At 38.2% G+C, this 72,089-nt stretch overlaps 3 protein-coding genes and 2 non-coding genes across 11 annotated transcripts; 3 read left to right on the top strand and 2 right to left on the bottom strand.

The window, feature by feature from the left end:
* Nucleotides 1-3,091: 3,091 nt before the first annotated feature.
* On the bottom strand, nt 3,092-7,843 carry LOC122421426 (splicing factor 45-like). Its single transcript, XM_043437452.1, has 2 exons — nt 6,260-7,843; nt 3,092-6,086 (listed from the first exon to the last, which is right to left on the bottom strand). The coding sequence occupies exons 1-2, from the start codon at nt 6,988-6,990 to the stop codon at nt 5,615-5,617; spliced, it is 1,203 nt and encodes a 400-aa protein (XP_043293387.1). The 5' UTR covers nt 6,991-7,843; the 3' UTR covers nt 3,092-5,614.
* Nucleotides 7,844-12,552: 4,709 nt separating this feature from the next.
* On the bottom strand, nt 12,553-39,103 carry ZNF569 (zinc finger protein 569). Of its 6 annotated transcripts, none has more exons than XM_043437278.1 (6): nt 37,815-39,103; nt 35,891-35,912; nt 32,821-32,878; nt 23,262-23,346; nt 22,851-22,946; nt 12,553-15,781 (listed from the first exon to the last, which is right to left on the bottom strand). In XM_043437278.1, exons 3-6 carry the CDS (start codon nt 32,833-32,835, stop codon nt 13,962-13,964), a joined length of 2,016 nt encoding a protein of 671 aa, XP_043293213.1. In that variant the 5' UTR covers nt 32,836-32,878; nt 35,891-35,912; nt 37,815-39,103; the 3' UTR covers nt 12,553-13,961. The 6 variants fall into 6 exon arrangements, with proteins under 6 accessions (XP_043293213.1, XP_043293210.1, XP_043293209.1 ...); XM_043437275.1 differs by having other exon boundaries at nt 23,262-23,388; nt 37,815-39,102; XM_043437274.1 differs by lacking the exon at nt 37,815-39,103 and having other exon boundaries at nt 23,262-23,388; nt 35,741-35,912.
* Nucleotides 32,335-32,406, top strand: TRNAK-CUU. The gene has a single exon. It is a non-coding gene; the product is annotated as a tRNA-Lys (tRNA).
* A 3,635-nt stretch (nt 39,104-42,738) lies between the features above and the next one.
* Nucleotides 42,739-42,845, top strand: LOC122421887. The gene has a single exon (XR_006263688.1). It is a non-coding gene; the product is annotated as a U6 spliceosomal RNA (small nuclear RNA).
* Nucleotides 42,846-46,339: 3,494 nt separating this feature from the next.
* LOC122421412 (zinc finger protein 570) lies at nt 46,340-67,948 on the top strand. 2 transcript variants are annotated; one of them, XM_043437392.1, is made up of 5 exons: nt 46,340-46,633; nt 47,595-47,669; nt 53,219-53,345; nt 53,664-53,759; nt 65,537-67,948. In XM_043437392.1, exons 2-5 carry the CDS (start codon nt 47,637-47,639, stop codon nt 66,889-66,891), a joined length of 1,611 nt encoding a protein of 536 aa, XP_043293327.1. In that variant the 5' UTR covers nt 46,340-46,633; nt 47,595-47,636; the 3' UTR covers nt 66,892-67,948. The 2 variants fall into 2 exon arrangements, with proteins under 2 accessions (XP_043293327.1, XP_043293328.1); XM_043437393.1 differs by having other exon boundaries at nt 46,627-46,717.
* Nucleotides 67,949-72,089: the final 4,141 nt, after the last annotated feature.

Genomic DNA, 72,089 nt, shown 5'->3' with positions numbered 1-72,089 from the left:
GTGTTGTTGTTGTTCAGTTGCTAAGTTGTGTCCAACTCTTTGCAACCCCATGGACTGCAGCACACCGAGCTTCCCTGTCCTTCACTGTGTCCCAGAGTTTGCTCATACTCATGTCCATCGAGTTGGTGATGGCATCCAACCATCTTGTCCTCTGTTGCCCCCCTTCTCCTCCTGCTCTCAATCTTTCCCAGCATCAGGAGAAAAGTATAAACATTTTTAAGGATCTTATAAAGAAGTGTACTGTGAAACATTGTTGCCCACCATCCGGTTCTACGAGGATTAAGTTACTGGCAATTGACTGGAAGAAATTCAGGACAAAAAACAGGGGATAAGATACACCAGCCCTGTAGTCTTTGTTGGGGGGGTCTTCTCTAGTCCCCACACAGGCCACCAAAATGTTGACCTAAAACAGACTGCCAGATGTTTCCCCAGATGGGTGTATTCAGGATCATTTTCACTTCTTTGATTAAATTTATTCTTTGACTAAGCTTGTTCTACAGACAGAAGGCAGGCAGAGGACATAGGTGGAGGTCTATCCTGGGAAGGCTTTATAGGGTCTTGCTTGGTTACTTTTCTCTGTTATAGTCCAGTGGGATCAGCAAACATAAACCCTGCTGGGCACAAGAGCCAGGTGATCAGGGGGTGTACCCTGTAGCCATCAAGAATCAGGGCACCAAATGTGTGCACAAGTCCCATTCTGGGAGATTTGGGCTACCTGAAGGGAGACTAAGGGAGAGCATAAAGTTAGTGCCTGCCTCCCAGGGCTCTGGAGAGGATTACAGTCAGCCCTAAACATATATTATATGTGTTTAATTAGAAGCTGGGGGAATTCCCTGGGGGTCCAGTGGTTAGGACTTGGTGCTTTCATTGTGGTGGGACTGGGTTTGGATTTGATCCCTGGCCAGGGAGTTGGGGCTTCCCTGGTGGCTCAACGGTAAAGAATCTGCCTGTGATGCAGGAGCTACAGGAGACACAGGCTCAATCCCTGGGTCAGGAAGATCCCCTGGAGAAGGGCATGGCAACCCACTCCGGTATTCTTGCCTAGAGAATCCCATGGACAGAAGAGCCTTGTGGGCTATAGTCCATGGGGTTACAAAGAGTCGGACATGACTGAAGCGACTTAGCATGCATGCAAGGAGCTAAGATCCCACAGGGTGTGTGGTTCAGCAAAACAAAAAACAACTGGGCCCTCAGGCTGCAGCTGTGAAGATAAGCTAACAGGCCTCTTTCACAGAAAGACTGGGCATCTCAGTCTGCTACCTCTCCACTGTGCCCTGGGGTGGGTGTGTGTGTGTGTTAGTCGCTCAGTCGTGCCCGACTCTTTGCGACCCCATGGACTGTAGCCCACCAGGCTCCTCTGTCCATGAGATTTTCCAGGCAAGGATACTGGAGTGGGTTGCCATTTCCTTCTCCAGGGGATCTTCCAAACCCAGGGATCAAACTCTGGTCTCCTCCACTGCAGGCAGATTCTTTACCGATTGAGCTACAAGGGTGGGGGGGCGGGTAGCTGGTTACAAAAAAAACCTCTCTGTTTATTACAGCCCTCTGGGACCTAGGAACATAAGCCCTGCTGGTCACTTGGAGAGTATTTTGGTAAGCACTGGGGACGTGTTAAATTAGGTACCTGCTCCTCAGGCTTAAGCTTTGCAGATTGGCTCCTTTCATAGAAAGTTGGATACTCATTATGTTGTAGGAGGGAAATATCACCATCTTGGGACCTGCAGGAGTCCAAGACTGCCAAGTGAGGGTCCTTGGCTTCATGCAGGAAAGAATTCAAGAGTGAGCCCAGAGTAAAGGGAAAACCAGTTAATTTAGAGAGATACACCTCCCATAGACAGAATGCAGACCATCTTAAGTGATAGTGGCCCTGGGGCATGGGGTAGTAGGTTTCCCATCCAAGTACTAACCAGGTCTGACCATGCTTAGCTTCCAAGATCAGACAAGATTGGGTGTGTTCAGGGTGATATGGCTGTTGACAGGCTGTAGGTTTTTATAGGTTAAGGAATTTCATAGGCTAATGAGTGAGAGGAACATTGTTATTTTGATGTAAGGTGAGGATTTCCCAGGAATTGGACCACTTTCCACTTTTTTGGTCTTCTAGTTTGCCCAAGAGGGAGTAATTTTTAGTATTGTAGTGAAGGTATAATGAGGGAAAGGTCAATGACCAGACTGTTCTCAAAGTCACCTTGATTTCAGTCACTTCCAGCCAGTCTTTATTGCATCCAAACAGCTGTGCCCCTTCCTCATTATCTGGAATTTGTGTCTTGCCCTTTCACTGCTGTCTCAATTAGGCTCCCTCTGTGCTGGGCCCTGGGAGGTAGCAAGGTGGGTCTGCTGGAGCCCTTTAAGAATTGTTTCTCAGTTCAGGTCTCATGAATGCAAATCACATTCATTGACTTTCAAAGCTGAGGGTTTGAGGGCCTCATCTTAGATGCAGGTCTTAAAAGTTTAGGATGCCGGATGTGAAGTTCAAATCCTTTGCTCCTCAGGGAGAAGCTCGGAGTTGTGAAGTTTCCTACCAGTTGTAGGTCTTTGTGCCAAGGGTGGGGTTTATGGTGAAATTGTCTCTCAGCCTCTCCTACCTGTTTTGATGTGGGTTTTTTCCTTGTTTGCCAAATATATGGGAGTTCCTCCCTTGGTTTGGGGTTTCTTTTAGAGGAAATTGTTCTGTGTGTAGCTGTAGATGCATTGTGTCTGCAGGAGGAAGTGATGAGTTCAGGATTCCTCTATGTTGCCATCTTAAACTAGATCCTCAGCCCGTCCTTTTTCTTGAGGGATTGCGCATGTCCAAGTTCAGATAGCTCGATTGACCTATCTGTCCTGTGAAATCTTAGAAGTAAAACAGACTTTATTCATTCTTCCCCATTTTCTCTGTTCCCTTTAGTTCCAGCTGGCAGTTTTTCTGTTGTTATAATCCCATTCCTGGCCCCAACTGAGATGGCTGATTAAATCCACTGGTAAACTCTTAATAAAGTGTCCAGCTACACTCCTGGTGTTGCCTCCAGAACTCATTTTCTCTTTTTTTGCAATGTTGATAGACTGAGAATTTTTTAAATGTTCAGGATCTGGTTCTTTTCTGCTCAACAATTCCTTTATCTCCATGCCCTCTTACATTTTATAATAAACCTTAAGAAGAAACTAGGTTACACCTTCAACACTTTGTTTAAAAATCTCCTTACCTAATACAAGGTTATCACTGATTTCCACAAAGCATGAGAGTAGTCCTGCCAAGTTCTTTGTCACTTTCTGTTAATTTCCTTTGTTTCAGTTTCCAACAACATGTTCATAGAACTCACCAGAATCACCTTAATGATTGTATTTCTACCACATATGCACGCACCCATTTCTACCAACGTCCCATCAATGCAAACTAGGCTTTTTCATACATGAACCTCATAACTCTTCCAGCCTCTACCTATCACCCAGTTCCAAAGCTACTTACACCATTTTTTTTCTTAATGGCATTTTACAGCAGCACTTCTACTTTATGGTTCCAGAATCTGTCCACATCAGTCACTTTCCAGCTTACATCTATTATTATTTCCCTTTATCCACTGAATAAAACCTAACCTTTTCTGTACAAAATGCTTCATCATCTGGCCTCTGATTACATAAAGTTATCTTTGGACTCCATGTAATTTTCTTGCAGTCTGCATAAACTCCACTCATTCTGCCACTTCTATGCCACTTCCCTTTACCTCAAATTAAAATATCTGTTACTGTCTTCCCAGTTAAAATGGGGTTTATTTAATCTATCTATTCAGAGAAGGCTTCATGCCCTCCTCAGAGCTAGGTCAGGTACTTTTGTTTGCTCTCCCAAAGCCTTCTATTGTCTTAAAAACATATATCTAACTTTTTCTATTTAAAATAATTTTTTGAAATGACATATGCTGTTTGTAGTATTAAAAATACACAAATGTAATTTTTATTATTATTTAATGTAACTTTTACATAACTTCCTTTTATCCTTATCTTGAATCCCTTCAAACTCACCATGTCTTTAAGTGTCTCCTTCTAACAAAATAAAACGCAAATGTTACTGTTTTTTGTTTCTTTTAATTTACATAAGCAGTATGGCACAACAGACTTATTAAAACTTTTTTCACTCAGCAAAAACCATATCTAGTTCTTTTGTTTGTACTGCTCCATAATATTCAACTGATTTTATTTGGCCATTCCCTGAGTGAAGGATACTAGATTGCCTCTAATCCCACCAACAAACTTCACTCCTCCAACACCATAACAAACAAGACTATGATTAAAATTCTTATACGTATCTCCTATGGAAATGTGAAATTTTCTCTGGGATGTATACCGCAGAGAATGAGATTACTGTATCATAGGGTTCACTTGTACTTAATTTGACCAAAAACTCTCCACTATGTATATTCCTATTAGTAGTGTATAAGAGTTCCTCTTTCTCCACACTACTACCAACACTTGGCATTATCTAGCTTTCTAATTTTCACAATCAGCTATGTATAAATTGGTATCTTATTTAAATTTGATTTATCTGACTATTGAAGTTTGAATATCATTGACTTTCACATAAAATATTTGATTTTTCCTTTCTGCAAAATGACTTCATATCTTTTTCTTGGGTATCTACTTTTTTCCTTTTGATTTGTATAGTTTAGTAGCATATTCTAGTTGATAGTGTAGATCAGCAGTCCCCAACCTTTCTGGCACCAGGGACCTGTTTCATGGAAGATAATTTTTCCATGGAGTTGGGTGGGGAGGGATGGTTTTGGGATGATTCAAGAGCATAAGATTTATTGTGCACCTTATTACTGTTATTATTACATTGTGATATATAATGAAATAGTTAAACATCTCAGCATAATGTAGAATTCGTGGGAGCCCTGAGCTTGTTTTCCTGCAACTAGGCAGTCCCATCTGGGGGTGTTCAGAGTCATTGACACCTGAAGTGTGATGCTTATGTCCAGTCTACTCTGTAATCTTGTTTTGGTTGCTGTCACTACAGAAAACTTGCTTCACAAAGAGGATGTTGGAAATGGAAGCAGGCTTTTCTTTGCTTTTGTGGCAATCTCAGAATATTTTCCCTTGACTTTAATCCAGAACATAAGGAGATTTGAAGTTGTCAGAAACATACTTTTAAGGCCACCATCATTTGCGATTGCAGGCAGCTGATCCTCTTCTAGCATGGACAGTGTTGATTGACCTGGCTTACTTGTAAGTGGGTCATGGATCCATCCCTTCACAGTTCGGGAATCTTTTTTTGGCTGGGAAGTAATGCTCAAACTCTTTCAAAAGCTGAGATAGGTGATCATGCACTTCCTGAGAAGGAAGACGCTCTTCTCAGTCTCTCTAAATCTCTGCTAATGTTTGAAATGTCAAAAATTCCACTATTCACTAGTTGCCTCCATCATTCCAGTTTTTTTTTTTTTTTTTTGGTTTGTTTTTTTAAAAGGATTTTTATACTATATTAAAAAACCACAAAATAAAAAAGGGATCAGTCAACATATCTTAGAAGTCCTCACAGAGTCTCTGCACCCACAGCCAGGAAAGGCCCCCCTGATGCCTTGTTCTCCTCTGCTCACTCTGCAGCTTGCCGAAGGATCGCTGGAGATGACTCAGGCTCTAGTTTTTAAAATCAAACTTGTTCTGCCAAATCCAGGACCCTGAATTTATCCAAATTGTAGAAACATGCTTTGACCACCCGTCCACCAAAATACCTCCCGTTCAGATCAACAACAGCTTTAATTGCTGACTCAACCCTCTCGAATTCTAAAAATATTCGTACTGCTTCATCATCAGGGGCACCAGGAATTTCAAATATCACACATTTTCCAACTTTGCCATATTTTTCACACTCTTCCTTGGTTTCTACTTCCAAGTCTTCATCCACCTCTCCTGCACCAACCATGTTCCTGAGTAGGACCACTTTGGTAGGACACTTAAGTATTTCAGTTAATGGATTCGAATCCGACTTCTTGGCTGCGTCTTTCTCGGTGGCGTCGCCCACGATGATCTTGCCGCCCCGCTTGCTGGTCTTCTCCACCGACAGCGCTGTGCTCAGGCCCTGCTCATGCTTCCCGAGACCCTGGCCTTCCCGGAAGCCGTACTTCTTTTTTTTTTTTTTTTTTTAAACATTTATTTTTATTCATTTGGCTGCATAGAGTCTTAGTTGTGGCATGTGGGATCCAGTTCCCTGACCAGGGATCGAACCCAGCCCCCCTGCATCAGGAGCGCAGAGTCTCAGCCACTGGACCACCAGGGAATTCCCCGGAAGCCGTACTTCTGCATGATTTTATGTGCTACCGTGCCCCCCATGTTGGCGAGGAAGGAGTTGCTAGGGCCGGTCGGGGATCGGGGTCTGTCTTGTTCCTCATACACTGGGGGAGGGATAGCAGCTTTGGAAGACTGTGAGCGAGGTCGTGAATCCTCTTCATAAGGGAAGTCTCGGGGTAACTCTTTGTCCTTCTCCACAAGAGACGTGGGAGGTGCAATGGCAGCTCCGCCCATACTTCTTTTCCTCCTCTCTCGCTCATAATCTTCATCTTCATCAGAATCTGGATCGGGTCGCCTGGAAAACCCACTAGCTTCATGTCTGTCTTTACGCCTCTTTTCTCTCTCTTCTATTTCCTTCTGTCTTTCCAGCTCCCGCTGCCTCTGTCGCTCCTCTCTTTGGCGCTTCACTACTTTCTCATAATCGTTAGGAAACATGGGATCATATTCATCATCTAAGGGGATCAAAACTTCTGCAGAAAACCCGCTGGGAACAGGGTCCTTGAGGCCTGCGGCCACGTGCGGCAGAGTGTCCACGATCTGCCGCTCATCTGAAGAGCCGCCTCGCTTTAGGTCGATTACTGGAGCAAGGACTGTACTTTGTTTTGTCCTGTGGCTCTTGGCCTGAGTGAGAGCTGCCTTCTTCACCTGGAGCTGAGACTGCAGGAGTTTGAAGTTTTTGGACCAGCCTTCTGTTTTTGAGTCGCTGGTCTCCACTCCCAGGTCATCGTACAGGGACATCTTCTCAGTTCAGTGCCAGCGCGCCCGGCGGACACTCCCGGGCCGCGGCGGCGCACCGACGCCAACGCACCGCCGACACCGCGGGCTGGGCACTCGGTGTCAGCCCCCGACGGCAACACCGCTCCGGCGCCAACCCCTCCCTTCCAGTTTTTTAATGCAACCACTTTATCTGCCAACTTGAATGCAGTTGTCATTCTCCTCTGAAGTGACAGATTGAGTTTGTTGAATATGTTACACAAGAAGTTTTGCCACCTATTCTGTGTCAATGAAATGTGCTGCCAGTGATGACTGTTTTTCTAAAAGAAATCTCTGGAGCAGCTCCTGTAACTCAAGAATTCTGGTCAGTGATCCATCTTTAGAAAGTCATCTCACTTCTGTGTATAAAACATATGTGTTTTGCATCCATCTCCTCAGAGAGCTGTGAGAACAGATGTGAGTTAAGGGCATGTACTTTAATGTGGTTAATTTTGATCACATCCTGTAAAATGTTTTTAGGTTCAGGTGACATTTTTTGGCTATCCAGCATTTCTTTATGGATGACACAGTGCGTAGATTAACTTTCAGAAGTGACCTTTTTGGCCTAACTAGTGAAACCAGAAAGTTGTTCAGTCACGGCAGCAGTTCTGTCCATATGTATACCAACACAAAATAGCCAGTTCAGTTTTCCTGATATGTAATCATTCAAAGACTTGAATAGTTCTGTGGCTGGGTGTTGATTGGCAACAAAAGTGCACATAACATATCCTCATGCACTTCCTGGAACCTGGAATGTTAGGTCCATGAATCAAGGTAAATTGGAAGTGGTCAAACAGGAGATGGCAAGAGTCAACATTGACATTTTAGAAGAATCAGTGAACTAAAATGGACCAGAATAGGTGAATTTAATTCAGATAACCATTGCATCTGCTACTGTGGGCAAGACTCTCTTAGAAGAAATGGAGTAGCCCTCATAGTCAACAGAGGAGTCCTAAATGCAGTACTTGGGTGCAGTCTCAAAAACGACAGAATGCTCTCTGTTCATTTCCAAGACAAAGCATTCAGTATCACAGTAATCCAAGTCTGCGCCCCAACCACTAATGCCGAGGAAGCTGAAGTTGAATGGTTCTATGAAGACCTACAAGACCTTCTAGAACTAACACCAAAAAAATGATGTCCTTTTCATCACAGGGGACTGGAATGCAGAAGTAGGAAGTCAAGAGATGCCTGGAGTAACAGGAAAGTTTGGCCTTGGAGTACAAAATGAAGCAGGGCAAAGGCTAACAAAGAATTTTGTCAAGAGAATGCACTGGTTATAGCAAACATCCTTTTCCAAAAACACAAGAGACAACTCTATGCAGGGATATCACCAGATGGTTAATACCGAAATCAGATTGATTATATTCATGTGAAATACTGGGCTGGATGAAGCACAAGCTGGAATCAAGATCGCCAAGAGAAATATCAATAACCTCAGATATGCAGGTATGCTATCCTTATGGCAGAAAGCGAAGAGGAACTAAAGAGCTTCTTGATGAAGGTGAAAGAGGAGAGTGAAAAAGCTGGCTTAAAACTCAACATTCAAAAAATGAAAATCATGGCATCTGGTCCCATCACTTCATGGCAAATAGATGGGGAAACAGTGAGACTTTATTTTCTTGGGCTCCAAAATCACTGCAGATGGTGACCGCAGCCATGAAATTAAAAGACACTTGCTCCTTGGAAGAAAAGCTATGACCAACCTAGACAGCATATTAAAAGGCAGAGACATTACTTTGCCAACAAAGGTCCATATAGTCAAAGCTATGGTTTTTCTGGTGGTCATGTATGGATGTGAGAGTTGGACCATACAGAAGGCTGAGGGCCGAAGAATTGATGCTTTGAACTGTTGTGTTGGAGAAGACTCTTGAGAGTCCCTTGGACTGCAAGGAAATCAAACCAGTCAATCCTGAATATTCATTGGAAGGACTGATGCTGAAGCTCCAATACTTTGGCCACCTGATGCAAAGAGCCAACTCTTTAGAAAAAAACCCTGATGCTGGTAAAGACTGAAGGCAGGAGGAGAAGGGGACAACGGACGAGATGGTTGAATGGCATCACGGACTCAGTGGACATGAGTTTGAGCAAGCTCTAGGAGATCGTGAAGTACAGGAAGCGTGGCATGCTGCAGTCCATGGGGTCACAAAGAGTCAGACACGACTGAGCAACTGAATAACATGACACTTCCTCCTGACAAATATATCTCACAAAGGCAAGTATTTTTGCCTGTTGTCAACATTGGTAGACTAGTCAACCTGAATTGTGTACCACAGTGACTCATTAATCCTAAGAGCTGCACCTCAGTATCCTCTGCTATTTCATCAATCTGTCTAGTTATGGTGTTAGCTGAAAGAAGAACATGTGCCACCTTTTGAACTGCAGTATTTAAGTTACCTGACAAATTTAAAACAGCAATCATAGAAATGCTTCAGTGAACAAATTGTGAACACACTTGAAAGAGATGGAAAAAAAGTAGGAAATCTTAGCAAAGAAAGGGAGAGTATAAAGAACAAAATGAAATATTTTAACTGAAAAATACAGTAGCAGAAATAAAAGACTTGGTGGATATGCTCAAGAACACAGTGGAGAGGACAGAGAAAACCATCAGTGAACTTAAAGATGGAACAAGAGAAATTACCCAATATGAGCAAAAGAGAGGGAAAATATGCTGAGTCCTAGAAGGAAAGGAGAGAGTGTGAGTCTGAAGAGGAATGCAAAGAAATAATGGCAGAAAACTCCTCAAATTTGGCAATAAATGTAAGCCTCCATATTCAAAAAACTGAGCAAATCCCAAACAGGATAAACCCAAAGAAATGTATAAGACACATGATAATCCAACTTCAGAAAACTAAAAACAAAACAAAAATTGAAAGCAGTGTGAGAAATGATCTATACCTACAGAGAAACAGAGACTTAAATATTTTTTTTTATCAGAACACAGGACGTTCAGAAGGAAGTAGCATATTTTTCAAGTGCTGAAGAAACTGCCAACCCAGAACTCTGTACTGGCAAAAAATATTCATGAATGAAATGAAGGAAGACATGCTCAGATGACGGAAAACTGAGAATTTGTCAGGAGGTCTAAGAAGTTCTTTAATATCAGGAGTGAGGAAAGGACAGAAAGTATACATAAGCGTACATTTAAGGTTGAGTTCCCAATTATGTTAGATGGTTCAATAAAAAATGGCTACACTATTTTATGTAGTTCTTAAGGCATATAGAGTCATGATAACACACAATGAAAGGGGGGAAATAAGGTTTTGAACTGGTTCAGTGTTAATGAAACTAGACTGTGATAAGTCATGTATGTATAAATTAATACCTAGAAATTCTAAACTACTAAAAAGTTAACAAAAAGAAATGTACTTAAGAACTCTGTAGACCAAAGTAGAGCGAATATTGTACCTGCAACAAGTGGAATTGATCTAAAAAGAATTATGTTGAGTGAAAAAAGCCAACCTTAAAAGGTTTCATAGTAATTAGGTAGATAAATATAAATATTAAAGGTAATACAGTGATTTCACTTATAGAACACTCCTGGTATAGTGAAATTATGGAGAATAGTGTTTGGCAGGGATTAGGAGTGGGGTGCAAGGGGAGGAAAGAAGGTATGACTACAAAGGGATAGAATAAGTGATATTTGTGGTGTTTCAAGTTCTATATTTTCATTGTAGTGGTCATTACAAAAATTTACACTAGATAAAATTGTATGTAACAAGAGACACACAAATGCACACAAAATCAGTGAAATCTGATAAGGTCTATGAATCAAATTAGTGTCAAATTTGATATATAACCATATATATATATATGGCTATAGGTCATATATATATATATATATATGGCTATAGGTCATGTAAAATGTTAACATTAGGGGAATGCAGATATAGGGTACACACTAAAAGTCCTCTAGGGCAGTGGTCCCCAACCTTTTTGATACCAGAGACTAGTTTCACGGAAGACGATTTTTCCATGGGCCAGAGGGTGGGTGGTGGGGAAAGAAGATGGTTTGGGGATGATTCAAACACATTACATTTATCATGCACTTTATTTCTATTATTATTATTGTATCCTCTCCACCTTAGATCATCAGGTATTAGATCCCAAAGGTTGGGGACCCCTGCTTTAGGGTATAATTTCTTCAACTTATGTAAATCTGTAATAATTTCTAAATAAAAGTATTTTCGGAAGTTCCAGGAGAAAAAGACAAAATATATGAACTATTCAGAGACATTATTTTGGGCTCCAAAGTCACTGCAGATGGTGACTGGAGTCATGAAATTAAAAGCCATGAAATTTCTTCTTCTTGGGAAAAAGCTATGACCAACCGAGATGGCATATTAAAAAGCAAAGACATTTACTCTGCCAACAAAGGCCCGTCTAGCCAAAGCTGTGGTTTTTCCAGTAGTCATGTATGGATGCGAGTTGGACTATAAAGAAAGCTGCGTACTGAAGAATTGATGCTTTTGAATTGTGGTGTTGGAGAAGAATCTTGAGAGTCCCTTGGACTGCAAGATCAAACCAGTCAATCCTAAAGGAAATCAGTCCTAAATATTCATTTGAAGGACTGATGCTAAAGCTACCAATACTTTGTCCACCCGATGTGAAGAACTGACTCACTGGAAAAGACCCTGACACTGGGAAAGATTGAAGGCAGGAGAAGGGGATGACAGAGGATGAGATGGTTGGATGGCATCACCAACTTGATGGACATGAGTTTGAGCAAGGTCCGGGAGTTGGTGATGGACAGGGAAGCCTGGTGTGCTGCAGTCCATGGGGTCATAGAGTCGGACATGACTGAGTGAACTGAACTGATTCAGAGGAAAGAAGTTTCAGTACTATAAATATTTGAGTTCATTTGTGGCAGAAGCCAGCACAATATTGTAAAGCAATTATCCTCCAATAAAAAATTAGAAAAAAATTGAAAGGCATTAATATAAAACAGGTGTGGTATAGGAAGAAGTGAACTTTCACATTCACTGAGCTCTTACCTGACACATAACCAGCATCTGAATTCCCATTTAAAAATTCAGAAGCCAAAGAAAGATTTGTTGAAATACTTTGAAACTTCTTCTGTCCCAATATGAGTTAACTATCCTTATCTTGATATGTTATGACATTAACATTTTACATTATGCATGAGTGGTCTTTCCCCCTTAGTTTGAAACCAACCCAAATGCAGGTGATCTTTTTTCCCCAAATGTATCCCAACTACTGAATATTTGTTTCTTCACTGGTTTCAAATAGGAACTCATGTTTAAGATAAAAAATGAAAAATTTTAAAGCTCTCTTCAAACAGATGCTATATACTTCTGATTTGTATATGCTAATTAACAGGTGGTAAGCAAAATATCTTAATTCAGGTTTGGCTTATGTATTATTATTAAAGATAACTTTCTATAAATGTTATAGCTGATAAAAATAAGAATCCATATAGGTCCAGGTTTTCTCTAGCCACTTGATTCTTATTTTAGAGAAACAGGAAAATACAGACAAGAAATAATTATTAAAAAAACTACAACATAATTTTGACAACCGGATTCATTATTACTGTCATATTTGCTTTGTCTTTTATTAAAGAAATATTGCAGATAAATCTAACAACTGCCTTCACTTCCTAAAAGGCAGTCAATGTCATATATGTATCCATGATCAACACACAGTACTGTTCTTTGCATTATTATAGAAATGTTCACGGTACATTTTGCTTTTTCTGTCAATATTATGTAGTCTATCCATGTAATTATATGTCAAATTTGTATTTTTAAATATTATGTTCTATCATAGAAAACCATATTGTATCACTCTATCCCTCTCTTAATGGAAATGTATGTATTCTATTTAGAGGAATACAAACCATGACCATTTAACATAAAGATATATGTATCTCTGTGACATATGTGGGTGCCTCTGAAGCCAATGCACCAAAAGAGAACTGAATGTTCCATATTTATGTATGTTTAAAGAAATCCTGTTACTCTAAAGTAGTAAATATAGTCTATTTTATTTTCATCATATAGAATTTTGCTTTTTATGTTCTAGTCTTCAGTTTGTTTGGATTTTATTTTTGTATATGATAAAAAGTAGAGAGCTAACATTTTTTGTTAATATGAATCTTCCATTTATTGAATAGGTCATTTTCTCTCCAGTGATTTGAATAGCACTATAATACACAAAATTTCCATATCTCCTTCCTCCAATCTTCAACTTGTTTCACTGATATACTCATTAAGAACATCGTTTAAAAACAATGATACCAGCTTTAAATAAATGTGATATCTAATGGTGTATCTTCTCTCTCGTTTTTTGTTTTTTTTTTTACATATTTCACCTATTTGTGGCCCTTTATATTCCTATATAAAATTTCAATCAGTTTGTAAAATTCTTAAAAACGTAACTGGTAAAAAAAAATTTTTTTTGAGTGGAAGTACTTTAGAGATTTGTGAGAAATTATATATATATAACTATGTCTTTTTAGACAATGTTATTTTTCTCAAAATTTCAGGTGTTCTTTTGTAACCTTCAAAATGTTTAACTACATATATATGTGTTGTAATTCACTATTATGTTTATTCATAAATATTTTATATCAACATATCTTCTAATTAACTATTCTAGTATAAAAAGGTTATTTTAAAAGTATTTCTTTTTTCTGCAATGGCTAGGAGCTCAACTATCATGTTGATAAGCTGATAGCAAATATCTTGTTTCAGATTTTAGTGAGAATGCTGAATAAATATCATTAGGTAAGATGTCTGCTGAAGGTTTTTGATGATCAGCTTTCTCATACATTTTGTCCCCTTGGTAAGAATTCTGTATCACAAATGTGTGGCTTCTTAAAAAGGCTTTCCCACATTCACAGTTTTCTGCTCTAGATCCCATTATATAATGTGCAAGGAAATGCGAATTCCTTCTGAAGTCTTTTTCCATATTCACAAGATTTATAGTTTCTATTTCTAATAAGTATGAATTCTCTGGTGTCTAACAAGGTGTGACTTTTGGCTGAAGGCCTTACCACACTCATTACAATGATAAGGCTTCTCACCTGTATGTTTTCTCATGTGAAGTGTAAGAGATGAGATTTGGGAAAAGGCTTTTCCACATTTACTACAGTCAAAGGGTTTCTCACCTGTATGACCTCGTATATGTATTGTAAGGGAGGAACTTTGGGAGAAGGCTTTTCCACATTTGTTACATTCATAAGGTTTCTCACCTGTATGACCTCTCATGTGTACAATAAGGGAAGTTCTTTGAGAGAAAGCTTTTCCACATTCATTACATACATAGGGTTTCTCACCTGTATGACTTCTCATATGTAAATTAAGTAGTGAGCACTGAGAGAAGGCTTTCCCACATTTATCACATTCATAAGGCTTTTCCCCTGTGTGACTTCTCAGATGAAGAGTAAGGGAAGCAATTTGAGAGAAGGCTTTACCACATTCATTACAGTCATAAGGTTTCTCTCCAGTGTGAACTTTTTGATGTGTAATAAAGTTTTGCTTTTGGCTGAAGGCTTTCCCACATTCATTACATTCATAGGGTTTCTCTCCAGAATGAATTTTTTCATGAGCAATGAGATTTGATTTCTGGCTAAAGGCTTTGCCACATTCCTTACATATATAGGGTTTTTCTCCAGTGTGAATTCTCTGGTGTCTAACAAGATTTGACATCTGAATGAAAGCTTTCCCACATTCATTACATTCATAAGGTTTCTCTCTAGTATGAATCTTTTGGTGTGTAATGAAGTTCTTCTTGTGGCTGAAGGCTTTTCTACATTCCTTACATTCATAAGGTTTCTCACCAGTATGACTTCTCATATGTACAGTAAGGGCTGAGCTTTGAGAGAAAGATTTTCCACATTCATTACATTCATAGGGTTTCTCACCTGTATGAATTCTCACATGTATAATAAGCATGGAAAACTGAGAGAAGGCTTTTCCACATTTATCACATTTATAAGGTTTCTCTCCTGTATGACTTCTCATATGAAGAGCAAGAGATGCTATTCGTGGGAAGGCTTTACCACATTCATTACATGCATAAGGTTTCTCCCCAGTATGAACTTTCTGATGTGCAATGAGGCTTTGCTTCTGGCTGAATGCTTTTCCACACTCATGACATTCATAAGGCTTCTCTCCAGTATGAATTTTTTCATGATCAATTAGATTTGATTTCTGGCTGAAGGATTTCCCACACTCCTTACATGCATAGGGTTTCTCTCCAGTATGGATTCGTTGATGTCTAATGAGATTTGACATTTTAATGAAAGCTTTCCCACATTCATTACATTCATAAGACTGCTCCCTACTGTGAATTTTATGATGTTTAATCAGTTTTTCCTTGTGACTGAAGGCTTTTCTACATTTTTTACATTCATAGGGCTTCTCTCCGGTATGAATTCTCAAGTGTCTGATGAGGTCCAAAGTTTGATCAAAACCTTTTCCACAATGATTACACTTAAAGGGGGTTACTACAAGATGGGATAAGCTATTGCCAAATGATTTCATAGGCTCCTTATATTCACAGTCTTCTCTTCCTATAAAGATTCTCTCATAATAGTTGAAATTATTATGTTCTAAACACTTTCCAAATAAGTCATATTCATAGACACTGTGACTGGAAGGAAAAAAGTCTGAGTTCAGAGGGAATGCATTTGCAAATTTCTTATGACATTCACTGACTTTTTCTTCAGTCAGTGTTTTTGTGAATTTATCTTCAAGTTGTGTCAAAAGCCTGTCCTGAATTTTCAGCTGCTCATCCATCCCCCATATTTCTCCTAAAAGAAATTGCAAATAAATGTCACTTGTAAAATTTCCCAAAATTATACCTAATTAAAAACAAAAAAATACATGTATGGGATTCTTAGCTTATAGCCTCATTTCCTATTAAGCAAATTCTAGGTTTATATATAGCTCCTATTTCCTAAGCTTCAGTAAATCCCAAGAAAGGAAATATGAGTAGAGGCAGGTATTTATGAAATAGAAATAGCTTTGATTGCTTAAAGGGATCTGAAATAAAAAATATAAAACTGTTGGATAAATTAAGATGTAGAAAAAAAAAAAGACCAATTTCCACAAATAAATTTATGAAAAGAAATCCCCCCAAACAAAACAAATAGACAAGGCCCATAGATGTTTACATGGGAATTTAAACAACTATCTAAAGGACAGCTGTTAAGCATGTGCTATACAAAATATTATGAAAGAAAAATATTTCATAATGTTTGTGTATGAGACAAATATAATAGCAATACCAGATAAAGGTAACAACCCAAAAAGCAAACTATACATCAATTTCATTTTTGAATATCAGTGCGAAACTCTGTATTCAAAATGACCTAGAAGGAAAAGAAAGTGACTCGGAAGCATATTAAATATAAGGCATACATATGTTGCTGTTTTCCATGAATAGAAGTATGTTTCAATATTAGAGAAATCTATAAATAAATAATAGTAATAGTAAATAGGTCAAAAGTGAAAAGTCAAGTAATCATTTTCAAAGATATGAAAAACATGTTAAAAATTCAACACCCATTTTTCCATAAAAATAACTTTATAAAATGGAAACATATTTAACTAGAGAAAAATCACAATACAACTTAAACCTTGGTACCATTCCTAACGGGAAAAATCCCAAAGCAGTCACATTAAAGTCAGGAAAAAGAAAAAGATGAGTACTATCACAAATATTATTATAGTTCAGGGTAGAGCATTAAATAAGAGAAAGAAATGAGGTATAAAAAACTTGGAAAAGGTGACTTTCCTAGCAGTTCAGTGGTTGAGACTGCTCTTCCAGTGAAGGGGGCATGGGTTTGATCCCTGGTTGGGGAACTAGGGACCCATGTGCTTCACAGCATGGATCACCCTCCTGCACACACACAAACAACTTAGAAAGGAAAAATTCACATTATTTGTCAATATTAAAACTCTTTCTTTGCAAAATCAAGAGTTACCTGAAAAATTATAGAAAGTTCACTAAATTCACTATAGCAAATTAATACTCAGTTTTAGTAACTTTCCTATATACAAAAAGCTATTTAGAAAAGATAACAAAGGACTACATTTATAATAAAAATACAAAAAATTTGGGAATATATTTAATTAGAAAGTTCAAAAAATTGTAAAACTTTAAATGCACACACATGAACACATGAAACAGTGTTATGGGTTGAATTGTGTGTCCCACCTTTAAAATATGTTTAAGTCCGGGGGAAGGGGCAGCAGGCACCATGTTGGGCCGTGAAGGTGGCAAGAAGAAGCCCCTGAAGCAGCCCAAGAAGCAAGCCAGGGAGATGGACGAGGAAGATAAGGCATTCAACAGAAGCAGAAGGAAGAGCATGGAGAAGGAAATGGCAACCCACTCCAGTATTCTTGCCTGGAAAAGTCCATGGACAGAGGAGTCTGGCGGGCTGAAGTCCATGGGATTACATGACTGAGCATGTGTGCACGAGGGTGGAGGGAAATGGGTTGGTAGCAATAAAGTGGTAGAACTAAAAAAAAAAAAAAAAAAAAGAAGGTAGAGCAGAAGAAACTCGAGGTGCTAAAAGCAAAGGCCTGGGGGAAAGGCCCCCTGGCCACTGGTGGAATTAAAAAATCTGGCAAAAAAGTAAGCTGTTCTTTGTGCCTGAGGCAATGATGACCCCTAGTTCCATTCCTGTTTAAACACCTGGATTCCCTGCCATGATATCTGTTGCCGCCTATAGCTAGAATGAAGTGTTATCTTGGAACCTATTGTACATTTAAGAATAAACTTTTGTAAAAAAAAAATAAAATAAAATAAAATATGTTTAAGTCCTATGCCCACTACCTCAGAACATGAAATTATTTGAAAATAAGGTCACTGCAGATGTAATTAGTTAAGGTGAGGTCACACTGGAGTAGGGTAAGCCCCTAATCTGATTGGTTTTCTTAAAAGAAGATTGCCACATGAAGAGACAGAAACACAGGGAAACACTATGTGACGTTAAAGACAAAGATTGGAGTTATGCTGTCACAAGCCAAGGAACATCTGGGGATAAAAGAAGCTGAAAGATGCAAGGAATCTTCTGTAGGTTTCAGTAGGAACATGAGCCCTACTTACACCCTGATTTTGTATTTCTAGCCTCTACTTTGTTACAGCAGCCCTAGGAAACTAGGACAAAAGGCATATCACATTCTTGGAAAAGAACATTCAACAGCAGAGATGATAGTTATTCACAAGTTAACCTATCAACTTAAAGTGGTTTCAATAAAAATGCTTGAAAATACAAATAAGTAATAGCTCAAAGGAAAATGATACTACAGGTTGCCAGCATAGAGGAAGGCATGGGTAAGAGAAGAAAAATTAGTTTTCAATATGTATCCTTTTGTATTTTAAAAAATCTGTATTGTAAGCATGTACTACATATTTTTAAAAAATTCACCTGAACACTACAGTAATTAATAAAATGAGAGTAAACAACAGGAAGGTTAAAATAGGATGAAAGAATCAGAATATAAAAGCAGAAAAGCCTACCTAGCATGACTGAAAAGGGAGTAAGTACTGAGCAAAAGGGGGCTTTCCCAGGTGGCTGAGTGGTAAAGAATCTGCCTGCCAGTGCAAGAGACACAGATTAGATCCCTGGGTCATGAAGATCCCCTGGAGAAGGAAATGGCAACCCACTCCAGCATTCTTGCCTGGGAAATCCCATGGACAGAGGAGCCTAGCAGGCTATAGTACATGGGGTTGCAACAGAGTCAGACATGACTTAGCAATTAAACAATTGAACAAAAGGGAAAACAAATAATGAGAAATTAAATATGGCCTAATTGATACATGAATTTGTCTCTGATCCTACCCAAAACCACATGAAAATGAGGCAAAGAATAAAAAAGGTATAAACTAACAAAGACAAAGACTACTCTTCCATCCTAGAGAATATGTGAGGTTACTCTCATGAGAAAGATAAGCAGAAGAGCTCTACATCAAGGATGTTACGGGATGTTTAACTTTAAGGAATCCAATATGTTGCATTTTTCTTCCTTTGTGTGCCATTTCTCAAGGATTCTCTGTTCCTTATCAGTTCCTATTCCGGAAACGAGTAGAGCTGCACGCAGCTCTCAGGACTGAGATCATGAGAAACGGTATCTGCTTGGATTCCTTTCAGTAACTCCCTTCAGTGACTCTTTTCACACAGGTCCCTGTGTCTTTCTTTCTTTTTCTTTCTTTCTCTCTCTCCCCCTCCCTCTGGCTCTCTCTTTCACTTTCTTATCGACTCCGGACTAGCAGGTTCCGGTCCATTAAAGGACCCCAACACACCAGGCAGAGGAATTCAGAGATAAGGAACTGACTCAAACAGAATAAATGAAAATCTACATACCAAAGGGTAAGATTTCCAGTCCTCAGTGGCTGCTTAGCTCAAAAATAGGGAGGAAAAAATAATCTCCATTTTCCTCTCTGCCAGACTGAGAATAAAGGAAATGAAAGATTCACGTGAAAGCAGGTAGTTAAGAGACTTGGTAGAAAACAGTATACTGAGCTCAAGCTTTTGAGTCACCTCAGTTTAGGGAAACAGAAAAGCTCAACTAAACAAAAGGGGTTGAGGGAGAAGGCAAGATCAGGTCTTTTAAGTGACGAAGTCCAGGAGCAAGATCAAAATACCAAATGTGGAAAAAAAAAAAAAAAACCCAAATGTGACAGAAAAGACTCCGTTTTAAGATGGCAGAATGAAAAACTATCTGATCATTTTTCCTGTACACAAACAAGAATTGAAACGTCGATGCCTCAGTGATACTAGGTGGTGGCTATAACCCTAATTATAATGAGTTAATGTTGACAAATACAGTGAAGGGTGGGACAGGGGAAAAAGGATTCTAAGAGAAGACAACTGTTCATGCCAACTGAGGGCAGCACAAACAGCTGACACTGTCAAAATGGACATCCCATCTTGAAGGGAAGAATTAATTAACCCATGTTTACAACATGAAAATTTGGGAGTGCAGACTGATTACAGGAGACTTGACATCCCTAACTATGTCAAGGAAATCAGGACTGAGCAAGGAAACACTGTGAAATACTATCTTTTTAGCAAGAAGTCTTGGAGTGAGAGTATAAGATTCAGAGTTATGAGACTTGTAGCCACAGTTCCTTTTTGGATGAGAAGAAATAAAGCCTAAACATACTTATATTCACACAACCATGCAGAATAAAAGGCTTTAGTATGAAGCACAGATATATTCCTATACATCAAGAGTTGGCAAACTTTTTCTTAAATAAGGTTAGATTGCAAATATTTTAGGCTTCATGGGTCATGTGGGCTTCCCTGGTAGCTCAGATGGTAGAGTCTGCCTTCAGTGTGGGAGACTGGGGTTTGATCCCTGGGTCAGGAAGATCCCCTAGAGAAGGAAATGGTAACCCACTTCAGTATTCTTGCCTGGAAAATCCCACAGATGTAGGAGGAGCCTGGCAGGCTACAGTCCATGGGGTTGCAAAGAGTCAGACATGACTAAGTGACTTCACTTTCTTTCTTTCTTTCTTTCACTTTCATGGGTCATATAGTCTTTGACATGACTATTCAACCTTGCTTCTGTAATAGGAAAGTATTAACAGTCAAGATATAAATGACTTGGTATGAATTTATTCCAATAAAACTTTACTTACAAAAACAAGTGGCTGGTCAACAGGTTTGTGCTCTAAATCTGAGAACTTTCTACCTCAGAAAAGAAAGTTTGCAGTTTTGTTTGCAGTTTAGTTTGCAGATTTGTGCTCTAGATCTGAGAACTGTCTTTCCTTCCCTAACAGTATACTTCTTTAAAAATCAGGTCAAGAAAGAACTATTCTCACTCAAAAATAAGAAGATATTGAAATCAGATCTCTTAAAAAATGTAAGAGGAAAGAAAAAAAGAAACATGCTATAAAGAAAGCAGACAAAAATTCAAGCTAAAGCAATTATGACATACAGAATGAAAATCTTGACTGAGTATTGCCATCAATGAAAAAACTTAGTGAAAATACCAGGTATAAATCAAGAGCTAGAAATATAGAAAGATATTTATAGAAATATAAATGCATGAGGAAGAAACAATGAGAAAACAAAAAGGGCTAAAAAAAGATTAACCAGCAGAACCAAGAAAGAAAGAAAGAGAAAAATAAAACCACCCAAAACAAAAAACACCATGCAAGTCGGGGGAATAAAAGAGACAGACTACATAAGGATTTTTAACATTGAAATTACAATGGGGTAACCTCATTTGCAAAACTAGACAGTGGATAAAACTGAAATTTTGAAGCATTACTGGGCTTACAGGAAGTAGCCTAAATCTCCAAGAACACTGCAGTATTCTCCAACAACCTGAGCACTATACACACACACAAAATGAACAAAACAAACCAAGTATTAGCCAAAACCACAACTGAGAGATAGCAGAACTGAAAGCAGCCTGAAGATGGATCTGACTTGAGTATCTATGCAAAGCCTTATTACGTAAAGTATAAGGCTCTTGGGCTATCAATAAAGAAGTACAACTGAGGTTCCTACCAAAAGCTAGGACCTTCAAAGAACTGATCCTCACTTGGAGACGCCTCTTGGTGCCCACCAGAAGCACATGTAAATCATCTTCAGAAGAAAGCAACCTAATTTAGGACAAGAAGATTATCATAAATTAAGATTTTAAAAAACTCAAATTGGAATCAGCTACCATCAAGCACATGAAGAATCAAAACACACTGAGTCCTCAAAACAGGACATTTAAACCTGAGGACTTAAAATACTGGAACTGTAAGGGACAGAATACAAAAGAGCTATGTACAGTATTTTTAAAGAAGCAAAAATTAAAACACAAATCTGAAGAAGCCACAGAAATTATTAGGAAGAATCAGAAAGATGTGAGAAATTTTTGCAAAAACAAAAGAAATTTCTAAAAATACAAAATACTTATACTAAAAGTTTTTTTCAAAGGTGGATGAGTTAAGCTTCTCTGGTGGCTCAGTGGTAAAGAATCCACCTGCCAGTGTAGGAGACATGGATTCAATCCCTGGTCCAGGAAGATCCCATATGCTGCAGAGCAAATAAAGCTGTGTGGCACAATACTAATAAGCCCAAGCTCTAGAGCACCAGAGCCACAACTACTGAGCCCGCGTGCCTCAACTACTTAAGCCTGTGCACTTAGAACCTGTTCTCTGCAACAAGAGAAGCCACTGCAATAAGAAACCTGTGCACCACAACTAGAAAGTAGCCCCTGCTCGCTGCAAATAGAGAAAGCCCATGCATAGCAACAAAGAACCAGCAAAGCCAAAAATAAATAATTTTTTTAAAAAGGTGGATGAGTTAAAAATAAACACAATTGAAGAGAGAATTAGTAAACTGGAAGATATATTTAAAGTAATTACTGAGAAGGCAACAGAGAGCTACAAAGGAAGAAAATAGGAGATTTAAACATATGGAGGAAAAAATAAAAAGGTCTAGGATCTATCTGAGTTTCAGTAGTAGAGTGTTAAGACAATGAATGAGAGCTAATATTTGATGATGCTGAGAATGCTGCAGAATTAATGGAAGACATAAATAAGAAGATAACACAATGAGTAATTTTATACAGATTGTGAAGAATGTGAAGGAAAGCTTCTAAACCTTATGAAAGCAGTGTACCACTGACTTCAAAGCTTGACAGAGTTAGGATATTTAAGTTCAAAGCAAAAATGTGAATTTAAAAAAAAAAGTTTCAAAAATGACATCTTACATATATAAAAAATTCACACCAATCGTCAGTACGGAATTCTATGGCCTTAAAAAAAAATACCTTTGTGGAATATTTCAGAGGGATCAAGAACTTACATGTTAGCTATTAAGGGGCCTTGGCCCTTCCTCACCTGTATGGTTCCCTCTCACTAACCTGGACAGTGTTTCTTTAACACTTCTTCCTCCATGACCCATGGTTCTTCTTCTTGCTCCAACTTGAAAATCACATCAGGTTTGGTGAATGGACATCCTGTCAAAGGGAAGGGATGTAAGATTTGGGCATAAATAGTAGGAAAAAAGAATCATTCAAGAAGTGAGGCTAGCTGAAGGTTTTCTGAAGGATAAGAAAAGCACTGTTTCTATGGATGCTGCCCCCTGAAACATAACGATAGATGACATGCCATTTTGCTTTGAAAGCTGCAGCATGCATGTGCATGTGAGCAAAGGCATCTAAAGACCAAACTCAGTCTAACATTTGAAGATTCCACACATTTCAGAAACACTGTGGCAGGGAAAAAAGGAACTTTACTCCCAGAATTTGAGTTTTATAGGAAAATACCCTTACCCACTGTGATTAAATTGTTATAGTTTTCTAGCATCACATTCCGGTACAGGTTCCTTTGAGCTGGATCCAATTGCTGCCACTCTTCCTGAGTGAAATCAATAGCCACATCTTTGAATGTCACCGTGTCCTGTAACAACATACTCCCACTCAATCTGAAGTCATCCACCTTATATGTTGTGGACAAAATATATTGAAACTTGTTCAGGTAATACACAAAGGTAAGAGATTATAAAATAAATTTTATCTGTTTTTGTTACTGTCTGAAAGAAAAAAATCATTTTAGCAATATCCTGTCAGTTTATGTTCATTCATTGATTCAGCAAGCACATATCTTTAATAACTACTTTGGGTTAAAGAGATCTTGGGTACTGATTTATACTGACTGTAAAAACTGGGGGAATATAAAACTTCACTCAAAGTTAACTGGTTTGGGAACTCACTAGATCCCTGTGATTCACTAACACATGAAAATAGGTTTTGGATAGAAGCAGAAAAGGGGAGAGAATGGTATACAAACTTTGAAGCATAGTAAAGACATCCAACTGGAGATATTCATTGATTTAGCAGTTGCACATATTGTTCATTAGGTCAGAAGAAATCTAAATTGAAAACGCATATTTATTGTTCACAAGCCTACGTGTCTGCAGCCATGAAAATTGCAGAGTTCACATATACTGAAAAAAGAGTGCCACAAACAGAATCCTACAAATACCAAAAGATATAGAAAAAAAGATTTGTTAATGAAGTTTTTTAAAATGGATTTAAATTTTAGAATTTAAAAATTCTAAATCTGAATTACAACCAGAACTATGAGAAAATAGTACCAAGAAAGATTTAAAGTGTCAGAAATGAGGAATTTCTGAGGTGACAAATTTCTTCAAAGCAGTGTGATTTAGACATAGAAATCAAATGCACTTTTCCTAGTTAAAAACCAAAATACCCCAAAAATATAAACGTAAGAAAAACAGCACTGGAACAAAGGGAGCTGTCCATATTTCCTACACTTTCAGGAATTTCTGTGGCAGAGGGGGTAAGATAAAAGGAAATCACCAGGAGCAAACTCACAAAAAATGTTTCTGATTATTAATTTCTAGGTCCTAAAAGGACTCTATGAACATGAACATTCACTAAGCTTCAGAGTATGCTGTGAGAATAATGGAAACTCCTGTTTTGGAGCCCTTCCTACTGAAGAGCAAGGACTTGTAAATAATCAGGCTTAAGAAACCAAAGGCAATCATGGCTAAATAAGACATCCCTCATTCAGTCCCTGCTGCAAAAACAATACTTTGGCATCCATCCATGGATGAAAGTGCCCTTGTGGGAACGGTGGGATCCAGCACCATATGCAAGGGACACAGAAGGAGTCTTGCCTACCCAAATGTTGAAAAATAAGCATAAAGACCTCAGTTCTTGCTGTAGATCCCTGAGAGGCATGTGAACTGACTCTAGCCTCTTTTGGCCTGTTCAGGAGCCCCCAGAAAATGACTGTCTGAGACAAGCACTCAACAAAAGACAGACTTTGTGAAAGTGCAGGTCTCCAGCAGAGAATTTCTAGTGCACCAATGAAGCAAAAAATACAAGTCTGGACTCATCAGAAAGGGTAAGAGGAACAGTTTGACTTTTATCTACATCACTCCTCCATTAAGGCAACATAGCTTAGGGCCAAGAGAAATCCTGGCCCATGATTTCATTCACGAAGGAAAGTAAAAATGTGTGAGTACCCTGCTTTCTCAGCTGTATGGGATGGTGCCAAAGAGGGTCATTTTTCTCTCATCATATCCAGCATACTGAATTTTGAGCTTTTGAAAAGTCTGAGAGAGCAGCAGATAACATTCTCAGAGGACATTACAGAGAAGCAGATGTACTAACTGTGTTAAGGACACCATCAAGAAGAAAAAGAGGAGTCTAATAAATAAAATGAAAGTGGGGGCATGTGATATCTGAAAGATACCACAGATACAATGACCATGAGAGACTATTATGAACAGTTATATGGTAGCAAAGTGGATAACCTAGAACAAATGGATAAATTCCTAGAAACATACAACCTACCAAGATTGAACCATGAAATAGATCAGAACAGATATGAGTACGGAGCTGAATTAGTAATTAAAATCTTTCAATAAAGAAAATCCTCCTCTCCCTCCAAAAAAGAAAAGCCAAAAACTAGATGGCTTCCCTGATGAGTTTTACCAATCATTTATAGATGAATAGATGCCAATCTTTCTCAATCTTTCACACAAAAAAATAAGTTGCACTGAAGGGAACACGCTCAAGCTCATTTTACAAGACCAACATTACCCTGATACCAAAGGGAGACAGGACACTGCAAAGAAAAGAAAACTATAGGCCAGTGTCTCTAATGAATGTAGATGCAGAAATTTTCAACAAAATATAGGCAAAGTAAATTCAACAGCACGTTAAAACACCATGATCGAGAAGGATTTAATCCTGGGATGCAAGGATAGTTCAACACATGCAAATCTATACATGTGATACATTAATAGAAAGACAGAAATTATGTGATCATTTCAACAGAGGCAGAAAAAGCATTTGACAAAATACAATATCCTTTTGTGATACAAACTCTCAACAAATTGAGTATAGAAGGCATGTAGCTCAACATAAATCAGGCAATATATGATAAGCCAATAACTAACATCATACCCAATGGTAAAAGGTTGAAAACTTTTCCTTTAAGACCAGAACAAGACCAAGGTACTCTCATCAATCCTATTCAATGTAGTATGAGTAATCCTAACCAGAGCACTCAGGACAAGGAAAAAAAAATACATCCAAATAGGAAAGAAAGAAGAAAAGTCTTTTTAAGATGATATGATCTTATATACAGAAAATCCTAAAATCACCAATAAAAAACTGTTAGAACAAACCAAAAAATTCAGTAAAGTTGCAGGATACAAAATCAACAGACAGAAATCAGCTCTGTTTGTATACGCTAACAAGAAAATATCTGAATAAGAAATAAAACCATCCCATTCACAATAGTGAGCAGGAGACATAAGAGATGCGAGTTCAATCCCTGGGTCAGGAAGATCCCCTGGGAGGAGGAAATGCCAACCCACTCCAGTATTCTTGCCTGGAGAATCCCATGGACAGAGGAGCCTGATAGGCTACAGTCCATGGGGTCAGAAAAGAGTCAAACATGATGCATACATTCACCAAAGTATCAGAAACAGCAAAAATACTTAGCAATAAATTTAACCAAGGAGATGAAGGAAACTGAAGAGAATACAAATAAGTGAGATGATATTCCACGTTCGTGGATCAAAAGAATTAATATTGTTGGAGCTCCCCTGGTGGCTCCGTCGTCAAGAATCCGCCTGCCAATACAGGAGACATGGGTTCCGTCCCTGATCCAGGAAGACCCCACAGGCCATGCCTCATAGTAACTAAACCCATGTGCCACAACTATTAAGCCTGTGCTCTAGAGCCCAGGGGCTGCAACTATTGAGCCCATGTGCCACAACTAATGAAGCCTGCACACTCTAGAGCCTGTGCTCTGCAACAAGAGAAACCACTGCAATGAGAAGCCCACACACTGCAACTAGACAGTAGCCCCCACTTTCTCCACTGCATGGAGAAAGTCCATGCAGCAATGAAGACCCAGCACAGCCAAAAATTAGTTTCAGAAATTATTAAAAAAAAAAATAAAAGACTAAATACTGACCACCTTACCTGCCTCCTGAGAAACCTGTATGCAGGTCAAAAAGCAACAGTTAGAATCAGACATGTAACAATGAACTGTTTAAAAATTGGGGAAGGAGTACATCAAGGCTGTATATTGTCACCCTGCGTATTTAACTTATATGAAGAGTACATCATGTGAAATGCTGGGGTGGATGAAGCTCAAGCTAGAATCGAGATTGCCGGGAGAAATATCAATAACCTCAGATATGCAAATGACACCACCTTTACGGTAGAAAGTAAACAGGCACTAAAGAGCCTCTTGATGAAAAGTGAAAGAGGAGAGTGAAAAAGCTGGCTTAAAACTCAACATTCAAAAAATGAAGCTCATGGCATCTGATCCCATCACTACATGCCAATAGATGGGAAAACAGTGGAAACAGTGACAGACTTTATTTTCTTGGGCTCCAAAATCACTGCAGACAGTGACTGGCAGCCATGAAATTAAAAGATGCTTGCTACTTGGGAGAAAAGCTATTGACCAACCTAGAGAGTGTATTAAAAAGCAGAGACCAAAAAGCAGATTAATGCATACAGAAGAGGTAATACATACATATACAATGGAATATTACTCTGCCATGAGAAAGATGGGATCCTGCAATTGGCAACCCCATGGATAGACATGTCAGGGCATGTCAGATGAAGAAAGAAAATACCATGATATCCCTTATATGTAGAATCTTGAAAAGTCAAAATTATAGAAGTAGAGAATAGAATGGTGGTTGCCAGGGGCTGAGAAGTGGGGGTAATGGGAAGATGCTGGTCAACACATAGAAAAATGAAATAGAGGAATCCTGGTTCCCTGTGCCTTAGAGATACAGGACAAGTGTTTTCGTTTTGTTTTGTTTTGTTTAAGGTACCTAATTCCTACAAAGACAAAGTTCTGTCCTGTTTAAGCAACTGTTATGTAAGATTTTTGTCAGACAGTCAATAACACTAGGTAAATCTATTAAGACAGATAAATGCTCATGCCAGAAAGAGAACTTTTCAAAGTGCTATTTTTGTGGCAGCCATGAAAATATGCTCCTAGATCCCCTTCAGGAGAACCAGCTATGAGAAGCGTCATCGATAAACAATCTCCAGCTGTTCTATCTTTAGTTCTACTACTGCATTCATGCTGAGACCATCCTATTCTCAAGCCACTACTGGCTATTTTTCCAGCTTAAGTATGAAAAAAAAAAAAAAAGATTAAGTATGGTTAGGGTATTAGGGCCTGAACCATGATCTTAAATTCTGTTTTTCTTGATCTAAGTTCCTTATGCTAATTTTAAAATTTCCATGTGTAAATGTTTTCTTTCTGAAGTTTTATTATTAACTTCCTATGTAATTGCATTGTGGAATATATAGAGTGTGTACTTTGAAATTTATTGAATTTTATTTGGGCCTAATATATGGTCAGTCTTTTATTTTTTCCATATCTAAAAAGGGGATATTAATTGTTTCCAGGCTATAAGCTATGACAATCAATTAGCTCTATCAAATTATTATTGGAAGTTATGTTCATTTTGTTGTCTATGTGTCTATCATGAGCTAAGACAGATCAATAAAAGTTTCCTACTAATATATTTCTTATTTTTCACAGTATTCCTTATAAAAAATTTTCTGCAGTTTGATGCAGGAGTAGTCCTAACCATTTATCTTTATTATCTAATGCACTAACTGGCATTTTATTTTATTTTATTTTTTTCTAACTGGCATTTTAAAGTAACATTCTTTTTGTTTGTTTAAAGCTTACTGTCTTGGATGAATGGATAGAAGATATGGTACATAGTCAATGGAATACTACTCATCCATAAAAAATAATAAAATAATGCCACTTGCACCACCCATGGATGCAACTAGAGATTATCATACTAAGGCAGAAAGAGAAAGACAAATACCATATGATGTCATTTATACATGGAATCTAAAATATGGCATAAATGAACTTATCTACAAAACAGAAACAGACACACAGAGAACAGACCAGTGGTTGTCAAGGGGTAGCAGGGGAGGAAGAGGGATGGACAAAGAGTTTGGGGATAGCAGATGCAAACTATTACACTTAGAATGGATAAACAACAAGGTCCTAGTATACACAGCACAGGAAACTATATCCAATCTCCTGCAATAAACCATAATGGAAAAGAATATTTAAAAAATAATGTATATGAAGAAGGAAATGGCAACCCAATCCAGTATTCTTGCCTGGAAAATTCCGTGGACAGAGGAGCCTAGAGGGCTATAGTGTCCATGGGGTCGCAGAGTCAGACACGACTGAGCATGCACACACAGTGTCTCACGTATGGAGTTTTCATCCAAAGAGAACCTAGGACTTGGAGCTCCAAAAACTCATTAAGAAAATAAGAACATTTAAAAAAAGGATGTATATATGTGTATAACTGAGTCTACAGCATAAATAAGCACACTAAATCAACTATACTTCAATTAAAAAAATAAACCTTACATCTTGAATATTGTATTACCTGACATTAAAAAATAGCCTTTATCTTAAAAAAAAAAAAAAAAACTGCATGATATGGCTTTCCTTAAACAATATTTAAAATTTCTCTGGATCAAAAGCCTCCCATCTATAAAATGAAAATGTTGGAATAGATATTTTTTCTCTTTTAAGAGTTAATCATTCTCAATAGAAAAAGGAACAGTTAGGAAAATGATGAGATTCTTTCATGTATCCTGGATTTTATGACAGACTGTAAAAATAATCTTTTTTAACAGAAAATTTTGCTTTTCTCATTATCATGTTTATTTACTACTTAGAGTCCAGTTAGTAGTGAAATAGTTCACTATTTTAGGTAACATATACATTATTTCAGGTAACATATACCTATTCTGTATTAGGTTTGTGAGAAGTAACATAATACTCAGCAGTTTTTGCCACTAACTTTCTTACCTTTCTTAATAACAACACTAACCCTCTTTTTCCAAAAATGGAACTGTAGCATATGTTTTGATTCATAACTCTTCTACAACACCTAGGTACAATGTATCAACAAGTTCATTTGATTCAGTCTCTGCAATACCACTGAAATCTCAGCTCTTCTATTTCTTCTATATGTTAAAGTAGTAGAACCAGAGAATTAAATAACTGAACCTTTTTTTTGTTTGTTTTTTGATAGCTCAGAGACGATTTGAGGGCTTCATAGTAGTTGAGGTTTTCGTTATGAATATTAACTGCCACTAAAGAGAATGAGAAAATAATTCACATTTGAGCCCTAGAGTTATAGGTTTTTATTCAGTAAGTTACTGAGTTACTAGATATGCCCAGCACTGGTTTAGAGTCCAAGGATATAGCTGGAAGATAGACATAAGTTCTCGTCCTCCTGGAACTTACATACTAGTTGAGGGAAATAAATGAAAACATAAACAAATAGGAAAGAGAGACTTTTTTTTTTTTTTTTTTGGAAAGAGAGACTCTTTATGAAGACCATATAAGGTAATCCATGTAAAACTTTGATTAACAATAGATATTATTATTTACAGTTTATATTGGGCATTTGTTCTTTTCAATTGTGGATTTTTTTTCATGTCTTATATGCAATTTTCTATTGGATTTTAATTTAGTTTGTAAATATTTAAATACCAGATTTGGTCTGCCATATATATTACTAAAATTGTTGTTAGGTTTTGCAAATTTACTTTATTTATGGTGATTGTATCAACAGAAGAATGTAATTTTTATGTACTCAAATTTAGTTGAGCTTCTGTTTTATTATCTATGAGTTTGATATTATATCAAAAAACAAGCTAGTGACCATAGAAAATACACTCAAGATGTTGTTGTCTTGGAGTAACTGAGAACTCTCATACACTGTTAAGAGTATAATTTTGGACAACCACTTTGGAAAACTGTTTGGCAGTATCATTAAAAGGTAATCTTACACATAACTTATGACTCAGCAATTCTACTTTGGTAGAAAGAGATATGTACATATGTGCAAAAAAATCTAATAGAAAGTTTACAGGAAGAATATTTTAATTGTTCCCAAATAAAAATTACCTAAAGCCAATCAATAATAGAATGGATATATAAAATTATGGTTTATTCATATAATTGAATAATATACAGTAATAAAGTTTAGTGAACTACAGCTTACATGCAGCAATTCAACATAAATCTGACAAAATATTAAAAAAAAGAAGTCAGACACCAAGTACACAGGTTACATACAGTTTAAAAATATGCAGAAATAATCTATAGTGATATAAGCTAAACAGTAGTTACCCCTGGAGTAGGGGTAATAACTTTGAAAGATGCAGGAATTCAGTGAGTGTTAGGGTAATATTATATTTCTTGATCCAGTGCTTATGCTGGCTACACATGTGTGTTCACTTTGAAAATTAACTGAGGGAAAAACTAGACATACAGAGAAGCTGTGAGATAGGGGCACCTGGTCAAAGAAAGGTATGTTGCAGTAAAGCAAAGCTTTGAGCTGAGAGTGAAAAGGCAGTAAATTGAAATATGTTTAGTAGCTAAGAGTACAGGAAAATCTGAAAGAGAAAGATTCCAAAGGAAGTTTGAAGAAAAAGGATGAAGTTCTGAGGAAATGTCCTTGAAGAGGAAACAGACACTACTTTAAGAGTAAAATGAAGAAATAAGGAACCATGGATTCATTACAACCACATTCACAAAAACCAGGTATACCAGGCATTGTTCTAGGGACTGTAGATACAGCAGTAAACCAAGTAAAATTTATACTCTGTTCACATTCTAGTGGATTGAAAGTATAAGAATTTACCATAAATGGTTACTTTAGATTGTGGCCAAATCACAGCAAACATACATGGAAAAAGATAATTATATAGGGTCATTTGAAAGGCACATCCCATCTATTTCTTCAGATAGTCTGTTTTTTATTTTTAAATGAGGTATGACATACACAGAATAATGTGGTAAAATGCACTAATCTTAAATGTACAAACTGAGACATTTTTATACATTTACGTATTTGTGTACCCATCACTCAGGTCAAAATATAGAACATTTTCAACATACTAGAAGATTCCCTCATATCCTGTCCCAGGAAATACCTGCTCAGTAACCACTATTCCCTAACACTGAGACTAGTTTTCTCAGTTTTCAAACTTCATATAAATGGTACCACACAGAATGTACTCTCATCTGGCTTCTTTCATGTCACATGTTTGTGAGATTATCCATATTGTTGTAAATTGCAGTAATCTGTTTTGGTGTGTGTGTGCACACTATCCCACTGCATGAAGAGAGAGAGAGAATGTGTGTGTGTGTGTACTATCCCACTGCATGAAATACTATCTCTTTTTCTGTTGATGTTGATTTGTGTTATTTCCAATGCTGGGATATTTTAACATATATTCTTTGCTTTATCCTTGATCAAAACAGACCACCTCCCTGGTGGTCTAGTGGTTAGGATTCAGCACTCTTACTGCTGTGGCCTGGGTTCAATCCCTGGTCAGGGAACTGAGATCCTGCAAGCCATGCAGCACAGCCAAGATTTTTTTTTAATTATAAAGAAAACCCCGGACTATCAGAAAAGCTGTTTCACCGACTACAGAAAGTCTCCCTATATATATTATAATATATTGTTTGACCTAGGTGCCAATGAAAAACTTACTTAAATATATAATGAATTTCTGCTCTTGTTTACCTATAGTAATGAAATTCAAAACTGAAGCCCAACTTTAATCTCTCTAAATGAATACAATTCTGCATAATCATATTTTAACTTTCCTGGTCTTAATCTTCCAACTCTGTTTCTTCTGAAAATACGTTTTATCTGTATAGGATTTTCCAGTTTAGTGTATGGATTACTACAATTCCCATAAACTGCTCTGTAAAATAAGGCAGGGAACAAATATGCTATTTAAAATTTACCTGGAATTCATTCATTTCCTCTTCTTTCTGGGAATGGACTGGGCCTGAGAAGGCAGAGCTGAAAAAGAGAATAAAAGCCATGAGACAAGGTTTGCTTTGTGGTTTGAGAAACCTGTACCCACAAGGTAGATTAAAGGTCACTCTATAGCAAAACGATACTTGGAGCCATCAGAAAGGCCAAGAATATACATTCCCCAAAGATGCTGATAGGTATAAAGATGACTACAATATCATGGAGAGCTTAAGCACATTCGGTGAACAAGAACCGAGGTGCGTATGTAGGAGATGCCCCATGAACTTATCAATAGTGCTGTATCAGAGAAGGGGTTCCCAGGCGGCACTAGTGGTAAAGAACCTGCCTGCCAATCCAAGAGATGTAAGAGACTCAGGTTCGATCCCTGGATCAGGACAGTCCCCTGGAGGAGGGCATGGCAATGTACTCCAATGTTCTTGCCTGGAGAATCTCATGGACAGAGGAGGCTGGCGGCCTATGGTCCACAGGGTCGCAAAGAGTTGGACATGACTGAAGCAACTTAACAGGCATGCATGCATACCTACACAAGCATACTTTATATCAGCTACTACAATTATTGACTTTAATATTTACACAGAAAACAACAAATTCTTATAAATGCAAACTGTATCTTAATCAGAATTGATGACAGACATTTTTCCTTAGGAAAATATTTCAGCTAGTAAATGAAGAAAGAATGATAGGATTTGAATATCAGCATTTTGTAATCCCTACTGAAATATAGCTAACAATATTCCACATTTTCTAAAACAAGTATGGTGATTAAAAGAGGGATTGTCCTATTTTGAACATTTGGCAACTAAAGGGAAAAATATCCTTGTCTTTCCACCTTACTTTCTCTCGCATTTCAACTCAACCACTTTTCACCACCATCAGGAACTTCCATTCCTTCATTACACAATTTTTCATTTTCCCTCACCCTCTTCCCACCACTTTTCTACTTACCTGGCCTTGAACCCACGGTCAATTAGTATAATTAATTCTTGCTAACTTAGACTCCCTTGCCCCTTTCTCACACATCATTCTTTCTTACTTCATGAAACCAACAACTCTGGTTAAATTTTACTCTCCCCTCCCCTATCTGTGGTGACAACCATGCATATGAACAGTGCAGGAGGAAAAAATCAAACAACCCCGCGGAATAGGCTCAATTTAAATTCACGAAAACTAACAGCAAGTGGGTCTTCAATGCTGTCTGGAAATCATATTTCTCTACTCTATTCTCCGTCCCACTCTCCTAAGTGATTATTTTATTCTTTTCCTTTATCCTCAAACCCTAACATTTGTTCTTCCATTTAAGGACATGTCTTAACAGGGTTATTATTTACCTCTTAACTCCACCTACCACTCCATTTCACTCCTTCCATTAAGGGAAAAAACTTAAAGTGTTGTTTACACTTGTTATCACCAATTTTTCTTGTCCAGTTTTCTCTATAGGTCCTTACTTCACTGAAACTGCTTTGCAGGGTGACCAACAATTTTCATGTTGCTAAATTCAATGTTACTTCCTCAGTCCTCTTTTGCTTGGGCTATCAGCTGCATCTGACATAATTTTTATTAAAACACATTCTTCCCTCGGTTTCCAGGATATCACTGAGATCTCTCTCAATCATTCTAGCTGGTCCCTTTCAGTCTCTTTTGCTGATTCCTCCTCATTTCCCAGACTTTGTCATGTTGAAGTGACCCAAAGATTAGTCCTTTACCTGTATCATTTTCCATCTACTCTACCAAGTGATCTCATCCAGTCTGGTTGTAAATGTCACCTAAAAGGGGCTTCCCAGGTGGTATCGTGCCTGGGAATCTGCCTGCCAATGCAGGAGCAGCAGGAGTTCGATCCCTGGGTCAGGAATAGCCCCTGAAGTAGGAAATGGCAACCCACTTCAGTATTCTTGCCTGGAAAATTCCATGAACAAAGGAGCCTGGCGGGTTACAGTCCACGGGGTCACAAAGAATTGGAGATGACTGAGCACACATGCATGCACGTGTGTATCACCTACATGCTAATAACTGCCAAGTGTATGTCTCCAATCTGAGACCTTTCTTTAGAACTGTAGACTTGTATATCCCACTGCCAACTTAATATTTCCACCTAAATACCCAATGGGCACCTCATACTTCACATATAATATTCCAAACTGAAATCTCATTATTTCCCTATGCCCCAGGTTTTTCCTACCCTCTTTCCTTTCTCAGGTAATAACTCCAATCTTCAAATTGCTCAGATTAAAAAATACTGTGTCATCCTGTCACACTTATACACCGCATCAGTTCTATCAGCAAATTGCCATACATGACTACTTCTCACCATTTTACTACTCTTGTCCAGGTCACCAACATCTCTCCCCTAGATTAATGCAATAGTTTCCTAATTGGTCTTTCTACTTCTTCCCTTGTCCTTGCCCTCTTCCCCTAATCCTCTCCTCAGACCAACCAAAGCAATCCTCTTAAATCATAAGCAGATAATATCACACACATGTTCAAAACTCTCCCACAGCTTCCCACCTCATTCTGAGTAAAAGTCAAGATTATTAACATGGCCCACAAGGACCAACCTGATCTGGCCTCCAGCCCTTCAATTATCTTTTTTCTCTAATCTCTCACTACTCTCCCTCTTATCTGCTCTATTTCAGCCACCCTAGCCTCTTGGTAATAGGCATATTTCCACCTGGGCTTTTCTAACTGGTGGTCCCTCTTCCCTTAATTATATGCATGTGCTGTGCATAATTAGCTCCTAATTTCCTTCATATCTTTATTATTACATTTTCAGGATGCATTTCTAGCTACCCCACCTAAAACTCCAAGTCCTATCCCTGATTCTATATATTCTCCTTCTTTACTTCTTAGAATTTTTCACTATGTAATGTATGTTATATTAAATTTACTTACCTCACTTATTATCTGACCCACAACAATTTAAGTACCATGATAGCAGAGTCTGTCTACTTTGTTCAATGCTGTATCTCAAGCATCTTTTAACTCCTGTCACATGCAGCATTCAATAAATGGTGAGTAGATGAATGAATAAATCCATAATACCTGAAGAACCTGGAAAAGAAATTTGAAAATAGAACACTGCTTTAGGAAAATAACTTAGAAAACACATAATTCACACAAAAAATTATTTTTAAAATGTTTGACTTCAATAGTAGTCAAATAACTGCAAATTAAAGGAATTATTTTACATCTATGAGGTTAACAAAGATTACTAATATTAATGATAAACACTGTTATCAAGGGTGTATAAATACAGGCAATCTAATACTATGCCAATAATACTGTAGGTTAGATGGAACCTTCAGTTCAGTTCAGTTGCTCCGTCGTGTCCGACTCTTTGTGACCCCATGAATCGCAGCACACCAGGCCTCCCTGTCCATCACAAACTCCTGGAGTCCACTCAAACTCATGCCCATGGAGTCGGTGATGCCATCCGGCCATCTCATCCTCTGTCGTCCTCTTCTCCTCCTGCCCCCAATCCCTCCCAGCATCAGGGTCTTTTCCAATGAGTCAACTCTTCGCATGAGGTGGCCAAAGTATTGGAGTTTCAGCTTCAGCATCAGTCCTTCCAGTGAACACCCAGGACTTATCTCCTTCAGGATGGACTGGTTGGATCTCCTTGTAGTCCAAGGGACTCTCAAGAGTCTTCTCCAACACCACAGTTCAAAAGCATCAATTTTTTGGCGCTCAGCTTTCTTCACAGTCCAACTCTCACATCCATACATGACCACTGGAAAAACCATAGCCTTGACCAGATGGAACCTTACCAGAGAATATTGGATAGAATTAGGGAGTCTTTGGACTTCCCAGGTGGTGCTAGTGGTAAAGAATCCACCAGCCAGTGCAGGTAGAACTAAGAGACACAGGTTCGATCCCTAGGTTGGGAAGACCCACAGGGGGAGGAGGGCATGGTAACCCACTCCAGTAATTCTTGCCTGGAGAATCCATGGGCAGAGGAGCCTGGCAGGCTGCAGTCCAAAGGATTGCACAGAGTCATGAAATGACTGAAGTGACTTAGCACAAACACAGGTAGTTTTTAATAAGCACATACACTTCAACTGATCAGTTCCACTTCTAAGAACCTGCCCCCTGCCCCCCGAAAATTAATAAAGTGCATCATAACATGTGCCAAACAGTTGCTAATAAACACATTCTTTACAATGGCAAGAAGTTGAAAAGAACCAAAGTACCCATCAACAAGAGTAAATGCATTAATATGTATACCATAAAAAACCTGTTAAATGATGACATAGATGTGTAATTGTTTAAATGTAAAAGTATTAATTGCACATTGTTAAACGCCATAGGTAGACTACACAATTGTATGTACAGTGTGATTCCAACTTTCAAGCTACTGTGCATATATATATAATATATTCACGGGGAATGAAAAGATGGGAAATAAAGTTTGATAGTGGCTGGCAGAAGTATGAATGATTCTTGTTTTCTTGGAGCTTTTCTTTATTTTGTGAATTGGGGCTGGGAGTGGGGGGCAAGGAGCATGAAGTTATTACTAAGCACACAAAATGTGGCGAATACACGAAAATAAAATTTGAAACAAATACTAAAACAACGTGTTGGGGCTACTGACGTCTAAGAGAAAAACATATTTACGATGACCATAACCAAAGAAACGAAACACTGGTACAGTCTTACAAATCACAAACAGGCTTCGTAGTTCGAAGCCACATTTATAGGGAAATAGAAAAGGAAAAAACACATCCACAAAATCCGCCTACACACTCGACTCCACGGCCACATGAGTCACGGACAAATGTCTGGAAAATAAAGTGCTATCGAGTCACACGCTCAGTTTTTCACCCTCCACTCCCACGGCCTCAGGGAACCCGCCGCCCCTGCCAGGCGTCCTCCTCCAACAACACAGGCACCCGGTGGGCCGCAGGCCCCTGCTCCACCCAGCACAAAGAGTCCCGGACTCTGAGCTCGTGGCTTCCCGAAGACTCACCAACGAGCCCGCAGACACAGGCCCCAGTTCCACACCTCAACACCGCCCGAAAGGCACAGCCGGTGCGGCCCGAGTGAGGGGTGCCGCTCAGGTCAGCGCCGACTGTGGCGGTGGGCAGCACCAGCCCAGGTCCGTTAGACGCAGCTAACTCTTCCCAGAGGCCCCCGCGGCTCGCCGAGGAGGGACTGGCCCTCCCGTTGTCGGGGTAACCGGAATGACCCACCGCACCGTGGAGGGGCTCTCAGATCTGCCGAGGGACCTCAGCTGAGAGTTTTGCAGCAGCTGCCTCCCATGAGTCTGACACTCGGAGCCTGGGAGTGCTTACTTGGTGCTGAGGAGAATCTGAAAAGGTCTGCGGTTTTGCTGCCCAGAACTACATTTCCCAGAGGCCTCCTCGGTCCAAATCTATTTTCTGCAAAAATTCGCTTGCTGCGTGCAGTTGGCTGTATATTCGGGTTCTCGGCGTTATGGTGTATGGTCCGTGAAGGAAGCACCGCTGAGTCCGTTTAGTTCCGTCTGATCCCGGCCCCACCTGGGACTGGGCTTCAGTGGGATGAAGTTGGGAAAAGATCTGGGCACCGTGACGAGAAGAGATGGGCCAGCCTGAGCCTGAAGCTCCTGGCGGCAGTCAGAGAAGAAGAAGTGCCCTTGGGTGATCGAGTGTGGAAGATTTCTGCGGTGGAATTTGGGGTAGGGAGTCTAGCGGGTCGAGAGACTCTGAGGTCTAGTGACTTTGGAGTAGTGCGAATTTGAAAACATTCGTGTGACCATCGTCGTGTCGTCTGTTCTAGGGACCTCTTGATTCTGACCCTGCAGTCTTTGAGAGACAGTGTGCTTGTGTTCATTGTGTTTCTGTTTTTCTGACGGGCACCTGGTAAAATATTTAAACTTACGTGATTAAGTCAACACCCCACAGTCACCAAAATATTAAATGGAAAAAAATCATAGTTTTGTGAATGTGTATTGCTAGAAACTCCCTTACTTTTTTTACACTGTGTTATTCCACATCCATATGTGTTTTATGGACAAAGGTGATACAGGTAATTTAGAAAGATGCTGTTGAAGAAGGCAAAGACATTGAGACATCAAATGAAAGAGCATGTGAACAATTCAAAGTAGCCTCGACATGAGGAGTGAAAAGGGTAGGTGGAAAAGCAGAGAAGTAACCAGGTGCAAAAACCTAAGAATCTAGCAAACCAGACTTTAACGTCACTCCTGCCATAAAGACCTGATTTTTTTTTTTCAACATTTCATTTGAGTTCCACTCTGATTTAAGAATTAAAAAACAGTTTTCAATGAAAGTTGAAGACTCACTACAATAATTTTACCGTAGAGACTAAAATGGAGAAAATCTCTATGAAAACACTATGCTTTTGTGCAATAGTATGTTGGCAAAGAGAACAGAATACTGAGGACGACAGCATGCTAAATATCAGGAACTTGAAGTTGTTGAAGGTATCAGAGAGGCTTCCAGCTCATAAGCTTACGTAAAGCTATACAAAACCACAAAACTAAAGAACTATGTTAGCTCTAGGAAACAGAAAAAAATAGTCTTCCTTTCACAGCCTTCCATTCACTAGATGATAAACGGCACTGTCTCAGAATAGTGTGAATCTCTTTCTGGAAAGGGTAAAGAGACTCCCAAACACTGCATAGAGAGAACATGTCCTCTAAATAAGTGTTACTTATTTGTCTCATGTGTGTTTACCAGCAGTACATTTCTTCTGTCACCTGTTAAGAGTTATTTTTTGCTAATAAATAATTAAAAGATGAGAAGAGAACAGAGTTGGTTCTATGTCCATTTAGCTTCCTGATTTTATTTTTTTTTCTGATTTCATTTTTTATACTTGTAGATTTGTCTATTTCTCCTTTTATTTCTGTAAAGCTTTGCTTTATATATTTTAAAGGTCTCTTGTTGATGATACATATTTAGAGTTGTACTAGCTTCCTGTTAAATTGATCCAATAAGAAATTATGTAATTTGTGACTTCCCTGATGGTCCAGTGGGTAGGACACTGTGCTCCCAATGCAGGGCACCTGGGTTCGATCCCTGGTCAGAGAACTAGATCCTACATGCCGCAACAAAGATCGGGCATAGCCAAATAAATATAAATACTTTTTAAAAAGAAATTATGCAGTTTACTCTTTATTTATAATATTGGTTTTTGTCTTAGTCTGTTTTGATATTACTATAGCTTCACCATGCTTCTTTTGGCTAGTGCATTATCTTTTTCTATGCTTTTACTTTTAACTGTTTTATTTTTAAAGTATGTCTCATTAAATAATATTTATTTTTAAAATAAATGATAGTCTTACTCTTTGACATATTTAGTAAATTTACATTTATAAAGCAGTTGGGTTTTGTTATACCACCTTAGAATTTGTTTTCTTTTGGCCTAGCTTTCTTAAATTTTAACTTTTTGTTTGGAAGTAATTCTGGATTCTCGTGTGTGTGTGTGTGTGTGTGTGTGTGCACATGCACGCACGCGCTCAGTTGTGTCCAACTCTTTTGTGACCCCATGGAGTATAGCCCGCCGGGCTCCTCTCTCCATGGGATTCTTCAGGCAAGAATATTTCCCAGGTGGCACAGTGGTAAAGAATCCACCTGCCAATGCAAGAGTTTGTTAGAGTTAGATCCCTGGGTCAGGAAGATCCCCTGGAGGAGGATATGACAACCCACTCCAGTATTCTGGATTCTCATGTAGTTTTAAAAAATAATTCAGGGAGATCCCATATACCTTTTATCCAATTTCCCCCAGTGGTAACATCTTGCAATACTATACACAGAATCAGAACACTGACATTGATACTCTCAACATACTTCCATCATCATAAGAATCTTTCATGTTGTCCTTCTATAGCCACACCCACTTCTCTCTTTCCCGAAACCCTCTCCTTAAGACCTGGCAACCTTAATCTGTTCTCCATTTCTGTAATTTTACCTTTCAAGAATGTTACATAAATGAAATTATAAAGTATGTATTGGAGTACTGACTTTTTCACTCGGCATGATTCCCTGGAGATTCATACATGTTACATGTGTAATTCATTCCTTTTTATCGCTGAGTAGAATTCCATGTGAACATACTATAGTTTGTTTAGCCATTCACTCATGGAAGGACATATGGCTTTTCCAACTTTTGTCTGTTACAACTAAAGCTGCTATATACATTCATATACAATTTTTTTTCATTTCAAACACCAAGAAGAGTTTTAGAAGGAATTTGTTCATTTGCTAAAAAATCTATCTGGCATTTTCACTGAGATTATATTCAATGTATAGATAAATTGGGGAGAATTGACATCTTTATAGTGGTGAATCTCATAACTATGCAACACAATATGAACATAATATCGCTCTTCTTAAATTCCTGTCAGTAATGTTTTGTATTTTTAAGATATAGGTAACAAAATCTTTTGTCAGGTCTACCCCTAAGTATTTCAGAGTTTTTGATGCATTTTAATTGGTATTTTTTAAAATTTCAATTTCCAACTGTATGTAAGAAATACAATTGATTTTTGTATCTTGTAGCTTGACACCTTGCTAAACTCACTTAGTATTTCTACTAGAGTATTTAGAGGTTCCATTGAATTTTCTACAGAGATGATTATGTCACCTGTGAAAAAAGACATTGGTGTCTATTCCTATTAAAATTGGCAAATACAGAATGGACCCCAACCCCAAATTTGGTTAGGATGTTGAGACGGATGAGGCCGCACGCACACACCAAGAAGATATGAACATTTTCTCACTCACACAATGAAGCTTTCTAGGAAATGCAAAGCAGGCATCCCAAGAAAGTCTGCAAATGGCTTGTGAAAGCAAGGAAAGGAAACTGGCGTGGAGTGTTTATGGCAGAGGCTTGTGTGGTTTAAATCTCCTACTAGCGTCAAAGGAGAGAGCACCTGAGTTTGCCCAGCTTGGGGATATAAGAAAAAGAAGGAGTGAAGCTCAAAGCTACGAGCAGCTTCTGCTGCTGCTCCTGTTGCCGCCTGTGTGTGTGTTTGGTGTGGATCCAGTGAAGCAGCAGCTGAGGAGACTCTCATTCTCGCCATGGCTGACAAAAAGGCCGAGTGGGGAGCCAAGGCTGAGAACAATGATCAGATTAATTTGAAGGTGGCAGGTGGTGAACTTTAAGAAGCATAGGGACGTCCTCGGTGGTCCAGTGATTAAGAATCCGCCTTGCAATGGGAAGGATGAAGGTTTGATCCCTGGTTAGGGAACTAAGATCCCACATGCTGTGGAGCAACTAAGCCCGCCAGCCACAACTAAAAAGTTCATTTGCCCACAACTAAATCTTGATGCAGCCAGATAAACAGAGAAGTATTTTTTTTTAAAGGACTAAGAGGCATACGACCATTTAGTAAACTAATGAAAGTCTATAGTGAATGAGTGAGTTTGTCAATAAGGCAGATCAGAATATGATTTGATGGGCAGCCAATCAATGAGTCACACTCACCTACACAGTTGGAAATGAAGGATGAAGATACAATTGGTATGTTCCAGCAACAGAGAGGTGTCTACTAAAACAGAATCCTGCTACTTTACTCCAAAATTCTGTTCCTACCTACCAAGAGGACATTCTCAATTAGAAAAATGCAATTTGGCTCTACTATATCCTGACTACTGTAGTACTAGTTTTATCTAGTCTTTCATTTTCCTCTTCCCCATTTCTTTATTGTATATACAGTAACTGGTATATGCATAAATATATCACTTTTTTAAAAACTAAATCATGGCCAATGGTATGTTTTGATTGACACCAAATGGATATTGGATAGGGGATTTTACATTACTTCCCACAGAATACTGTAACCTTTACAATAGTTTATTTCTATTTACTTCTCTTCTCCTGGCCTTTGTGCCATTGTTGTCATACAATTCGCTTCTATATCTGTTAATTTATGTATTAAGAATATATAAGTGCTCGCTGTGGCAGCACATATACTAAAATTGGAACGATACAGAGAAGATTAGCATGGCCCCTGCGCAAGGATGACACGCAAATTCCTGAAGCATTCCATATTTTTATATTGATTAAAACACCTTTGCTCCATAAAAAAAAAAAAAAAAATATATATATATATAAAACCGTGACTACATTGTTTTTATTTTTGCTTAAATAGTACTTTATATTTTGGCAAGAATTAAATAATAAAATACTGGGACTTCTCTGGTAGTCCAGTGGCTAAGGCTCTGAACTCCCAATGCAGGGGCAAGGGTTCAATTCCCGGTCAGGGAACTAGATCCCACATGCCACAACAAAAACATGGGGCAGCTTAAATAAATAAATAAATAATAAAAAAGAAAATAGTATTATGTGTTAACCCTGTAGTTTCCATCTTTGGTACTCTTCACTGCTTTGGGTTGATCCAGATATCTCTTTGTTATCCAAATACACATATAATAGGTCTCTTGAATTTGCCCTTCTACTCTGATTTTTGATTTTCCATTTTTAAAGTTAATTTTTCTTCTGGGTCTATCCCAGCACAACAAACAGCAACAGCATCTGGCACACAGTAGGTGCTTTCTAATCACATACCACCAAGCAGAATTCCTTGCACAAACCCACATCCATTAGCCTAGTCCTCACCATTTCTCTTGTACTATCATACCACACTCTTCCTCCACTCTCCACCAGTCACTTTCTATTATAGCACATTCTCATAGCATCACAAATGTCACACACAATAACACAATCACACACATGGTCACAGAAATGCACCATGTTCACCCCCCTCCCCGACACACAGAGTTTTGCATTTTTGTCAACAAAGGCCTGTCTAGTCAAGGCTATAGTTTTTCCAGTATATATGGATGTGAGAGTTGGACTATAAAGAAAGATGAGCCCTGAAGAATTGATGCTTTTGAACTGCGGTGTTGGAAAAGGCTCTTGAGAGTCCCTTCTACTGCAAGGAGATCCAACCAGTCCATCCTAAAGGAGATCGGTCCTGGGTGTTCACTGGAAGGACTGATGTTGAAGCTGAAACTCCAATACTTTGGCCACCTGATGCGAAGAGCTGACTCATTTGAAAAGACCCTGATGCTGGGAAAGACTGAGGGCAGGAAGAGAAGGGGACGACAGAGGATGGCATCACCGACTCAATGGACATGGGTTTGGGTAGACTCCAGCAGTTGGTGATGGACAGGGAGGCCTGGAGTGCTGTGGTTCATGGGGTCGCAAAGAGTCAGACACAACTGAGCGACTGAACTGACTGACTCTTACTATGAAACACACAGACACACACAATGACAGAAAGAAGGGTAGTGCACCCACAAAGTCACAGTCAGTTGACAGAAACTTAAAATATAGGGACTTCCCTGGTGGGCCAGTGGTTAAGAATCTGCCTTCCAATGAAGGGGCCACAGGTTGGATCATTGAAAAAGCAAGAGAGTTACAGAAAAACATCTATTTTTGCTTTGTTGACTATGCCAAAGCCTTTGACTGTGTGGATCACGACAAAATGTTGAAAATTCTTAAAGAGATGGGAATACCAGACCACCTGACCTGCCTCCTAAGACATCTGTATGAAGGTCAAGAAGCAACAGTTAGAACTGGACACGGAACGACAGACTGGTTCCAAATCAGGAAAGGAGTATGTCAAGGCTGTATATTGTATTCTGCTTATTTAATTTATATGCAGAGTACATCATGTGAAATGCTGGGCTGGATGAAGCACAAGCTGGAATCAAGATTGCTGGGAGAAATATCAATAACCTCAGATACACAGTTGACACCACCCTTATGGCAGAAAGGGAAGAACTAAAGAGCCTCTTGATGAAAGTGAAAGAGGAGAGTGAAAAAGTTGGCTTAAAACTCAACATTCAGAAAACTAAGGTCATGGCATCCGGTCCCATTGCTTCATGGCAAATAGATGGGGAAACAATGGAAACAATGAGAAACTTTATTTTGGGGGGCTCCAAAATCACTGCAAATGGTGACTGCAGCCATGAAATTAAAAAACGCTTGCTCCTTGGAAGAAACGTTTTGACCAACCTAGACAGCATATTAAAAAGTAGAGACATTACTTTACCAACAAAGGTCCGACTACTCAAAGCTGTTGTTTTTCCAGTAGTCATGTATGGACGTGAGAGTTGGACTATAAAGAAAGATTAGTGCCAAAGAATTGATGCTTTTGAACTGTGGTGTTGGAGAAGACTCTTGAGAGTCCCTTGGACTTCAAGGAGATCCAGCCAGTCTATCCTAAAGGAAATCAGTCCTGAATATTCATTGGAAGGACTGATGCTGAAGCTGAAACTCCAATACTCTGGCCACCTGATGGGGAGAACCAACCCATTGGAAAAGACCCTGATGCTGGGATAGATTGAAGGCGGGAGGAGAAGGGGACGACAGAGGATGAGATAGTTGGATGGCATCACCGACGCAATAGACATGAGTTTGAGTTTGAGCTGGTGATGGACAGGGAGGCCTGGCTTGCTGCAGTCCATGGGGTCGCAAAGAGTAGGACACAACTGAACTGAACTGAACTGAAGGGAACTGGGATCCCACATCCGCAGGGCAATGGGGCCCCTGAACTGCAGCTGCTGAGCCCTTGCTGCAGCAAAGACCTAGAAGGACCAAAAAAAGCAAAAACCTTAAAATACAAATACTGTTGTTCTAAGCAGGTACAGAGTCAGTTTAAGGAGCCCTGGTGGCTCTGACTGCAATTCTGTAAGAATCTGCCTGAAATGCAGGAGACCCAGGTTCAACCCCTGGGTTGGGAAGATCCCCTGGAGAAGGGAATGGCAACCCACTCCAGTATTCTTGCCTCCAGAATTCCATGGACAGAGGAACTTGGCAGGCTACAGTCCATTGGGTCTCAAAGAGTGGGACACGACTGAGCGACTAACACAACAACAACAACAACAACAAAGGAGCCATGAAGTGTCGGGGCGGGTAGGGGGGGGAGCGGGGGGGGGGCAGGTATGGGGTGGGAAGAAGTGTAATCAGGTAAGTCCTCTTGAGATAACATTTGTATCTGAATGTAGGGAGTAGGGAGTAAAGAAACTTTGAAGATACCCGACAGAGGAGCCGTTTTAGGAAGAGGGGACACATTCACATCCACCATCACTAAATCACAAATTCAGGAATCATATACAAAAGATGACACTCTACCCTGACCTCTCCCCTCCTGTCTTCAAGGTAAACCATTCCCTGAGAAAGAACGCCCTGGGGAAGGAGGGACTGGGTGAAGCACAACGTACCTGCGCATTCCATTCCCAACTGCCCCATACACACTTTCTTCGGGTCCCCCAGCTCAAATAGAGGAACTCACTCCTCATGCATTTTGTGTAGGCGCGCGTGCACTAGAGCGCGCCCACTTCGCTCCCCCCGCCCCGCCCCGGCCCCTGAGGCTAACAAGCGGTTTGTAATTCTCTGACGCGTTGCTAAGGAAGGTGGACCGATTCCATATGCCTGCGCCCTTCAATCACGACCGTTTAGGGTGACGCTCGACGCAGTCTCTGTGGAGGACCCAGCCTCAGAGCTGAGAGGAATCGATCGAGACGTCCAGGCTCCTCCTTCAAGTCCAGGGAGAGGTCCGCTTGGCAAAAGCTGGGACAGAGGAGGTGGTGGTACAAACTCCCAGGGCAGTTGAACTCCAGGGCGCCGAGGCTTCCTCTGGTCAGGACTACATTTCCCAGTGGCCCCCGCGAGCACTGGGCCCGTTGCCCCTTTGTGTCCTCCGGAGGCCGAGTCGCCTCTTTCCGGGCCCGCGGAGGCTGGGTTCCATCGATTCAGGCCGGGAGGTGGGCCCGAGGAGAGGTTACGCGAGCCTTCCGGGCTGGGACCTGGTCTTCCGGCAGTTCGGTTCTGCAGGTAGGAAGGAAGCGGGTCACCCGGACGTTGGCCCCCTGGCTTTCTGTGTGACTCTTCGTGTGAGACGGTGGTTGTTACCTTACGGTGTGTGAGCCTGTCACCCGCGGTGCCTGTACACATCATATCTATGTGACTATGTGTGTGCGAGTGAGCGATGGTTGGTGCCACAGAGAGTGAGACTGAGTTGAGGAAGAAGGATAGTTTCTGCCTCTCTTTTTACTCTGCCCTCGGCTTCTTTGTGACTGGAGTGTGTGAGTGAGACCATCATAGTATTTGCGACTAGGGGCTATGGGTGAGGGTGACGGTGAAACTGCCGGTACCCATGGCTACTGTGATCTGTGCAAGATGGTGGTTGGCGCTGTAGTTTTTAAGAATCTGTGAGTGTATGTGTGTGTGTGTGTTTAGGAACAGGGGGACCGAATGAGACTCTTCTGCCACCAATATCTATTAAAGCTGGCCAGGTGATGCCAGTGTGCCACCAGGTTTCAGAACCCGCTGACCTAGGAATTCCCTGTCGGTCTTGTGGTTAGGACTACATGCTTTCACTGCCTTGGCCAGGGTTCAATCCCTGGTCAGGGAACTAAGATCTCCCAAACCGCGCAGTGGTGGGGAGACAGAATCACTTACCTACTGGAGAGGAGAAGGAAAGTGGAGTCAGAAAGACCTTTATTTGATCTTGATACTGTTATTTATTAGCTGTGTCTTTATGCAAATGGTTGCATCACTTGGAGTTTTTAATTGTAAAATCTGGAACATTTCTTGTTAAAATAATGAATTAGGAAGTGATTTGGGCACAGGTTAAATTCTTTGCAAGCAGATTCCTAGGTCTCCATTATGCTTTCTAGTGGAGGGAAGGGTGCAACAGAGGAATGAAAAGCAGAAAAATGCTCAGCTGCTGATTGTGGATGCTGCAAGGAAAGCCTAGTTTCTCATGTTCTCTTCCCCATCTCACTCATCTAAGGACACTGCCATTCCCCAGGAGAAGAGTCAAGGGGACTAAAGAATGGCTGTTGGACTTCTTAAAGCCATGTACCAGGTGAGTTGGTGTTTTCTCTTTCCTGAAGTGTTTTCCTCCTTTTTCAAAACAGGCAGACATTAATTTTCCTTCTGCTGAAACTTCTGGGTGACCAATCATGTCACTTCTTAAAACTCTCCAGTGGATTCCCACCTCATTCTGGACAAATGCTGAAGTCTTTGCCTTGACCTACAAGGCCCTACATAATCTGGTCCCTGGCTATCCCTGTGACCTCATATAATTTTTCTGACTCTGTCTGTATTTCACTCAGTTGCAGCCACGCTAACTTCTTTGCAGTGAACTGAGTACATTCTGGACTCATGGCCTTGCACTTACTGTTCCCTCTGCCTAAAATGCTGTTCCCCTAGCAACAGAATAATTTCTTCATTCTAGTCTCCATCCAGATGTTCATTCATTCAACAAACTTTTTACTAAGTACCTGTTAACTAAGAGGGCTTCTTTGCTGCTCTATCTGCACTCACTCCTTTGTTGATTGCACCCTGTCTTATGGCTTTACATACCATCTATATGCCAACAACTACCAAACTGTATACAGCCCAGAACTCTCTCCAGAAATCCAGACTCATGTATCCAGCTATCCACTCAGCATCTTCATTTGATTGTGGAATGGATACCTCAAATTCAGATTTCTCAAACTGAGTGAAATGAGCCATTGGAAGTTTTGGAGCATAGGAATGGCATGATCTGATTCCCATTTAATAGGATCACTCTGGCTGCTATTGAAAAAAAACTGAATGGGACAAGGATAGAAACAGGAAAACCAATTAGAAATTTCTTACACACTTCCCATCTAAGATGTTCAAGCTAAAAGTCTTCCCTCAGGAAATTGTTGTCCTACCTTCAAAATATATCCAGAACCTGAACTCTTTTTACTACCACCAGTTTCCATTCTGATGTAAACTATCATTCCTCACCTGGATTATTGCTGTGCTCTCTTAACTTGTCCCTCTACTTCCACCCATGCTGTCTTTAGTCTGTTCTCAACAGAGCAGCCACAGTGTTCCTGTTACACATCACATTATGTCATTCCTCTTCAGGACAGGGAGAGAAGTGATGAAAAGTATAGACAACTCTTTCACGTAGTTTAGCTGTAAGGAAAGAAGAGAAATAGGTGGTAACTGGAGGAAAAACTATAGTCAAAAAGGTTTTTTAAGGGCAGGTATGTGTCTGGGCTGATTTAAAGATGCAGCAGAAAGGGAAATTGAAGATGAAGAGGAAAGAGGAAGGAATTGCTGGAAGACTGCTTGAGGGGCTGAGAGAATTTGAGGTCTAGGATACAAATGGAAGGTTGACCTTTACTAGGTAAGAGGGCTGTTCATTTACAGTAATAGGATCAAGTTAGAGTATATGGACCAGGAACTTCCCTGGCAGTCCAGTGGTTAAGACTTTACCTTCCAATGCCCGGGGTATGGATTGCATCCCTGATTGGGGAGCTAAGATCCCACATGCCTTGCAGCCAAAAAACCAACACATTAAACAGAAGTAGTATTGTAACAAATGCAATAAAGATTAAAAAGAGAGAGAGAGATTTAAAAAAGAGAGAGAGTATATGGCCCACATGCAAGTAAATGTGTAGATGTTGTGGGAATTTGTGGAAATCCTCTTAAAATGGCTTTTGTTTTTTTTCCAGTGAAACAAAGCAAGATTTTTAGCTGAGAGTAAGGATGGAGGGATTGATGATGTGAGGAGAGGGAAGAAAGTATTAAATGGTCATTTGGGAGGGTGGGGGAAATGAATGGACTAGAGAATTGTATCATGTAGGTAGATAGAAATGTATTATTGTGGTTCACTTGAAGTTAGTGATCATGAATTTAAAATGAGACCAATTAGAATGATTTCTCTAAAAAAATTAAGGTGTGCAGGGTACAGAAACCAAGTATGCTCAGTGATGGCTGTGGCCCAGATGAGTATAGTTAAGTGAAAAGGGGGCAGAGAAGTTGAGGGTATATGCCTGGGTATGATTATAACAAATGGTTGTTCTAGGATGTGAGGGTATGTGGGAATGAAGAGCAGTGAAAATGTAAGATTAATTATTTGTAGGTTCTAGTGCGGTCAAAGGATGATCCTAATTAGGGTATGCATGCTAAGTCACTTCAGTCCTGTCCTACTCTTTGCGACCCCATAGACTATAGCCCACCAGGCTCCTCTTGAAAGGTTGTTGCTGAACAATAAGACGCCGGGATTCTTGGCCTCCGGAGAAGACGAATTCAATCCAGGGCCAGAGACGAGGCTGGATCGCTCAGAGCTTTTGTGTAATAAAGTTTTATTAAAGTATAAAGGAGATAGAGAAAGCTTCTGACACAGGCATCAGAAGGGGGCAGAAAGAGTACCCCCCTGCTAGTCTTCAGCTGGATGTTATATAGTCACTACTGCTACTGCTAAGTCACTTTAGTCATGTCCGACTCTGTGCGACCCCATCCCTGTATAGTCACTAGTAGTCTGTTAATGAAAAGAAAGGAATGTCTTAAAACTCAGATAATTCATCCCAGGGCATAAAACGATTGACTTGAATCTTGTAGAAGGGCAGATTACCACACAAATAGTTTCGTTTACATAGATTAGGGGAACAATATCTGAGTATAACATACAGGTTTGTCATGTAGGTTCTGAGCCATTTGAACTTGAAGACAGAGTCTGGGGTACATTAACATAGCTTAAGACAAACATTTCCATAAGAAAAAATGTATTGGTTAACTCAAGGTTTGAGAATAGTTAGCTTCAGGTGAAACCAGGTGTCATGGCAACACAGCATTTTAAGGGAAACCTCATTTTAAATTTGTATAGAGAAGGAAAAAAAATACCACCAGTTTGCTTCCTCCTGCCTCTTAAGAGAGATAAAAATGGCTGGCACTTGCAGCCTATTTTCTCCATTTGGAGACCCCTGGCCTTCCTGCCTGTTACCCTCTCACTCTGTCCATGGGATTCTCCCAGCAAGAATACTGGAATGGATTACCATGCCTTCCTCCAAGGGATCTTCCCAACCCAGGGCTTGAACCTATGTCTCTTATGTCTCCTGCATTGGCAGGTGGGTTCTTTACCACTAGCGCCACTGGGAAGCCCATCCTGATTAGGGTACCAGGGGGAAAAAAATTGCAATATAGGAGGTAAAAGTGAGAGTAGGAGAATTGAGATCATGGGGGGTTGGTACTAACTGATAATGACAAGGTCTAGGGCATGATCATGAAAGTGACTGTAGAAGTATGGAAGACAAGCTTATTGGAGAAGGTGGGGTCAGAGAACTGAGAGGCCAGGTTGTTGGAAGGGTTATTTATATGAATATTGAAGTGAGCAAAGATTATGTGTAATGGGAGTAGCATTGGAGAAAGTGACAATGAGACAGGATACTAAAGTGTTCAAGGAATGACAGAGAATTGGTATCTACCAGAAACTGGCAGATAATTAAAAGAAGAAGGGATCATACACAGCTACAGCCTGATTTCATGAGATGGAAAACTAGGTATATTTTAGGGAAGAGGGTGGACAGTGGTCTGAAAGCAGGTATAAGGAGCTAAGGGGTCACTTAACTCAGCTCCACATGCTATAGTACAAGGGATGTGAGAAATAAATCAGTCAGTACATGACAAGGCCTCGGGGGAAGTTGTCTTCTCTGCTGAGAATGATGTGTCTATAAGGCAAAAAGGTCAAGGGAACTGTTTCTTTAGACGGGTTTGATTATAATTATGAATAGATTTTGAAACCAAGTATTTGGTTAGAGGTCAAATATTTTCAGAGGTTCTTTGTTAGTGGTCAGATATTTGAAGGTTAGAATTTAAGCTTGTTGTATTGACACTAATTATTTTCATTGACTGTATAAATGAAGGACTCAGTGAAGAATATGTATATCATATATAAAAAATTTATGTGCTTATTATACATATCTATGTAAGCTAAGGAAAACATTTTTGGAAGCATGTTATATGACCAAACCAAACAGGAACATTTCTGCAATATATTAGGGATATTATTGCTAGGTCAAAGAGGGAGAAATTCACAAACTACTTCATTAAAAAAAGTTACTGAGTGTTGAAAAACACTTTAAGAATACTTAATTTTCTTGCTCAGTCTCTAAGTTGTGTCCAACTTTTTGTGACCCCACGGGCTGCAGCACACCAAGCTTCTCTGTCCTTCACTATCTCCCAGCGTTTGTTCAAACTTTATTTTGTAGATAGTTTTTTTAACTATGACAAAATTGAATAAAATGCCCAATAAAATAATCTTCTTGGTTTGACAGATTCACCTCTTTTAATTTTGTAAAAAAAACCCAGAAAATAATTTACATGTGTATATGTATCCCCACACACAAACACAGTATGTATATTAGTTTTCATTAGATGGTCACATTATGGAAACCTGGAATCCAGCTGAATCATAGCATAACTCCAAGTTTTTAAGAACTTTACTTAGCCCATGTAGGCCAAAATAGTATTATAAACGGAAGACTCATTTCTTTTCTTCTTTTTTTTTAAATAAAAAGTTTTATTGGAGAAAAATAGAACCACATGTACACAGGGAAAAGAGCACAAAAATTCAACTGATACAGAACTGAAAGTCACAACTACCCAATGTTGTTTTGTGATTACTTTTCAATTTCTTAAATGGCTTCCCTCAATTTTTTAAATAGTCTTGCCAATTTTTTTCAGCTGAAATAGCATCAAGTTTTCAAAAAATTAAGAACCTCAGCGAAGGGACCAGCTTTTAAGATAACAAAGGTGACACCAAGAGTCTCCTAATAGGACCAATTCTACCGAAAAATTCCTGAAGCACATAACTACTGAGTCTGGTAGAACAGTAGCTCAGAGACCATCAGGGATTAGTTAGAACACTGACTCAGACGGTCCAGTATGCAGAGAGGGCAAACAAAAAAACTGCATTTCCCTGTCAGATGAGTTCATGTAAGAAAACCAAGGAGATGCTAAGAAAATGCAGGCAATGGCTGCTCAAAATAATTAAGAAGGCATTCTAAATACCACATATTATTAGACAACAGTGTGTAAAGTGATGCAATTAGAAAACAGGCAACTTAAAATTTTAAGTATTCTGGATTAAAGTATTTGCATTTTAATGGAATTGATGATTTGTTTTGCTTGGTATAATACAATTTTGGGAGATACAGTAAGCACTTTATGGTCTCATTTTAAATCCTCTTATAGCTTCTTGACTTTTGCAAAACATTCATTCATTAATTCAGTTTATTCAGCAAATATTTGAATAAGCCTCATGTGTGCCAGATACTGTTCTGTAACTGGGATATAGCAGTGACCAAAACAAAAACATACTCTGCCCTCATGGACTTTATATTTTAGTGGAGGTGGGGAGCAGACAATAAATAACAGAATAATTAAGTACCATGGTTAAAAATAAGCAGGATTAGGGGAATAGGGAACTGGGATAAGAACATTGATATTTTTATACAGAATGATCTGAGAAATACAAAAGCCCTGGGGGGAACATTCTGCACATCTGAAGGTGTATCTGCGGGCCCCGTGTGCCTGGGACAGAATGAATGAGGTGAGTATGGGAAGAGATAAGGTTATTTCATTTCATTTCAGGAGTTGGTGACCTTCAGAGATGTGGCTGTAGACTTCTCCCAAGAGGAGTGGGATTGCCTAAATCCTTCTCAAAGGCATCTGTACAGTAATGTGATGTTGGAGAACTACAGGATCTTGGTATCACTGGGTAAGAATGTCTTTTGTAAAACTGAGCTTCTACTCATAAGGGTATCATTGTGATTTTGGGGGTTAGCATCTGTAGTGCTTGGTTGAATGTCTGCTGCCTGTGCCAAAGTAACAGGTTAATATTTGTGAGTTGGCAGTGAATGGGTCTGTTATTAATCTGTGTTGGAAGTTTCAGCTTCCCTGTCCATTGTATGCATGTCCTCATCACATTTTTCTCTGGCTTACTTTAAGCTCCCTCTTCCCCAGTGATCAAATAATTGGATGTGAGTTCTCAGTTATCTACAGCATGACCAAATTTGGTTTCTTTTCATATACGCAGGACTTTGCTTTTCTAAACCAAGTGTGATATTATTGTTGGAACAAGGGAAGGAGCCCTGGATGGCGAAGAGAGAGATGACAAAAGACTTGTACTCAGGTGAGTAAAGAGGAAATAGGCAGACAAAAACCTTTGCAGGGTACAGCCCAGCTTGACTCAAAGGTAGCACCTCTTCACTTTGTTGTTGGCATGTTCCTCTCAAATGTTCTAGGTCTTAGTAGAAACTTGAGTCCTTTGAGGTGGTTCTCCGAAAGCTGATATTCTGAACTGTCTCTCCTTGCCCACTTTACCCCCTCTTCTCTGAGTCCCATTACTTTTCTAGTTTCATAAGCATCTTCCAGCCTTTTTGTTCTGTTTTGTTTTAATTTTGGCTGATCTGGGTCCTTTTGCAGCACACATGCTTTCTCTAGTTTCAGCTCAAGAGCTTCTCTTATTGCAGTGCACGGGCCTATCCTTGTGGTATGTGGGTTTCTCTTGTTTCAGAGCTTGGGCGCAAGAGCTTGGGGGCCCAGTAGTGGTGGCGTGTGGGCTTAGCTGCTTCGCAGCCTATGGAATCTTTGCATCCATTGAATTGGAATGCAGATTCTTAACCACTGGACCACAAGGGAAGTCCCCTCTTCCAGTCTTTACCAAGCTCAGGTGCACAAGCCTCCCTCAGCCCTGTGTCTGGCCCTCCATCTTCTGTCTGCGTGAAATTTCAAAATAAAGCTTTCAACATCCAAAGGGAAAAAAAAAGAATCTTTTCCTAATCTGATGACCTTTTGAGCTCTATGCACAGCTGTAACTAAAGTAACAAGTTCAAACCCTGACACCTACATGAAGTGAAAAGTTGAGCAACTGACTTAATTTCTCTGTGCTTTTGTTTTCTCATCTGTAAACTAGGATAATATTTTTAAAGTGCTTTCAGCAGTTCCTGTCTCATATTATAAGCTCAAAAGCTGTTAGCTACTAGTATTATAATAGTCATAATTTATCTCTGAATGCCTCATTTTTCTCTTAGTGGTCAGTTCATTCATTCTTTTAATCAAGATTATTGAATTTGTACTTTAAACAGGGTACTTGCAAGATGCTAAGGTGTTATACAAAAATGTAAAAAATCAAATAATTGATAGGCTTGTAGAAGAAATACAATATAGCTGTAAACAGCATATATAAAAAGAAAGCTGATATAAAGGAAACTCAGAGAGGTGAGAGAGGAATCTGGTTAATTGAGAAGATAGTCTTTAACAAAAACAGGTTAGAAGCTAGAAAACATTTAAGAGAGAAGAGGTTAAGAGTTTAGCTTTGTGGTATAGGAAGGATTTTCATACAGACCTAGGATGCATTCAGGTAAAATGGAAGACTAAAGTTCAGAAGAAAATTAGGGTCCCTGTAAACATCTCTGTCAATACTACTCCCCATCTCATTCCACACCCATCTCAACTACCTCTCCCCAAACTTTTATGTTCTTGTTCAGATTTCTAAGAAAAAATTTTGATGTGGAACTGTAGTGTCAAAGAAGACATGGCTAAATTTTATTAATTATTATTATTAAATATAAATTACACACACATAAATATATATTAGCCTAAATATGTAGTTTAAGTAATAATATAACAAAAAATGAAACTATTTCTTAACTTAAGAAATAGAAGATTATCTGTGCCATTTTAGGCCTTTGAGGGTCCCTTCTTAGTATCGCTCCCTACCTTTGGCCCATCCCTACCCCTCACTAGGGTAACCATTATCCTACAAATTTGCTTATCATTTCTTAACTTTTCTTTGTAGTTTTGCCATATATATCCCTAAGCAAAATATTTATATTTGCATATTTTCAACTTCATATGAAAATGGAAATACATTGTGCTGGTAATTCTGACTTTTTCAACTCAAAATTATTTTTCTCCGATTCATCTATATTGATTTTAGTCACTATTTTTCATTGAGTTTTTATATTTATAAAAGGCTATTTTGATTTCCTCTTCTGTTAAGTGCCTGCTCAGTCCTTTGTTCAGTTTTAGAGATATATATTTTTTTATGAGGTATTGTTGATGTACATATATTTCAGGTATACGACACAGTGATTCAATATTGTGCTATACAATATATCCTTGTTGCTTTTATTTATTTATTTGGCCACACTGTGCAACTGGTGGGATCTTAGTTCCCTAATCAGGGTTCAAACCTGGGCCTATGGTCGTGAAAGCACAAGTCTTACACTCCCAGTATGTCATATCTTTATCCATTCATCTGTTAATGAACAGTTAGGCTGTTGTAAACAATGCTGCTATGAACACTGAGGTGCTTGTATCTTTTTGAATTAATGTTTTCATTTTCTTTGGATATATACCCAGGAATGGAATTACTAGATCATATGGTAGTTTTCTGATCACATTTAGTTTTCTGAGGAACCTCTGTACTGTTTTCCATAGTGGCTGTACCAATTTACATCCCTACCAACAGTGTAGGAGGGTTCCATTTTCTTCATATTCTCATCGTCATTTGTTATTTCTGGTCTTTTTAATGATGACCATTCTGACAGGTATGAGATGATATCTCATTGTAGTTTTGATTTGTGTAGCCTATGATTTTTGATATTTTAAGAAACCTTTTGTATTCTGAAGTCATATGGGTATTCTCAAACTGTCCTCTAAAGAATCTTCTTTACATTTAGTGCCACAGTCCAAAAATTGATGTTTGAGATTGAAGTATTTAATTTCTACTCCTTATGGAAAATCAAGTGTCCTAGACATTTACTGAAGAAGTGAGCTTTCTTTGCTTATTGTCCTGAATGTTACCTCTTAATATATCAGGTTATATTGGGTTGGCCAAAATCTTTGTTTGGATTTTTAGTAAGATGCTACAGAAAACCCAAATGAACTTTTTGGCCAACCTAATAGTATATTTATGAATCTGATTTTGACCTCTGTTGCATTCCATTGATTCTGTTTCCTTTCGCCAGTAACACACTATTTTTTTTTTAATTAATTTATTTTTAATTGGAGGATAATTGCTTTATAGTATTGTGTTGGTTTCTGCCATATATCAGTGTGAATCAGCCACAGGTATACGTATGTCCCCTCTCTCTTGAAAGTACCACACTATCTTAAAAAAATATTTTAATGTAAAAACTGAATATTTGTTAGAGTAAGTCCCTATACCTTCTTTATTGTTCTTCAGAATTTGCCCTTTGGACATCTAACTGAAGTTTAGGTCAGCTTGTCAGTTTCCACCAGAAAACAACAAAAAGCTATTGGCTTTTGGTTTAAATTTTATTTATTCTACATACTGCTTTTGGATTTTTTTTTTCTATTTGTAAACATAGTTTATTTTTCCATTTACTTAGATTTTTAAATTCTTTCAATGTGTTTTATAATTTTCTCTATAAAGGCTACACACATCTCCTATTAGATTAATTTCTAGACATTTAAATTTTGTTTCTGTGTTAAACGTTCTCTGTGTTTTCAGTTTGTTGCTCATACACAGAAATAAAGTTGACTTTTATATTTTGACCTTATATCTAGCAACATTGGAAAACTCACATTACTATTAGTAATTTTTAGATTTCCTTTTCTTTTTTTGTGGGTGGGTATGTCTGTGAATAATGGCAGTTTCTTCACTTTAAATTCTTAATCCTTAATTTCTTTTTTCTATTATCCTTAGATCGCCAATACAGTATGAATCAAAGTAGTGATGGCAGGTATTTTTATCAATTTCCAGTCTCAACTGAAGTGCTTTGTATATGCTAAGTCACTTCAGTCGTGTCCGACTCTTTGCGACCTTATGAATTGTAAGCCCAAGAGGCTCCTCTGTCCATGGGGATTCTCCAGGCAAGAATACTGGAGTAGGTTGCCATGCTGTCCTCCAGGGGATCTTCCCGACCCAGGGATTGAACCCACATCTCCTGCATTGGCAGGCAGGTTCTTTACCACTGCACCACCTAGGAAGTGCTGTAATATTTTGTTATTAATAATTCTGATGTTTAAAGGTTTCTGGTAGATACCCTTTCATTACCATTTGTTAAGAGTTTTGATTATAGAAAGCTTTTGAATTTCAGTAAATGTTTTTCTATATCTGTAGGTGATTAGATGATGTTTTCTTTTTTATGTAGTGAATTATATTTTTAATGTTGAACCCATCTTGTATTCCTGAGACAGACCTATCTTTATCTTTTCCATTCATAGCTAGTTGCTATCCACCAATATTTTCTTTAGGTTTTTTGCATCTGTGTTTGTCAGTGAGGTTGGCCTTCAATTTTCCTTTTGTGTACTCCTTGTCAGATCTTAGAATCAAAGTTGTCCTAATATCATAAAATCTTTTTCTTCCTTAGAAGATTTTGGGTAAAATAAATGTTTGTGTTTGGATGTCTGGTAGAACTTTGTTCATGTTGGCCTGGTATTTTTAATGTATGAAAAGAATTTAATAATTCAATTTCTGTTATAAGAATCTATTTTTTATTTCTCCTATAGTTGTGGAGTTATGGTATTTTTCTAGAGATTTATACTTCTCATGTAAGTTTTCAAATTTATTAAAGTTATTATTTTCTCTTATCTAAAGTTGGTAGTATATGTAATCATCAGAGAAGGCAATGGCACCCCGCTCCAGTACTCTTGCCTGGAAAATGCTATGGATGGAGGAGCCTGGTAGGCTGCAGTCCATGGGGTCGTGGGGTCGCTGAGTTGGACACGACTGAGCTACTTCACTTTCACTTTTCACTTTCATGCCTTGGAGAAGGAAATGGCAACCCATTCCAGTGCCGTCTATGGGGTTGCACAAGTCAGACACGACTGAAGCGACTTAGCAGCAGCAGCAGCGGTATATGTAATCATGACCTATTTTTCCTTCTAAAAAGAGAGAAACAAATCTTTAAACTTATTAATGTTTTCAGACTTTTGTGTGTGTGTGTGTGTGTTTTCTCTGTACAGTAGATAAAAGTTTTATTAGACTGCAGAATGTTGTTTCATGGAAATTAAGAAAAACATGTTTCACACAAGACATTTTGCCATGAAGTGAAGTTCCTCAGTCGTGTCCGACTCTTTGCGACCCCATGGACTGTAGCCTACTAGGCTCCTTGGTCCATGGGATTTTCCAGGCAAGAGTACTGGAGTGGGTTGCCATTTCCTTCTCCATGTTTTCAGACATTTTTTACCTCACTGATTATCTCTAATTTATCTTTAGATTTTTGTCAGGTAGTTCTCTGTTTTATTCCTCCTACATTTTTATGCTATTTTCTTTCTTTTAAAATATTTATAAAAATTTTGTTTATTTTATTTTTGGTTGTGCTCGGCCTTTGTTGCTGCGTGCAGCCTTTTTCTGATTGGGGTGAGTGGGGCTTCTCTTCATTTTTGTGTATAGGCTCCTTGTTGTAGTGGCTTCTCTTCTTGCGGAGCACAGGCTCTAGGCACACAGGCTCAGTAGTCGGAGTATGTGGGCTCAGTGCTGGGGCTTGTGGGCCTTAGAACGCACTGGCTTCAGTAGTTGTGGTTTGTGGGCTCGGTAGTTGCAGCTCACAGGCTCTAGAGCACTGGCTTAGTAGTTGTGGCACACAGGCTTAGTTGCTCCAAGGCATGTGGAATCTTTCTGGACCAGGGATCAAACCCATGTCCTCTGTATTGGCAGGGAGATTCAAATCCACTATACTACCAGGGAAGTCTTTTTTTTTTTTAGCTTTTAAATTTAGATAATTCAGTGTTTTTGAGGCTTTCTCTTTTCTAAGCATTTAAGACTATGTTAGGAATATAGTCCACATGTTTTGATACGTAGTATTTTTGTTATCAGGTATATCTTAGCATTTTCTAATTTTCACTGATTTTTTTTTCTTGACCATGAATTATTTAGAAGCTTTGAGTTCCAAATTTAAGTTTTTGTTTTAACTACATTGCAGGTGGAGGATACGGTCTGTTTAATATGCATGCTTTGAAGTACTTTGAAGCCTATTTTATGTCTAGGGAGTAAATTTTGATAAATTGTGTGTTCTGGAAAATGTCTGCTGCTTGTGTAGTACAGCATTTGATATATATTCATTGAATGAAGCTTATTTAATTGTGCTGGTCAATTCTGAGTCTACTGATTTTTTTAAAAAGTCTCCTTGAGCAGTATTATGAAAGTGTTTTATAATATGTTTTGGGGATTATCTTTCTGGTAATCCCAGAAAGATTATCTTTTGGTGAATTCTTCTGTTATTATTACTCTTTAGTGATGGTTCTTCCCTTAACTATTTAGCTTGATAGAACTTTATAAATGCCTGCTTTTGTTACTATTTCTTTAGTGTAGTTTTCTTCACTCCTTTACTCTCTTACTTTCTATGTGTTTCTTTTGTGAACAGTATATAGCTAAACATTTTTTTGTCCAGTCTCATAATCTAATTGTGTTATTGTTGAGTTTAGCAGTTCTTTATGTATTCTGAATATTAACCTCTTTTCAGATGCATAATTGGCAAATATTTTCTCCCGTAATCTCTGTGGGTTGCCTTTCACTCTGTTAATTGTGTCCTTTATGCACAGCAAGTCTTTAATTTTCATGAAGTTCAATTTGTCTATTTTTTCTTTTATTACCTATGCTTTTGGTATCATAACCAATAAATCATTGCTAAATATAATGTCATGAAGATTTTTCCCTGTATTTCCTTCTAAGAGTATTTTAGTTTTAAGTTCTAGGTTAAGTCTTTTATCCATTTTGAGTTAATTTTTATGTGTGGTGTAACAACTTCTTTGTTTTGCATGTGGATATTTAATTTTTCTAGCATCATTTATTGAAAAGCCTGTCCTTTTCCCCATGGAAAGGTCTTGGCACACTCATCAAAAATCATTTGACACTATATATAAGGATTTATTTCTGAGCTCTCTATTTGCTATTCCATTAGGGTATGTATATATATGTACATATTATATATCTTTATGTCATATCACAGTGCTTTGTGTACTGTAGCTTTGTAATATGTTTTGAAATCAGAAGTGTGACACCTCCAACTACCTTTTTCTTTTTCAAGATTCTTTTGACTATTCAGAGTCCATTAAGATTACATATGAATTTTAGGATTGATTTTTCTATTTCTGGAGAAATCACTGGGATTTTGATAGGTATTGCATTGAATCTGTAGATAGCTTTGGGTAGTGTGGACATCTTAACAGTGTTAACTTCTAATCCATGAACACAGGATGTCTCCATTTATTTACAGTTACCTTTTAATTTCTTTCACCAATGTTTTATAGTTTTCATTGTATAAGTCTTTCACCTTGATTAATTCTGAAGTATTTTATTCTTTCTGTTGCTGTGGTAAATGGAGTTGTTTTCTTAATTTTCTTTTCAGATTATTCATTGTTAATGTATAGAAATGCAACTGACTAGTGTGTGTTGACTTTGTATTCTGATTCTGTGTTGGGTTTGTTATAAAAAGTGTTTGTTTTTCTTTTGTGGAGTCTTAAGAATGTCTATGTGTAAGATCATGTTGTCTACAAACGGAAATAATTTTATTTCCTCTTTTCTAATTTCAGTGCTTTTTATTTGCTTTTCTTGCCTAATTGCTCTGACTGGAGTAATTTCTGACTTCAGTTGAATTGCTCTTTTTAGTTAGTCAGTCTAAAGGTTCATCAGTTTTGTTGATCTTACTGAAAAACAAACTCTTGGTTTAATTGATTCTTTCTATTGCTTTTTAAATTTTCTGTTTGGTTTATCTCTGCTTGAATCTTTGTTACTTTTTCTTCTTCTACATTTGGTTTAGTTTGCTCTTTTTCTAGTTTGTTAATATTTATTTGATATTTTTCTTCTTTTGTGATGTAAAATTTCACAGCTTTAACTATTTCTGATGCATCCCATAAATTTTGGTATGTTGCATTTTTATTTTCATTTGTTGTAAGATATTTTAAAATTCCTCTGTGATTTCTTCTTTGACCCACTGGTTGTATAAATGTGTGCTGTTTAATTTCCATGTATTTGTGGATTTTCCAGTTTTTATGTTGCTATTGATTTATAGTTTCAGTCCATTATGATTAAAAAAGATACTTAGTATTATTTAAATCTTTGAAAATTTATTAAGATTGTTTTATGGGCTAACATATAGTCTATCCTAGATTCATGTATATTTTTTGGTGTACTTTAGAATTAAAAAGAATTTTTTTTTTTTAAGTCACAATATTTTTGTTTTGGCCATACTGTTTGGCTCACAGCATCTTAGTTCCCCGACCAGGGATTGAACCTAGGCCCATGTTAGAGAAAGTGTTAAGTGCTACCTCTGGACCACCAGGGAATTTCCTCAAAAAAAGAAAAAAATTCTTGCAATGAGTTTGCCAAACTGTAAAAATCTGAAAGAACAGCATTCCATAAGACTGTGCTTATTTCAGACACCAGCTGCAAGTTGGGGCATCCTTGGGGCCACCCTCATTTCTGACCAGCTGGCTGCACATTTGAGAATGCCTACAGTCACCCTCAGGTTTGATAATTCACTAGAATGACTCACAGAACTCAAGCATATTATTATGATTACACTTTTACTGTAACAAAGACTGCAGATCAGAATTAGCCAAAAGGAGAGGCACCAAAGGTGGAAGGCTGGGAGAGTTGCAAATGTAAGGTTTCAGTTGTCATAAGGGCCCATCAGGCATCTCAGTATTCAAAAGAATATTACCAGCCAGGGAAACTCTCTTGAGCTTCAGTATCCAGAGTTTTTTGTGTTTTGGCGGGGGTGGGGTGGCAGGGGGAGGTTGGTTTTGTTTTGTTTCAGTATGGAGGCATGACTGAGTGAATCATTACCCAAGGTGACTCAATCTCCAAGCCTTTCTTCCTTTCCCAAAAGTCAGACTGATATGGTGGCTCAAAGCTCCAACCCTCTGATCATATGGTTGGTCTTTCCAACATGGTTTGCCTCCAGCCTGAGTTATCTCCTTAGCAAGAACTACCTAAGGAGTCATCATGAGTCACCTTGTTAGTGTTAACTATCAGGTGCGGTCCAAGAGGCTCACCATGAATAACAAAGACCTCCTTCCAGGAGTTCAGATGACTTAAAGGTTACCTCTTGGGAAACAGGGACAAAGGCCTGCCACATTCATTATTGCACAGTTCTTTTAAGAAATTACAGTAGGCTCTGACTGTAATTGAATGAACATAATAAGTAAATTTAATGAGATTTTGTAGCTTTACCATGTTGGTTTCTCATATATAAAAAGCAAGGTGTGCATCTTCTCCATTTATTCAGTTTTTAGGGGGTGGTCCCTTATTAGAATTGTAAAGTTTTTTCCTTATGCTTTCTTCTATTGCTTTTTAAAATTGATTCTAAAATTGCAAGATAATATTCTTATTTGAAAAAGAAGTATAAATAGTATAATACTTTCCCATATAGCTTCTATATTCTATTATGTGCCTTTTATTTATCTATGTGGTGTTTTGCTTGTCCTAATGTATACTTTATATATAAAGAAAGATAATTCTTATTAATGGTTACTGTTATTAGCCATTGTTTTATTAATTATTTTCATGACATTTCTTTCTTATTTTTATCTGCTGTGTGTGGTTTCCAAGATTGTAGTTCCCTGGCCAGGGATTGAACCTGACCCTTCACAGTGAAAGCATGGAATCCTAACCCCTAGACAGCCAGAGTATTCCCTTTGTGTCATTTCTTAATAATATATTCCAAACTGTGTATGTTATTGTGAAAGTATTTTATTCTTTTTCAGTATAAATCATTGAGCAAGTTGATTTTTATTATAACCTTTAATATCATGTGGTATTAATGTTATCACCTCTGATTTTTTCTTGCTTACATTTGCCCTTCTTAATATCTTTTGGTTTCTCCTCTTTTCCTGAATATCTTTATGTTGGAGTGCTCTGGGGTTTATTCCTTTGCTCCTTTTTCTTCTATATATGCTCATTCTCTTGATAATATAGTCTTGTTAAATACCATCTATATGCTAGCAACTCCCAATTTAAAAAATCTCGAGTCGACTTCTTTTTTCTTTTTTTGAGGTATAGTTGATTTAGTGTGGGCTTCCCTGGTGGTTCCAGGATAAAGAATCTGCTTGCCAATGCAAGAGACACGGTTTTGATCCCTGGGTTGGGAACATCCCCTGGAAAAGGAAATGGCAACCCACTCCAGTATTCTTGCCTGGGAAATCCCATGGACACAGGAGCCTAGCAGGCTACAGTTCATGGAGCTGCAAAAAGTTGGACACAACTTTGCAACTGAGCATGCACTCATAGTTGATGATTTAGTGTATTATATTAGTTTAAGGTATACAACATAGTTTTATAAGTTATACTCCATTTATAGTAATTATAAAATACTGTCTATATTCTCTGCTTTATACAATATATCCTTGTAGCTTGTTCTATGCAAGGCAGTTCGTACCTCTAAATCCTCTGCCCCTATCTTGCCTCCCCCTGTGTCCCTCTCCTTACTAGTTTGTTCTCTGTCAACGGTGTGGGAGGGTTCACTGGCCAATGTTGATGGCTGTTCCATCCTTCCACTGTTCAAACCATAAACTTGGAAGGCATGTTTGTCTTATCTCTTTCTGTTACGTTCTATATCCAATCTGTCAGGATATCTTCTTGGCCTTTCCAAGAGGAAAAATTAAATAGAATCTGACCACCTCTTTATATCTTCATTGATACCTCTCTGGTCTAAATAATTATTATTTCTCACATTGATTGCTACAATAGTAGGTCCCTTTTCTTCTCCTCTTGCTCTCCACCTTCCAGTAATTTCATTAAACTGTAACTAGATGTCACTTCTGTACTCATACCACTTCAGTGGCTCTCCATCTCACTCAGAGTAAAAGCCAAGTTCCTTAGGAAGCCTATAAAGCTTAAATAATCTAATTATCCTTTACCTCTGACTTCATCTCAGCCCTCTCTAGCCACATTGACCTTCTTGTTATTCCTCAAAAAAACCAAACATGCCTTTGCTTTTAGGCTGTTACTTCTGTCCAGAATGTTCTTTCTCTGACTATCTAAGTGACTAACAGTTTCATTTCCTTCAATTCTTTGCTTCAGTGTTAACTTATTAATGATTCCCTCCTTTGACTTCACCATCACTCCTGATCTCTCTTATCGTGCTTTTCTTTTTCCATAGCACTTAGTACCTTCTAACATACAATAAAATTTACTTATTTAGCATTTATTTCTGGTCTCCCCAAGAATGTAAGAATGTAAGATCCATGAAGGTAAGGATCTTCATTTCTTTCAAAACTTGTACCTGGCACAAGGATCAATGAATGTTCTTGAAAGAAGTAACTGTAAGAGTAGAGATTATTTCAGTTCCTGTATTATTCATACATGCATAAAATTATAACCAGCTCCAACCACCTACACAAATCCTTCTTGACCTATGATTTACTGTATTGATTTCCTTATAATTCTAATCATTCCTCCTCGAGTTTGTTGTTGTGGTTCAGCCACCCAGTCGTGTCCAACTCTTTGTGACACCGTGGACAACAGCACATCAGACTTCCCTGTCCTTCATCATCTCCTGGAGTTTGCTCAAACTCATGTCCATTGAGTCAGTGATGCCATCCAACCATCTCATCCTCTGTTGCCCCCTTCTCATGCCCTCAATCTTTCCCAGTATCAGGGTCTTTTCCAGTGAGTCGGCTCTCACATCAGATGGCCAACGTATTGGAGCTTCAGTATCAGTCTTTTCAATGAATATTCAGGGTTGATTTCCTTTAGGACTGACTGGTTTGACCTCTTTGCAGTCCAAGGGACTCTCAAGAGTCTTCTCCACTCTCCTCCTCCAGTTACTCCATGACTTACTTTCAGTTATTGTTTTTGCACTCTTCAGAACTACAAAAACCAGTGTCCTTGTGGGTCTTATTTGCTGTTAAATTCACATACTTTAGGATGCACTTTTATAAATGTACTTTCTTGTACTTAACAGAGGAGAATTTTTTATTATTATTATTTTTCAGATTGGGAATCTATGTGTGAGACTGAAGAATTAACCCCAAAGCAGGACATTTATGAACCACAATCATCTCAGAAGGTAATAGAAAAACTTACAAGCTATGGCCTTGAGTACTCCAGTTTGAAAGAAGAATGGAAATGTGAGGGCCATCTTGAAGGGCAACCAATGAATCAGAAAGCATGTTTCAAGGAAGAGACAATCACTCATGAAGAAGTCCCTGTTGATGAAAAAGTACAAGAATATAACAAAACTTGGAGAAGTTTCCATTCCAACACACTATTTCATACACATCAGATAATCCCCAAAGAGGAGAAAATACATAAACATAACACACATAAAAGCTTTAAAAAAAAATTAGTTGGCATTAAGCCCAAGAGTATCTACACAGAGAAGAAACTTTTGAAATGTAATGACTGTGAAAAAGTTTTCAGCCAGAGCTCATCCCTTACTCTTCATCAAAGAATTCATACTGGAGAGAAACCCTATAAATGTGTAGAATGTGGGAAAGCATTCAGCCAGAGATCAAATCTTGTTCAACATCAGAGGATTCATACTGGAGAAAAACCTTATGAGTGTAAGGAATGTAGGAAAGCCTTCAGTCAGAATGCACACCTCGTTCAACACCTGAGAGTTCATACTGGAGAAAAACCTTATGAATGCAAAGTGTGTAGGAAAGCCTTCAGCCAGTTTGCTTACCTTGCTCAACATCAGAGAGTCCATACTGGAGAGAAACCCTATGAATGTATTGAATGTGGGAAAGCATTTAGCAATAGATCATCTATTGCTCAACACCAGAGAGTTCATACTGGTGAGAAACCTTATGAATGTAATGTCTGCGGGAAAGCATTTAGCCTTCGTGCATACCTTACTGTACATCAGAGAATACATACTGGAGAGAGACCCTATGAATGTAAGGAATGTGGGAAGGCTTTCAGCCAGAATTCACACCTTGCTCAACATCAGAGAATTCATACTGGAGAAAAACCTTATAAATGTCAGCAATGTAGGAAAGCATTCAGCCAGATTGCCTACCTTGCTCAACATCAGAGAGTTCATACTGGAGAGAAACCCTACGAATGTATTAAATGTGGGAAGGCTTTTAGCAATGATTCATCCCTTACTCAACATCAGAGAGTTCATACTGGAGAGAAGCCTTATGAATGTAATGTTTGTGGAAAGGCTTTTAGTTACTGTGGATCCCTTGCCCAACACCAGAGAATTCATACTGGAGAGAGACCCTATGAATGTAAGGAGTGCAAGAAAACTTTCAGGCAGCATGCACATCTTGCTCATCATCAGAGAATCCATCTTGGGGAGTCACTCTCACCACCCAATCCAGTCAATCACCAAGTCCTGTAGACTATTTCATAAATACTTTTGGAATTTATACTCTCTCCATCTCTAATATTGCCATCCTAGTTTAAGACTCGTCTCATATGGATCACTCTATAGCTCTCTTTTTTTTTTAAATTTTTTAAATTATGAAAGTATGATAACACATTTACAGGAGACTTGGAAAATACAAAACAAAGTTATATAGTCCCACTATATATTACAATTATTTTTTTAAGTAGATAAATTAAGATTTTTAGTTGGAGTTTCAATATCAAACTCTCAAAAATTAATAGAGTGAATAGGCAGAAAAGTAGAAGGATATAGTAGAATAGAAAAGCACTGTGAACCAATTCAACATAATTAAGATTCATATAATTTTCACACAACAGTAGGATACAAGTTCTATTGAAGTTCCCATAGACTATAAACCAAGAGACTCTGTAACATATCCAGGGATGTAAAATGAGGTGCAAAAGTTTCGTGGTCTAAAAGTTTTGAAATCATACAGAGTCTGTTCTCTTATCACTGTGGAATTATGTTAGGAATCAATATCAGAAGATATTTGAAAATAACCTACACAAAAAAGAAAAAATAACCTATACATTTTCAAGTGTAATGTGATATTTACAAAGAGAGATCTTTGACTTAGCCATCAAAAGCCTCAGTGAAGTTAAAAGATTAGAAAAACACAGAGGGTGATTGCAGAGAAGAAAGCATGTAAATGAGAATATCAAAATTAGAAATTAATATCAAGGATACTTTAAAAAACCCATGTATTTGGAAATTAAATGATGACTTTTAAATGATGGGTGTATCTAAGAAACCATAATAAGGAAAATTAGAAAATATTTGTAACAATAAAAATGAAAAGAATTTATCAGAATTTGTTTCATGCTCAATGCAACTAAATACAATGTGGAATCTTGAGTAAGATATGAAGACTAATAATGGACTCTAGCATAAAATTTTGTGAAATTTGAACCAAATCTATAGTTACTGTATCACATGTTAATTTCTTTTTGGTTGTTTGTTTTTTTTAACAACATAGTATTTCTTTATATTCTCAGAGTTTCAAGCATTCAAAAAACTTTTAAAAAAATCACTAAAATAATAAGATTTCTAGACTTTTAGCAGTAATACTAGATGCCAGAATAAATGGGACTATATCAAAGTTTTGAGTGAATATAAATTAGAAATCTAGCATTCTGTTCATACTTAGTCAAACAAGTGGAGCCAAAATGTCATAAATTTTTTAGCTAAGCAAAAATTCATATTTTCTAAAATATATATTATACATATATATATATATGTATGTATGTTTACAAAAGCTTTTCTACTACACTTGATAAAGGCTTGAGAAAGAACAACAAAAAATGAGACAAGATTGGAAAACCAAGTAAATGAAATGGGAGAACTGAATATGAAATAGAAACAGTAAAACTAGATATAAAAGATCATCATATAGTCCAGTTGTTCTTAAACATGGCTGCTCATTAGAATCACATCTGGAGTTTTGGGGAAAAAAGTAATACCTGGGCATTTGTGTTTTTTAAAAATTTCCAAGATATTTCTAATGTGCATCTGGATTTTCAAAAGTGATTACTAAATGGTAGTTTCAGCTATAGAATTCTATTAGTTTCTGTTGACCAATCATGAGGACCACTCTATAGCTTTCTAACAGATCTTCCTGTATTAACTTTTGGTCCCCTTAAATTCATTTCCCAACATGCACGCAAAATGATCATTTTCAAGTTTAATAATACATCACTGCCTTGCTGTTGTTCTTTAACATCTACAGTCTTTAAAACTGTCTATGAGGAGCTTCATTACCTAGTTCCTATATACCTTTCAGCCTTATTTTATTTGTTTCTCTCTCAGATCTAGGCACTTACCAGGACTAAGAGCTTAGATTCTGGAAAATCATAGCTCTCCTACTATTCTGGCTTCGTGTGAATTTGAGTAATTTGCTTGACTTATCTGCAACTCAGGGTTTTCTTTAATTCTTAAAATACAGATAATAAAGGATACTGTAGTGTAGAAATGTGAGTATTAAATGAAATTGTTGTAGATTGGTGCATATTAAGTAAGAAATTTGCATGCAAAGTATTTCACCTAGTGTATCAAATATAGCAGATCTTCAATTAAATAATAATAGCTAACATTATCACATGCCTACTATGCACCAGGCACTATTCTACATACTCAACATATATTAACTCATTTAATCCTTACAACTAAAACAAGATTCCTTAGTAGATAAAGAAGAACATCCATGAAAAGCAGCAGGTCACAGCTGGGACAACCTAAAAACTTTAGAATATATGTAGGAGTGTTTTTACTATAGGCAAGTAATAGAAGTAGAACTATATAACACAGCTGGTTTTAGGAGGTTTCTAAAGAGAAAGAATTAGATTAATTAAAGAAAATGAAGGTTCACTGAGAAAAATACAGAACTTCTATTTAGATCAAGCACAGAGAGTATTGCAGTTAACTCCAAAACCTTAAGAAATTCATACTACAGCATAAAAAGATCAGTCCCAAGTAATAGTATGGGTTAATCTAGGTGATTTTATCTAAATTGTTTCATACTACAGAAAAAAATACAAAGTTTATAAATTTTATCAGGTGATTATAAAACTGAAATCAAAAGGGGATTGAGAGAAGAAAATTACAAACTACACACACACACACATATATATACACAGTTTCATTCATTCAGTGAATGTTGAGTAGCTGCTGTTTGCCACACACTGATTTAGACAGGAGGAGACAACATGATCGATACAAAGACCAGATCCTCAAGGAGTTAAAACAATAGATTTTCTAGGTCCAGAAAACTGAAGAAAAATAAATCAAAGGGTATTTTGTAACCTAGGCTGGAGAGACTCAAGATAATAAAGATCCATTATTTCTGATTAACAAATTCACTGCAATTCCAACAAAATTCCTCAATAGGCCTTTTTGCCCTTTAATTTCACACCAAATCTTAAAACTTTTAATCTATGAAGTGTGAATTCTAAAGAACACCAATAAAATTATTGAATCTAATCTATTTGTAGAAAATTTGCATATGATAAAGATGATTTAAATACCAGTAGAGAAAGAATGGATTTGGGAGTAGTAAACGAACTGACAGTATACATCATGGCAGTGAGAGAAACAAAATCACAATGAACTATTTCAAAAGCATCACAGTACTAATTACTGGAAAGATATGGAGCAATAGAAATAATGATATAATGCAGTTGAAAATACAGTAAGTCCACTACATACAAACCAAGTTGCAAGCTTTCAAAGATGTGTATGTGCATTCACATGTCTAGTCATGTAAGTTAGTTTACATGTCTGGCGTACCTTGTGACATGCGTCCACCCTCTATAAGTAGCTGTGCTTTTGTGTACTTCACAGTATAGAGCGCAGTAGTACAGTGTCTTTATTTCAAGTCCAGGATGTCCAGAAGCAAGCACAAAAGCAGGCAGTGATGTAGCTGATCTCTTCTATTGCTGACAATCCTTTAGCTCTACCATATCCTATTTCCCTCCTCCAGTCAGTAATTCTTGCCTGTTCCCTTGATGCCAGCCCCTGTATGCCCGCTGTTTTACTGTACTACTGTACTTTTCAAGGTACTGCACTATAAGATTAAAAATGTGCTTATTTTTTGCTTTTTATGTATTATTTGTGTGAAAAGTCCACAGAATTCTCGAGGCAGGAATACTGGAGTGGGTTGCCATTCATTCCCTTCTCCAGGGAAAGCTATTACAGTAGAGTTCTATATAGCCAATTGTGTCAGTTGGGTACCCAGGCTAACTTAGTCGGACTTGGAAAAATTGGACTTACAAACATTCTCTTGGAACAGAACTCATTCCTGTGTAGGGGACTTACTGTAGTTTTTTTAAAAAAGAATTTGTCAATATCTAGTAAAGTTGAAGATATGGATACTCTTTGACCCAGAAATTCAACTTAAACCTCTACAGAGCCTCTCGTGTTCAGGGAGATGTACATGAAGACCCATTTCAGTGTTTGTAGAAATGAAAAGTTTTAGGCAATCAAAAAAATCATTGGGGTTTAAATGTTAGACTTGAAGTTGAAATGAAGGAACTTGATACATCTGAGAAACAATACTGAAACTGAACTAGGGGGTATTTTGTATGATATGGTTCCACTTATTTATATAAAGTTTGAAAACATGCAAATCAAAATTATGTATTTTTTCATGGCTGAATACCATATGAAAGTTGTGTAATAACATTCATGGAAATAATCATCAAGTTGTGATGACCTCTGGAGAGGGAGAAAAAGGAGAAATCATTTGTTGAAAAAATAAGCAATCATGGCCAATTCTTCTAAAATAATAAAGCTGGTTGTGGGTTTTATTCTCTGTATCTTTCTGTATATTTAAACAATTTCATAATTAAAAAATTTAATTTTGCTTTTGTCAGTTATTTCTTCACTGTACCTCAGACATGCCATATTCACCATTTATTCAACTCATAGTCACCATTTTCTTCAGAAAGAAGTTTGTACACAATCGACTTCCAAATGCAATCACTGTTAATCTGGTGACTTTTCCTCTAGGGATCAGTGTTTTGAGCATGACTGTATTTTTATGCTGGGAGTTTTATAGCCTACTTACTACACATTTCCGCCCCCCCCCCCCCAGCTTTACTGAGGTATGATTGACAAATTAAAATTATATATACTTAAAATGTACAATGTAATGTTTTGCTATATTTAGAAAGAAAAAAGAGAAACTGAAGTCGCTCAGTCGTGTCCGACTCTGCAACCCCATGGACTGTAGCCTACCAGGCTTCTCCATCTATGGGATTTTCCAGGCAAGGGTACTGGAGTGGGTTGCTATTTCCTTCTCCAGGGGATCTTTCCGACCCAGGACTCGAACCCAGGTCTCCCGCATTGCAGGCAGACGCTTTACCCTCTGAACCACCAGAGAAGCCCACTTGGTATATTTAAACACTATGAAATGATTACCTCCCAAAGGCTGCACCTTCCAGTTGTGGGTTAGGATTTCAACATATGGATACTTGGTCCCTAACAATGTGGTTCTTTTTATTGCTGAACTATCAGAGTGCTTCATGTACTCTACATACAAGTTCTGCTATGGTCTGAATGTTTGTGTCCCCCCACCCCCACAAATAAAAATCCACGTGTCAAACCCTAATAACAAATGTAAAGGTATTTGGAGGCGGGGCATTCAGAGGACAATT

This window comes from Cervus canadensis, chromosome 18, assembly GCF_019320065.1.
Source record: "Cervus canadensis isolate Bull #8, Minnesota chromosome 18, ASM1932006v1, whole genome shotgun sequence".
Classification (NCBI taxonomy): domain Eukaryota; kingdom Metazoa; phylum Chordata; class Mammalia; order Artiodactyla; family Cervidae; genus Cervus; species Cervus canadensis.
This window is presented reverse-complemented; position numbering and strand designations above follow the sequence as displayed.

Coding starts and splice junctions, on each gene's coding strand:
- LOC122421426 (XM_043437452.1), bottom strand. CDS start 6,990: ATGTCCCTGTACGATGACCTGGGAGTGGAGACCAGCGACTCAAAAACA. Junction 6,087..6,259: donor GCACATAAAATCATGCAGAA/GTACGGCTTCCG, acceptor AAAAAAAAAGAA/GTACGGCTTCCGGGAAGGCC.
- ZNF569 (XM_043437275.1), bottom strand. Junction 22,947..23,261: donor TAACAATTTAATCACAGTGG/GTAAGGGTATTT, acceptor TCCCTTTGACAG/GATGTCCATTCACCAAACCT. Junction 15,782..22,850: donor GTTAAAGAAACACTGTCCAG/GTTAGTGAGAGG, acceptor AATTTCTTTTAG/GAGAAATATGGGGGATGGAT.
- LOC122421412 (XM_043437392.1), top strand. CDS start 47,637: ATGGCTGTTGGACTTCTTAAAGCCATGTACCAG. Junction 47,670..53,218: donor TTCTTAAAGCCATGTACCAG/GTGAGTTGGTGT, acceptor ATTTCATTTCAG/GAGTTGGTGACCTTCAGAGA. Junction 53,346..53,663: donor CAGGATCTTGGTATCACTGG/GTAAGAATGTCT, acceptor TCATATACGCAG/GACTTTGCTTTTCTAAACCA.